General features: G+C 41.1%; 2 protein-coding genes and 1 long non-coding RNA gene across 4 annotated transcripts; 2 read left to right on the top strand and 1 right to left on the bottom strand.

Moving 5' to 3' along the window:
• Positions 1 to 9,864: 9,864 nt before the first annotated feature.
• Positions 9,865 to 17,802, bottom strand: LOC125014086. 2 transcript variants are annotated; one of them, XR_007113432.1, is made up of 4 exons: positions 17,703 to 17,790; positions 16,030 to 16,046; positions 10,620 to 10,745; positions 9,865 to 10,420 (listed from the first exon to the last, which is right to left on the bottom strand). It is a non-coding gene; the product is annotated as an uncharacterized LOC125014086 (long non-coding RNA). The 2 variants fall into 2 exon arrangements; XR_007113433.1 differs by lacking the exon at positions 16,030 to 16,046 and having other exon boundaries at positions 17,703 to 17,802.
• rbm7 (RNA binding motif protein 7) lies at positions 16,972 to 23,219 on the top strand. The gene is made up of 5 exons (XM_047595125.1): positions 16,972 to 17,185; positions 17,446 to 17,608; positions 18,934 to 19,009; positions 22,001 to 22,094; positions 22,229 to 23,219. The coding sequence occupies exons 1-5, from the start codon at positions 17,093 to 17,095 to the stop codon at positions 22,577 to 22,579; spliced, it is 777 nt and encodes a 258-aa protein (XP_047451081.1). The 5' UTR covers positions 16,972 to 17,092; the 3' UTR covers positions 22,580 to 23,219.
• A 3,039-nt stretch (positions 23,220 to 26,258) lies between these two features.
• On the top strand, positions 26,259 to 37,254 carry barx2 (BARX homeobox 2). Its single transcript, XM_047595198.1, has 4 exons — positions 26,259 to 26,767; positions 31,582 to 31,891; positions 34,502 to 34,586; positions 35,474 to 37,254. The coding sequence occupies exons 1-4, from the start codon at positions 26,581 to 26,583 to the stop codon at positions 35,759 to 35,761; spliced, it is 870 nt and encodes a 289-aa protein (XP_047451154.1). The 5' UTR covers positions 26,259 to 26,580; the 3' UTR covers positions 35,762 to 37,254.
• The last annotated feature ends 18,127 nt before the right edge of the window (positions 37,255 to 55,381 follow it).

The following is a 55,381-nucleotide window of genomic DNA, read 5'->3' as shown; positions in this document are numbered from 1 at the left end:
GCTCATTCTTCTGTATCCCATCCTAAATTCTACCTTCCATTAAAACACAGATCCCCGAGGTTTGTGATTTTACGTTTCCCAGTTTGCAGCTAACTGGTACAAAATAGGACATTTTCTTCTCAGACGGGGAATCTATTGATCTACTCAGCAGTTACACAGAGAGATTATAAATTATTCCTGTATCATATTTCCAGTATTTCATATCCATACATGTATGACACCATGCTTGATCAGAGGACACAGTAGACTAGATGTTGTTAGCAATGTGTGTAAGATTTCGTTAAACCAACCTCGTCCTAATCAAGTCTGTTGTACAGACCTTTTTTGTGGTGTTATTGACGAAAGCACAGACAAAAATCTAAGCTACCCCTCATGTAGCAGGCAATGCTTAGATCTGCTGATCACTCCTTGCTCGAGTGACACAATCACAGGGGCAATAAAAAATATCAGCCATCTTTGACAATGATGAGCACGGTATGGGGTGCAGCTTCTCTCAACAGGGTGGTGATGAGGACCCTGTCAATGTGTGTGTACTTGCAGTTCCCTGGAACTCATTTAGCTTTCAATGGGAATTCATCCCATCTGAAAGTGGGCCCCGGTTTGACACTCTCTTCATTCCTGAACACAAACAAAGATGGCAGCTATTATTTATGGCTGCCATCGTCAAGGATGAGTTAAAGATCCATTTTATTTTCTGTAAAAGCAGGATGGAATTAGATTTGAAACCAGCCCAAAATGTTCTTATCCAAAATATTTTTGTGTAGTAAAGTTGGTCTGGAGTCACCCTGTTAGGAAATGATTATGCCTCTGCACATTGTTTGGGTGCTATTTTACATGGTGATGGACAGAAAAGTGACAGTGACATACAGTACAACTAAGAATGCTTAAAAATATAAATAATGATAGTTTATTTTTATCAATTTACAAAATGCAAAGTGATCGAATACTTATCCATCAGGTAGCACCATCAAGGAGGTTTATGATTGGCCCCAAATTTATTCTGCATAACAAAGACCTAAAACATACAACCGGGTTCGTTAAGAAGTATCTTCAGTGTAAAGAATAAAAAGAAGTTGTGGAAGTGATGGCATGGTTAGTTCTCCTAGATGTTCGGAACAACCTACCAGTTGAGTTCCTTCACAATCTGTGTGCAAGTGGACCTAAAAGAAGTGATGCTGTCTTGAAGGCAAAGGGTGGTCTCACTAAATATTGATTTTATTTAGATTTCTGTTCATTCACTGCATTTTGTTAGTTGATGAAAATAAACTATTCCATTTTTTGAAAGCATTCTTAGTCTACAGCAGTTTTTCTCACCTGCCCATAATTTTTGCACATTACTGTAGTCATACATGTCATCTGAGCACTGTGGATTTCAATATTAACAATTAAATTGCTCTGATTGGTTAGGACTATCCAGTGGCATGCATTTTTTTTTGTTTGTTTGTTTGTTTGTTTGTTTTGTATTGGTTGAAACACGCCCCAATGATGAAACCTAAAAGGTGTAATACTCAATTCACCAAACTAGAACAAAATAGTTTGAACAGTAGGACAAGGGATCCATTGAGTTCACTAGTGGAAAAAACAAATCTAATCTAAGGGTTAAATAGAAATAATGATTTCACAAGAGGCACAAACTGCACCCAGAATTATGCTACTTGAAAATTGCATTATGAGTTTGAGAGACAAAAGCAGAGGAGCACAAATGAGTACTTCATCTTTCATATGAAATTATTCCAACAGCTGCCATAGAGGGAATATCATTCATTTAAAAGGCTGAAGCAGCCACTTAAAACACAGTGATGATAACATTTTCACATGTTTAAAAATGAAACTCTGGCCTGGAGATCTGGAGATTTGGGTGCGTTTTAAATCCACTATGCTAGCACTGTGGCTCACAGGAGTTGGTGTTTTAAGATGATTCATTCAATATTCCTTGTTATCATTTTAAAGGAAGTTCTGAAACTAGTCTAAATGAAAGACTGCTTGTGATGTCCTAATATAGGGTTTAATGAGATCGTTGCTTAGATACTAGAGAAAAAAATAAACACTTAAGAGATTTCAGAGACAGAGCCAAAACAGAGAGAAAAAGCAGGGAAGAGCGAAATCACTGCCACCCAACCACAAATGTGATGTTAGGTGCACAGGAAGTCTCTGTCAGGGTGATACTAGAGAAACACTGTGGGTAGCACTGCATGTCGGTATAGTCTGAGGTAGAAACTGGGTGTATGGAATATGAAAAGCCCTGACACTGTTATCGCTGACTGTCTGTGTTTGCGAGATGCGATGTGACAGCTGAGCGGGGCTGTGAGGGCAGAGATGAATTCACAAATGGTAGCCCCGGGGACCAGTGGGTTTGGGGGGGGGTTGACGGTGCATGCTGGGGAGGGAGGTTCAGGAGGTTATCAAGGGCTGGCGAGGGTAAACTATCTGCAGTGCAGCCAGGATTCTCCCCGTTACTGCTTTACCCACCTCCTTTTGTGTCTCCTTTTTCATATCCAAGTATGATGCAACAAGTTTCACAGTTCACTATTTATTAGCTGATCTTCTGTGATGAAAAACGCATGTGCTGATAGTTGTGTGAAGTTCCTGTTGCAGAATGTGAAGGTCAACACGTGTGATCCCTGCTTACGATACTTGAGCATAAAGGAATGCTTGTACATTTCAGAAGGTGAGTTAGGTGAGAAGACTGATGCCACTCCAGTTAATGTCTGAGCTGTAAATGTGAAGCTACAGCCAGACAGCAGCTGGTGTAGCTTAACAGAGCATCAAGACTGTATCTGGGTGAAGGCTAGCCTGCCCTGCCCCACTGTCACAAAATCTATCACCTATAAAGTTTACAGATTAACATGTAAGATTAACGGTTTCTCAGAGTCGCCACTGGTTGCCTGGAAACTATGACGACAGTACCCTATTAAATCACTCCTCCCAGCCAAGGAACACTACCATACATAGGCTTTTAGAGGTGCTGGTAGGTGGATTTTATGGACAGGGTCAGGCTAGCTGTTTCCCGTTTAAGCATTATATTTAGCGGACACATTAGAGAATTAGTCATGTGCAAGAATACACATGTGCCCATCCAATCCCTTATTAAGCCGGCAGCACATACCAATCCCATTGGCCAACGCATTTTCACATTCCTATGCAGTACTGCAAAACAGCTATTTAGAAATTCATGATCTCCACCAACAGGCAATCGTTACTTGTTTGCTTTCTCAGCCTGGTGATTCATGAAGTCCTTCAGTTTATCCAGAGGTAATGCCTCAGAACACACATGTCAAATAACTTCCTCAATGTGCTTTTCTAAGAATATGACCTTGAGTATTGTATTGTACAAATATACTGTACAATGAACTTTCAATAATCTGTTTCCTTGACTTTCATAGGTGCTAACTCTGTTTTATGGCAACAGTCTTTGATCAGTGATCTTCACCAGTCTGTAGTTTAGTGTACATTCATGGCCCAAGTGAATCCTGTAATTTCTCTCCTTCATGTCTAACATGTTAAACCATCACTGAAGTTCTACCAGCAACAAAGGGCAGCTACGTATATATGTCCATTCTGCACCTGTGTGAAAGGAATTAACTCTTGGCGCTAGCAGGTGCCAGCAATCAGTATTTGTCGTTCAGAAGGGAAAACCGGAAGAAAGGGATGCTAGGGACCTACGGATAGTCATACATTACTGGCCTCTCCTCAGTCATTCTGTTTAATTAGTCGACTTCTTATTCCAGATGGTTACGTTGTGGTAAAAATACTTTCAAGTTGGAGCCTGGCAGAGGCAAAAAGTCAACCATCATTTCTTTCCTCCGAGACAAATTCACCCGATGTCAGATAAGTGTTGATACTAGTAGGTGTTGTGTTTTGCCCTTTGGACGTCCCCAAACAACACAACTGTATGTCCGTATAACGTAGGTATTAATAACAGATTGCAGATGACATTAGGCATTAATCTATCAAGCTGCCATAACTCTGCAACTCCTTCCAACTCAGCCTCAGACACACACATATGCTGCAAACTCCACTAGAACAACCAACCCCTGCTCTCAGCACAGGCAAAATTAATCACAGATGCCTCCAAGTGTGAGTCTGACAGCACTGAGATGGAAGTAGTGAGTGTATGTGTGTGTCTGCAGTGTTGGTGAGAGTGGGTGGCGCGGTGTCTCTTGCACACGAAAGAGAAAATCCGAAAAACCATTTAGCATTTTAAATAGCTGCACCATCTCCTGCTCAGTCGATCGAGCGCCATTAATTAAAAAGACATGCCCCGTTGAAGCTCAAATGAAATCTCACTCTTATTCACCATAGTAGATGTCTGGAAGAATGATCTTTTTCCTGCCCCATGGTAAAACCACGTAATCTAGGCTACGGACTTTATCATAATTGGATGAGGATGATTTATACCAGGTAGAGAGAAATGATGAGTGGAAACCTACTCCACTACTTCACCCTCCTCCTCCTCCTCTACAGTCCCCTCCACACTCACCCGACTCTCGCACAGTGTTACAGGTTAAGAGGATGTCATACACTGCATACACTTACAGCTCATTGCTGCTGCACACACTGAGAAAGTTCTAAATTATGACGACATTTGCACCCAACTGGGTGATTTTTCATCACTGTTTTGACACAGTAATTTCTAAGAGTTTAATTTGCACTGGTTGTAACTGAACTCAGTATTCATTTAAAATGTGTTAATTGGACATCCATAAACCAGTTACATTGACAGAATAGTGTTCAACATGTGTCGCCCAAAGTTTAAAGTCACTGAATCCACAGTAATGAGCCATGTTCCTACCAAGTAATATGTGAGTTCTGCCGGGCGTCACATTCACGACATGTTGAGCAGATGGTGCCCGTACAGCGTCGTCCAACGTTAACGTGGAGGATTTTCCTTCATTGCCTAGAACTGGAGATTCCACTCAGGGGAAAAAATGATAAGAGAAATCCGGTGGGTTGCTTTTCGCTTTGGGAGAATGTTCAGAGAGCCTGGATTGCAGTGAGCCTGGATCAAGTCTGACGTCATTAAATCGCCGCTATCAAGTGAACGCTCTTTCAGTTCAAACTCACTCAACTTGTAGTAACAAACTCGTGTACTTTTATTTTGTCACGCTCGTGAGATGAGTGCACTGGGAACTCTGAGTTTTGAAGCGCCTATTGTCTTTGATGCATTTGTGTGTACACACACGCACACACAACCAATGTTTTTTCATGCGTTCATCCACTCCACTATTTCCTCTATTTCCTCCACTGCTGCTTGCTGTGGGATTTTGCTTGAGGCTATTCAACCTACTCAAATTTCAGGTAGCTGCACTTCTTACTCTAGAGTGAGGTCCTTGGGGAGTTCTTGTTGTTTGAACAAAACTTTCCACTATGTCTTAACTGTGGAAAGTAAAGTAGGCTGCTTGCCACATTGATGTAGTCCATGCATAAAGAAGGGAGAGAAAGAGAGATGCACAAAAGACTAAGAGAGTCATTACGGCAGCTTTAAAACATCCGCAAAGGGATTGTTCCTTATTCAGCCCAACAACAAAACCAGATGGTGTTACTTTAATAACATTAACCGTAGTGAGTGATCTGGCTCACAGTAGAATATCACAAATTCGTGCCATTTTATGGAAATCACTGTAACCAGACTCTGTGGAAATTGCATTATGTGTTCCACAGATGCATATGAAATACCCCTGCGTGATGCTTACCAAATAAAAAGACCTCTCTTTTTGTCAAAACCTGGGATGCCATATTCTTCATCCACAGCTTGTTAGATCCAGAGATGCTATAATAAAATGATAGAAAACAGGAGGGGAGGGCGGGGCCTGGTAATAATGCTTTCCCCCGTCATATATTGGGAGCGGATGCGTAGCTAATGAAATGGACGACACAGAGGACATGTTGCTGATACAGTGGTAATTACCAACTGCTGCCGCTGCAGTCCCTACACTTCCGCAGCCACGCGCTCATAGCCCTGAGCGCGACTTAGGCGATGCTCAGAGCAGTCCTCCCATCAACGCTCCTCTCCCTGCCTGTCACTGCTCCTGTCGACGTCTGCCTCTCTCTACCTTTGCTCTGTAGACTGCAGTCGCCCATCACTCTTCGCACAAGCTCCCCCTCGACTGTTTAACCCTGCCAGTCTATCAGCGCTTATTGGATTCTTATGTGTGAGTGTTGTGATTGGATTATACGCATATAGCCACAATATTAACTTACACTGGTTATTATTTTGAGAAAGTAATGCTATTCACACAAATCGGATAAATGTACTTACACAGAGCCCAACATTTATGTTATTTTATTTGTTTGCTGTAATTACATTCTATGGGAACCTAACTAAGTTAATAAATAATGATGATTAAAATAAACCCAAGCGCAAAGTAAAGTCCAATTCAGATTCCACATTACAAGTGAAGCTCTTCTGTTATCCTTCTGTGTTCTCATTTCTGGATTTGACAGCTTTAGGAATGGCTCTGTAATATAATCTCATGACTACACACCCCGAAGCCCTTTTTTCAGTGCCCTGAATGTGACCTAAGTCAACAAAAGCCTCCATAAATTCAGTGGAGCAGGGCATGAATAAAAAATTGCTGATGTATATGTTTACCTTACTGCCTACGTTCATGAGCCTTTTGACTAATTGATTGCTGCCCCTAAAGGAAGGATTCTCATTACTATGAAACATGTAGTCCATTCTAGGCTCCCGGTGTCATAAACCTGTCAAACGGCCTAACCTAAGCCACTGTAAATTTGTTTAGCCCATACCCAGTGGCCGTGCATTATTGCACAAGCATATGTAAGAATGAAATGGAAATCTTATCTGTATGGTACAAGGGGGTCCTCAGGAGGTGTAAGGAATTCATTTGTGGACACCAAATCCTAAAGCTCATGCATTAATGAGAATATGAAAAAAGGACCTGCACTTCTCTAATGCAGGTTTGTAGTTTTGTGTTTTTCTCCTCTGATTTAAGGCATTGTGCTGTTAGAGCACGCTCTATGTTTAACAGCTGCAGAGTCCTGACAAATAAGATCTGGGAAATCATGCTTTATCGTCTGATAACTTACCCTCTGAGGTTAAAGGCCACTGTTTTGGACTTTCCACTTCTGCACACTGGTCATTGACCTTGAGAAACAAGAAAAAGAAAATGTAAACTCTTTCCACTGTGTAGGTGACATTAGGAACAGTGAGAGATAAACGCTTTCACCTGCAGATAAAGGAGCTGGGGAATTATCTTGATTGCTTCAGGATGTCAGTGGTCCAGTTTGATGTGTTACACAGCAATACTGGAAACACATATAAAGAAGGCAGACTATTTCTGGGATGTATTTAGCCTGATGCACTGTAAGGTGCTAGCCACAAATATATTAAAGTAGGGAAATACAGTTTATTAAATGATGCGTGGTCAAAAAGGCTTGTGTTGGATGTGGGAGAAAAAAATTATCCAAAATTGGACAATTTGCACAAACTGGCACAATGTGAGGTTGTATTTATATTTAAATGTGCTACAGTTTTAGACAACAATTACAGACTAGTTGTGCTCACCCCTTCAGGTTCAGTTAAAGGTGTAAAACTACCACAACGCTTTTGCATGCTCACTCAAACATGACTAATCAATACCACTTGGACTTCAAATGGAAACCAGGTAGACTCATATCTTGTCACTTTCCGTTTCTGCAAACTCATATGCACATGTCTGCTTCTAGAGATCATGCCAAATGTTAAATGAATCCATGCTTTTATGATTAGCTTATGCTAATATGGCTAGATGAAGTCTACTGGGGTGATTACAGTATCAAGAGACAGAAGGATTTTCAAAGTCCAATCCATTGATTATATTATGCATCAGTTGTCTAATAGGGAAACGTTGACGCAGTGGAATACTGTTTAAAATTCACAGATGCTGCGTTGCAGTGATTACCTGATGCTAATTATGTGTGCTTGGACAACATGAGTGAATTCACTTCCATAGCAGACACTAGGTCAGTGCCATTCACTGCTCCTAACCCAACAGACGGCTCATTAAGTGAAGAAACATGCTTTAACAACAAACAATTATACACACAACCTAGCACTGCAAGAGGAAATGCAACACCTGCAGAGACCCTTGAAGCTAATTTGGGAGAAATCCTTTGAGCGAGACATTAACTCAGCACAAATGATATGAAAAACTCAATTAACATTTAACCAAGTGATGAAATACAACAATACAAACAAGTGCGCCTCTGGGCTCAGTGAAAATAGGCTCTCATTAGCCAGATGGAAATTATTAAAATAAGGTAATAAGAAGACCTCCTCCTATGCAAGGCTGTGCAGGGTGAAAAAGTTAAAGATGAACATTAACAAAGAATGTTCACAAGGTGGGAAATATGGTTTATCAAACTAATAAAATCAACTTTTAGAAGGTAAATAAACTGTTTTCAGTGCATTGATTCATGTTGTTCGGGGTCAGGTGCTGTATTGTCCGGTAATATCCTCAAACATTCATCCTGACACTTTCTTGACCTCAACGATGATAAGAAGTGGTTTCGGATTAGTCCCTCATCATTAAAATCTCATCACTCCGCTCACTACCTCTCTGAATCTGTTGAGTTTGAATTACCATCTGTTCCTGTCTGCGGTATACATTTCTTCTTCACGGCACACATTTATGCTGCAGTTTATGACTTTGTCAGATTCTTTGTGAAACACAATAAAGAAAACAATAAATAAAAACTATTTACATATGTTCTGAAATAAGATGTTTCCTGCATATCATGGTTGTACTACACCCACATGCAAGGCTGTAATACACAAACATACAATTTATGGAACACCGCCATCGCCCTTTCGGTTCCCATCTATATCCGTGGTTATAGTTACGCTCAACAGCTTTTTTTCTTGTACTTCAAGCGTGGATTGATGCGCATAATTTATCTACTTTCCGACAGATTTTAAATAGGGAGCATCAAACCACAGAGGCTCATCCAACTGCAGTTATGGGGCTGTCACTTGGAAGAAAGCAAAGGGTGAAAATGCTAATTTATTCCCTTGCAAGGACCCTGATTGTTGTTGTGTTTTTTGTTTTGCATTTAGTTAACACCATTGTGAGTCTGTTGGTATTTCCTTGATTTGGCTTTTTTAGCTGGAGGAACCTTGAGAGTGAGCTGGTAGGGATTCAGTTTCTTGCACTTGTACCTTTTCAAAAAGTGTGGATGCACATTTGACTTTGTGAAGGATGAATGTATGAGTGAATAATTTAGTCTCTCTAATAACTAGGTCACCCTGTTGTCCATATTACAATGTTACTTTCTTGTCATTTCTCCCCAAGCTGCCCTGTGCATGTACGGGATGTGAGCCAGTGCCATCAATACAGCCCCCACTGTTCGGTATTCCATCAACATTATCCACAAGTTAATGTAAGGACCTTTGCTTTTTTGTTGCCAGAGGGACAGGACTTGCACCCGAATCTATGAAGAGCAGACAGAGAATATAAAATTAATATTTCATAGAGCTCCGACGCCCGTCAGACAAATTTATGTGGACAACCCGTCAATAAATGGTTGAAAGATTGATGGAATATGATGTCCCTGGGTGGAGCATGAAGCAGCTGGTGCGAGTGTTGATACTATTTTTGGAAGATCCCTGGTTCTTTCCTTTAATCTATGGGGTGGCCAACTGATGCATTGTTGCATGTGTCAGCGTGGTCAGGGGGAAGTGGAAAGCGGGAGGTGTATAATGTCAGAGGAATGTCCCATCGCACAGCGCGTCACGGTGCACGTGTAGCAACGCTGCTCACTTTAATCCAACACCGTTTGATCAGTGAAATAATAATTTTTATCTAGACTGCACATTTGCCAAAATGCTTCTTTCAGACACCAATTTCACATGGATGACAAGTGTTGCATTTGATTAGAAATCCAGCTTTTCATGCTTTTATTATAATTCAGATTGTTACACAGAGGACTAATAACAAAATGATGTTACTGCTGAGGGACTGGAATCAACTGGCAAAGTGAATCGTAGCTTGCAAACGTGTGAGCTGTAAAGACTGAAAACCAATATCGGAGTGACATGCTGTGCAGTAATGATGTACACCAGGAAGATTTTGAATTCACTGAAGTACGGTAACATCATTATAAAACACAATACTAAAACCTCGGGTCTATGCCCAAATTCACTGTAGTCTAAATGAAAACTCATTTCTTACACAATGCATTTCTTAGTGCATTCAAATACATGCAGTGTGTAAAAAAATCCCCTAATCACAAGCAGTTAAGTTGATGCTACAGTGACTGGACAGCACTTGGAATGTTTCTTGGTATGTGATGTGCACAAAAGTAAAGTCCTTCAGAGTGAAGACATTTCTTAAGATTCAAAAGAGAGAGTGTGCAGGATATACAGTAGTGGCATCCAAAGGTGAAATTCTAGACTTTGACCAGCGGAATAGAGCTTCCCCTTCCAGGCGTGCAGAAAAACCAATGGTGGAAGATTCAAATGTGGAGAAAAAAGAACATGGCTGATTCAGATAAAACAGACAATATATGAGGGGCTTTTTTCAAGTGAATAAAATTACTGAATTTCACTAATTAATAACCTAAAGTTGTATGGGCTATTGTGGCTATGATATCTACAATCAAGCAAATTCACAAATTACCTATAGACTGTTTTAAAAGAGGATGATCATGCTCTCTCTCTGTTTCTGTGACATTTGTCTTCTTCCTGCGGGTCCTGGGGGAGGTGCCCAGCGGTTCGCCTGCAGGTCCACAGACATCATAAAAATCTGAAAGGAAATTCAAAATGGATCATTACAGCCACGAACATTATCGACAGTAGGATAGATATTTATGTATATTCACTCGTACAGCAGAGCGCAAGATCCGTTTATGAGATTGTTCTGCAGCAGAACTACGGTTCAGGGCTACAGTTCCCTGACATCATAAATAAATTAGCTGAGTGTCAAGGCAAATGCTGTACGTTTTTGAAGAGAGGAACCCGGAAGCCAGGGATGGAGGATCCATGCATTATTACTTGTGACAATGACACAAGGCAAACCCCTCGAACAGCCTTCAATGGATGTGACGTGAGCACATCTTGCCGGATCTGTCAAACTCCTCTTGAAGTTTTCTTTCTATTATTTTGCGGCGAGGAACACAGTGCACCCTAGAGCAGCTCCTGCATTGGTTTGAAGTAATGTGCTTTACCCTGACAGTGACAATAAAGGGCCTGGGCTCGGGGTGAAAAGGAAAAAAACAACAACTCCGAGGTCTCCGGAGAGCTTACTGTGAATTTGAAGGTTAGCCCTGCTGTTTTATGCCAACATAAGACATAAGACTAGCATTTCATTCAAGTAGTCCACGCTGCTTTGGCAAGCAATTCATTTACACCCTGAGCATTACATTAAAAAAAAAAAAAAAAAGATCTGCATAAGCACCCAGACAACTTCACCACAAAATGACAAGACTAAATGAAGTTGTGTTTCATTTGCACCATTGACTATACAGAAGGCTTGGGTCGTTTAACAACCTCTTAACTGTGTGCCAAGCATGTGCAGTTTATAAGGTTTATTTATTTTTTTAACCCACAGTACACATGGAAGAATGATGACCATATTGCTTCAAAGGAATTACTTTCTCATACTATTTCTCCAGCTTGAGAACAGCTGTGTTTTCTTGTCTAAATGGAGACATTCTTTTATCGACTACATCCATCCCAGTATCATTTCTTCGTTTCTTCATATGCGGGGGTCTGGCTGATGCAGGGATCTTTTTTCTCAATCCAATGAGTGTCATTTCCTCAGTGCAGTTACATCATTGACGGGATAGCAAGCATGAGCCCAAGTGCAAATTGCAGAAAGGGTCCTAATCTGGAGCTTTTTGCATGTAAAGCAAATATTTGCATCACAGGGAGCTGGCATAACATCCTCTGATCAGCTGATTACCATAGTGATGAGAATCTTCAAAGGGAAAACTTTCATCTTCGGGGTTTGAGCTCAGAGTTATAGGTTATAAGCTGCAATATTGACTGTCTCTGAGGGCATGTTCTGCTCTGCAGCAGGAATATGGGACACTCCGCTGTTGATTATAATGAAGTGAAGAAAAGGCAAAAGCTTACTTTTGGAAAGGGGGGAAGGGGGCAGGGGGGGGGGCAGTCTCTTTTTGACAGAGCTCATTATCTTCTCTGAAGGTGTTTGAGGCTTTAAAAAGCAGTAGCAGCAGCAGAGAGGGAAGAAGAGAAGAGTTGGGGATGGAATATCCAGAGAGGATAGAGATTTGTGATGGGATGAACTTTATACTATAGAGATCCATTTCTTAATTACTCCTCCAGAACAGTCATTTCCCCTCCATTCCCCAGCTATAAAACATGTCCCATATAGCACCTTTGGCAAACGGGCATTATTCTGCTCCTCAACAGGCAAGGCATCACGGTGAGCCTAGCTATCTGCTGACACCTCACTTCTTGGAACAGTTAGAGCGTTGCGGGGTGATGGGAAGAGCGATTAGTGGATGCAAAAGAAATGCTCTTTTTGTTTTCCCTATTGCAGAGTTGCTCCTTTCTATACTTTTAATAAAATACTGTAAGTTAATATTAGCCATCAGCCGCCGTCCCTAGGGGAAGCTATAAGAGGGTGCAGTTTGAGCTGAGAGATGGAAAAAGAAAAAGGGTTTTGGATGTCCTTCTGCAGTCCTTTTTTGTGGTGTGGGGTCGATGCCAGACATCTCTCTCTCCCTCTCCCCCACCCCCTCCCCCCCTCTCTCTGATGCTGCTACTCAGCACTGCAGCACTGTAGCAACAGGATGGATCTCTCCCTTAATATGTGTGTGTGTGTGTGTGTGTGTGTGTGTTTGTTTGAGAGACGGAGACAGAACACGAAAGGGTGGTCACAGAAATGAAAACGATGGCGCTACATGTCAGGGGAAGCTGCAACGCGCAGCGGCGATATTGCGATAACAAGCATGTGGCGAAAGGAGGCCGCGGAGAAACAAAGCCGATCGGACACCTCTTAGAAGATTTTCGAATCCGTTTGATTTAGGAGGGTGCTGAAATGGGGTGGCGTGCTGCCAGTGAGGAACTCTTGTCTGCATGTGTGCGTGAGTGAGTGAGAGAGAGAGAGAGAGAGAGAGAGAGTCACTTTAAGAGATATGTCTTTCAATGTGAGGACAGGACATTTCCCTAAAGTCACACACTTAGTATTTCAAATAAACCTCTGAAAATTGAATAGCTGAAAATGATTATTATTCAGAAAATGGTGATAAATGCTTAACCTGTGTGGCTGAAAGTGAGTACTATCTTTCTTTTTGTACTGCAGCCTTTTGTGTGTGTGGTTGCACATCTTCCTGATTCTCCCAGTCCAATTCAGTGGTATGCAGACATAACAGAAACAGATTGGATCCATATTGTATACCTGTAAGCATACAATGGATAGTTATACTGTATGCAGTATGTATACACCGCTTACTCAACTAAAAGCCTGCCTATACAGTATGTTTAGTCCGCAGTCCTAAATAATAAATGACATCCACCACAAAAGCGTTTCTTCTGCTCTACTGAATTAAGTATGATTGATCCACACGCTGCCACTGGAACTATAGGAACCACTCAAAGACCGTCCCAATCAATTGGTTCTATCAAATATCAGGAGTTGCAAAATAAGATTATGTGTTTGGGTGGAGGCCGTTCCCGAATAACCACTGAGCAGCACTTAAAAAGGCACAGGCCATTAATTCGGTGCGCCGGGCGCATCGAACGGGAAGCTGCTCCGTGACATCACACCGCCAAAGAGGGATGGCTTAATTAAACTTTCATCCGACAAATATTCATGTGCGTTTAATGATCCCGAATCACTTCATTCCACATGAATTATGAATATTAATGAAGAGGAGGAAAGGGCGGCGGAGGGGTGGGCATGCTGTGTATACATTGGGGCCTAAAAGAAAAATGGCTGTTGAAGAAGGGTGTGTCTAGTCGCCACTCAATCACTTGATTGTCCCACCAAACCCTCCAGGTCAGAGGTCATAGCTGGAAGCGTGTGTGTGTCTGTGGCCTTGTGTCGCTGAACGGCCACATGACTTCATCCATATCTGACCAGACCGAGGGTGGCTGGTGCTGGCCTATTTCTGGTGTCCAGCCCTGTCACTTCTGCCCTTAGCGAATTCTCACTGGTTACCGTCTTGCCCTTGAGCGCTGCTCCCGTTTTGTCGTGTTGTTTTTCTTCCTCTGTTAATTAAAACAATGTCTCACATACAGGGCTCCAAGAACCCAGTCATGTAAACAGAATACGCCGGCCTCATGGTAATGTTGGTGAGTGAGCGACTTGAGCTAAATTCAATGGTTTCATATTTACTTGCAACCAAAAGAATTGCTGAAAATGTTCTGTGTCCTCTTTCTTTATCACCATTTGTTTCCTGGTAAATTAAAATGTGTTACATTTCTCAGATAAAGACATATAACAGTAAAGCAGTACGTAAGATTTGAACAGACAAATGGACAGAATTTAAAAGAAGAAAAATATTCACATGCTAACAACCACTGATCAGCTACAGTACAATCCAGCCTGGGATGCTTTCAACAGCTGGACACCTAATCACTTGTACAAACTGACATGCCACCTATTGAATCTTCTGATGTTTGCATTAACAACTGCAAAGGCATCATGGGTACCCAAACACATTTCTAAAGATTTCCATTGAGACCACACGTAAATGTAGTATGCAGCCTGAAAGATTAAGGCTCACGCCGCTGAATTCATTCAGCAACTCTCCTCTTAAATTGAAAAATAAAAATAGCGTCCAATAAAAATAGTTTGGTGTATCAGTATCACCCCTCTAACAGGCCGTTTAGAAGTTTTTAATGTTAGGAGAAACCTCAGAGTGGGCTGCAGGCTAAAGTAGAAATATGAAAAGAGGATATTCCTGTGACAATGGAGTCCAATTCCTTTCTCGACATATAAAAACTTCTCAGCTTTTCTTTCTTCTTTTTTTTTTTTCGTATGGAAACCATCTCACATGCCCACAGAAAGTCCCTTATTTAATGCCACTCTGGTGTGGCCTGTATCGTTGGATCAATGCTGCCACCTACTGTTACTTTTCAGACATTTCTGTTCAGGAAAAAGCTTGGTGTACAGTATTTAGAATGATGAAATGGTTGTTAAGACTTTTAATAGATTATTTCAGTCGTACCTAATTCGGTTTAATAAGATCAATTTAATTATTTCTGAAGAACAAATCTGTGTCTCCAGGTAGTAATTCAGTTTTTACAGATTTAGTGGGTGTGCCTGTTCTGTCTTCTCCTTCATTAGCCCTTTCCCTCATTTCCACACTGTATACTTTGTACTGTGGCACACTTTCATAGTGCTCTTCTGAATTCATTCCAACCGTTGTAAAAGAATGGGGGAGGAAAAACATCAGGGAGATGTATGGGGTAATGGCAATGTAGGAACCTAAAATAGATTCAAGAGCTTTAGTCATCAAATAGTATGCTGCACAGGTGTGATTTTATGGTTTCGTTTTTCTTTTTTTTTCTTTTTTTACTGCTTCCGTTGCAGCCTTGCAGCACCATAAATCATAAGCATTTGGTGGGAGTGCGCCTTTACATCCAATACATCAAGTGTTAACAGCTACGCACAACAGCACGGATCCCACACCCGAGAATTTGGTGTTAAATTGCAGTGTTTAGTGTCACATGAGTAATTTCAAGGATGGAAACTCCGCCTTGCATGGAATACATGTATCATACATATTCCAGTGTGTGTATTATGGCTGTAACATGTGGTACACTCCAACATTGTTAAATAGGAAAAGTAAATGACAGGTTTAAAATTGGGGCTGATGTGCCATCCCTTTTTCTCCCACTTAAGTGTAGCCATGGCAGAATCTGTGAGGATGCTTCCCAGGCATGAAGGAGAAAATCATTACAGTTCAAATTGATCTAATTAATATGGAGGACAGGCACTAAGGCCCATCTGATTAGTATGGAAGCAAAGCCTCTTGTGCACCTCACTTGACCTCAACACTCAATCCCGTCACCAGCATAAGAAGCACTTGGTTCCAGTCACTTGAGCCACTTACCCAATCACACTGAGCCACTGTATAAAAAAAAAAGAAGAAGAAGAAGAAGAAATGAATCGTCGTATGTGTGTTACAGCCAGGAAGTCAAAAAAGAAGGCCAAGATTAACATTGTAATGAAAATAGGTTAAAAATCGTAATAGGCCTCTCAAAAAGAGCATGTCAGTGCAAAACAGTGCCTATTAAAATGGCATATTAAATAAAATAAAAATGCATTAAAACATTTCAGTCTACACTATGGTTTGAGTGGAGAGTATTTATTTTAATAATTTCATGGAACATAGTTTGGTATGTCACACCTGGAAAGACAGTGGTGGAAATAACTGGGAGAGTTGAATAGAACTCAGCCACTGTTCATGTTATTTTTGAAGCTTACGCAGCAGCTGATATATTTAGATTAGATTAGATAGATACTTTATTTATCCTGAGGGAAATTCAGTGTCCAATAGCTTCATAACACTGAATGTAATAATAATACTACTATTACTACTACTACTACTACTAATAATAATAATAATAATAATAATAATAATAATAATAATAATAATAATAATAATAAACTATAATGTCCAATTCGTCACAGGGAGTCTTATGTCCCAAGGTAAAAACAACCTCCTCAACCAGTCCATAGAGCAGGACAGAGACAGTCACTGTGTTGACTCTCCTCGTTGTTGGATTAATATATAAAATGACAGGTGACTTGCTGCTGTTACTGAAATAAGATGTACACCAGGATCTGGATGTTAATAAGTCACATTAATGACTGAAGACTGTAAAAACATCAATACATCAGCTCCTCCAAGCTGTTGAGAACAACTGCGTTGCATAATATTCATAAGGAAAGTCCATCAAAATGTTACAGCGACATGGGCCTGATATTTTCAGCACAGAAGTATGTTTATGCGACGTAAAACAACCGCTGTTCACCACGACGGAAACTCAAGCATAACGGCATTTCACTTTACGGCATATTGGGCCTTCCGGTTATATGTTGCAAAAAGCTTTTTACGCTAGGTGCTAGCATACAAATTTGTACGAGGGTGTACCGTCATTTGCTCAGAAACAATGGGAATAGAGGACGAAACTGACCGAACGCTCTTCATAAGGAATTTAGACACACGGGTGACGGAGGAGCTTCTGTTCGAGCTGTTTTTACAGGTGCTGTTGTTGCTAATGCTAGTGTAACCGCTAGCCAACGCTAATGCTGATATACTAAAGCTCTCTAGAGTTAAAGCGAAATGTTAATTTGAGAAGTACCAAGTTGGAAATTAACCTGTCTTCTTTACACGTGTCGTAAAGTTAATGTTTGTTGTGTACAGACGTTTTTTTTTTTCTTTCATTACAACAGCTAGCTAGCTGTCGTTAGCTTTAACGCTAGTTGCTAAGTAGATCTTACAAGTAACTGATTGTTCTCACAGGCAGGACCTCTCATCCGAACTAAAATTCCGAAAGACGGTGATGGGAAACAGAAAACGTTTGGTTTTGCCGTATACAAACATGAAGTGTCCGTGCCTTACGCCATGCAACTGCTCAACGGGATGTCGCTGTATGGGAGATCTATCCATGTGCAGTTCAGATCGGGTGAGCAAACTTTGTTTTGAACAGTTAACAGTTTGATAGCTGGTCTCGCGAACCTTTTATTCTACCGAGAGATTTTAGATGAATGGGCTCTCACCTCAAGACGCTTGCTCATACGAATCCACTGTTTACGAACCTAAAGTATTAGCATATGTTCTACTCACAAACCCAACTGTCTGGTTGGAAGAACTGGTTTCTTGGAAATGTATGTTTGTGTTCGTGTTGATTTTACATGGTTGTTAAGTTTATTACCTGTATGAACAAATATTTAGTTTGCTTCACAATAAACATGCCAGCTTCTCCGTAGTTTCGATTCTGTTATTTATTCAGGTGCTCGTCCGACTTACTGACTCTTTGTTTCGATTTGAAATCAAGTGAAACCCAGAAAGTTGACAAACGTGTATTGACAACGCGACGTATCAAACGTCTCTGGATAAATACAAACAGTTTAGTATTCATCTCACCCAACAAGCTACAATTATCTGTGTCATGATTAACAGAAATAAATGAATTACCTTACATGCCCATAATTTCCATCAAAGGAATAATTACCTTCTACCTCAACTAACTGGATTTCCTTGTCCTGTATCTTAAGTTTGTTTTGATATCTCTTAGAAATGTTTTGCTGGCTTCTTAAGGAATAAATGTGTTTTATTAATGTGATTGGAGGGCTTTGTAGACATAACAATGACATTCATAGTGATGGATTGAAGGAGACATGGAAATGTTTATGGAAGTTTTCAGCTGGTTTATGTTACATTATTTTAGGTTCTGTTGTGTATTATGTCTGCGACTGTTGAATTGGAAAATAATATTTTTTTCTTTGAAACTAGTGTCATAACAGGTGATATTTCCCATATTTGCTCAGTGATTAAATGTGAATAAGCCAATTACATACAGTATTTTAATGCAATTACTTAATTAGCTGTATTGAGGGGATACATTGGAGCAATACTTAAAACCCTTAGATTGTTAACTGACATAACTCACAGTTCTAGACATTATGGCTAATATCCTCACGATGTGACTGGTACTAAGATAATATAGACTAGTGAACAGCAGAAATGTACTGTTGAATAAATGTAAACAAAGTCAATTATTTGACAAATGCTAAATATCATAACCTTCCTGAAGTTGATGATTTAGTGTTTTCATCTTTAGGACTTTTCTGTTAGAATGCATTCCTTTTCACCAGTGTACCCAATGAACTTGTGAGTGTATGTAAGTTTGTTGTACGTGCTTTGCATTAGGTACGTGCTGCTTATTTACCAATTTAAAGTGCATTGTTTTCTGTTTTGCTGATAAACTCTGCTTTTCTCCCACCACAGGCAGCAGTCATGGCAGCAGTCCAGGGAACTCACAGAATTCAAGTCCTGCAAATACCCCAAATCCCCATGGCCACAGGTAAGAATGTCTTTCACATGGCTGGTCAGGAAGCATCAGTAGCATTAAAACAGATAATGGCTCCAGCACTAAAGCTTAAATTGGATAGTAGTGGTGTAACTGTACCTCAGTTTTCTGCATACTGGTTCAATCATTGATGCAGTACTGTTTGAGAGTAGTGCGGCATTATTGATGACCCACACACACGTCTGCTAGACTCACTGTTGTTTGTGTTTGAATAATATTGTGCTGTGCTCTACCTATACAAATTACACGAAATGTTCGATCATACACTGCACTTCTCTCTTTTTTTCCCCCTACTCTCTCATTCCAATAGGACCACTTCAGGGTGTGTTTGTCAGTGGCAACTGACGACTAAACTAAACTAAAACAAAACTTTTCAGAAAAATGGAACTTGAACATAAATCAGCAGTATAGTAACTTCCTAAAATCTTGAAAAAAAAATAAATAAATGGATTTGACGTGTACTTTTATTTTAGTTTCACCCAAGTCCCGTCCACTGACATGGAGGAAGTGGAGCTTATGACCTATACTGCAGTCAGCCACCAAGGGGAGCTCCACATGCTTTGGCTTCAGTGTTGAGGAGCTGTCATGATGTGCACTTCTTGGTGTTGTTGTGGTGTGTATGGTGTTTAGAGAGCAGAGAAGATTGATATTATGGCTGGTGCAACAATGTACATGAAAGTGTACAATGAACAAACAAATTGTATGTGTTGCAAAGACAATGAAACGGTGTCTGCTAGCCTCTACGGCTAATCTTGACTCATATTCTAGTCATCAACTCATATTCCACAATACTTGGTTGTGCATGAGAAAACACGTCCCTACCTCCGAATGATGGCAGATGCCTGTTGCTTTTTCATCTAGTCATCACAGTTTTCGCTCTTTTATCTCAACTTTAATTCTAAAGAAATGCAACTGACAGTAGTTACGCAGTTGTATTCAGTTGTCTGACAAAATTAGTGTTTCACTGGCCTAAAGCATCTCCAGGTGTCATAAACCTCTTTGTTAAAGCTGCTATGGTAACCACATTTCCACAGCGCTGGTTGTCTTATCCTGATACAACTTAAAACTAATATCCTTTCCAGCTGAACATGGATTTTTACGTCTTTGTATAGACCTACAAGACTTTCCAGAGTCAAATAGTGTGTCAGTATTTTATTGTGGTAATAAGCTGTTGTTGCACATAATAGAATATGCACTCTTGCGGTAAGCTAGTTTGTCAGTAGTTAATAATTTGGTGGTGTGGTGCTACCATGTGTTTGTGATTGGTACCAGACTTTCTGGGTGTGTGTTACCAAAGAGTCATCTTTATTATCAAGTATCACTTATACATGTAGACTTTTCAGGCTCTTGGCCGGCCCACTATGAGCTAAAATTAGACCTATGCCAAAACATGTGCCATTAAATGGGATTGGATAGCTCTGTATTTATACACACAGAAGACCATGTGCAATCCTTTCCATGTTTCATGCCAGATTTTATGCAGCACTGCCTGTTTCTGGAAAAGTGTTGGTCTCAGCTGTAAATTAGACAGTGTTAGTACAATTTCATGTATATATGTTTTGGCTGCGAGGCTTCCATTTTGTGGCGATTAATTTCTATCAAACTGCTGTACCAAAAGGAAAAAAGCAGATGAAAAAACTGTTATTGTTGCCATCTTATGTCATTCAGATAACAGATTTAAAACCTCCTCCTTCCTGATGGAAGAAAACAGTCTGGATTTGATTTGTTAGCAAGAGTTGACTCATATTGTGGGTTGTCCGATCCACTCTTAAACATCTGGACCCCCTCAGAAACTTTAAAATATAGGATTTAAAATCTGGATGATTACATCAGTTGTTTCACAACAGCCAAAGTAGAGAAGTGAGTCTACAGGACTGGTGTTTCTGTCAACCTGCCCCAGGGCAGCTGTGACTAGTTTGGTAGTTTACCGCCATCAGGGTGTGACTGTGAGCGGATGAATGATGTATTCAGTTGTTAGCGCTCTGAGCCTAATGAGAAAGCGCTTTATAAAACCAATGCATTATTGTTATTATCATTATTATTATTAATATTATTACGATAGTGATGGTGTTGTCAAGCAACGGTAAACATTCTAGCACTTGAGGCTAACATTAGCTTAGCTTAGCCATTTACCAGACAGGAGTGTGGATCAGTAGATTTCAGTGCCTCCTGATCTGTCATGATAAACTAAGTAATGTTCCTTATTTGCGCTATTATTATTTAGAATTTTACCTCTAAAATTAATCTTCATCGTATAATTGTGTCTGTCAGAGTTGGCTTACTGTTTTCGTGTTTCTAGATCATGGAACTCCACACCTCTCATTGAAGTATAACACCTGACTACTTGATGTTTTCACAACAATAATGAATGTGACTCAAATATGACTATTATCCAGAGTGTTTTCACACCTGATAGGGCTTTGTTGACGTATGAGTCCTGTAGTAATGTTGTGGTATTTCTGCTGTAGCACCAGGCAGAGCCATTGTGAATAAAAACCCATATGGGCAACATTTGTTGTTCAGCTGTCGACTTCACAAACTACTAACATTAGATCGTCAGTGACTGGATAAGAAGTATTCACAAAATGCATGCTCATTTAAAACATTCAGTCACTAAAACTAAAGTGCACCCAAATATTGACTCTTTCATGTTCATGCTGTACACTGTCCTCTCAGTTCTTTCTTTTCAGCACTGCAGAGTAGACTTTTGATGATTCTAAATTCAATCAAAATCTTAAAAGATAAGGATTATGAATCCTACGTGAACCAGTTTTCCATCGGTAGTGTTCAACCCCCTTCTAGTGATTACCTTGTCCCCTTCCAGTTATATTGCTCTCTACATTTGTGTTTGTGCTGTGGCTATATATATATATATATTTTTTTTTAAATATAAATCAAAAAATAATTCAAAAATATTGATTTGAACATTTTTACACTTTTACTTGATAAGTAAATATTTGACAGTGTTTCTCTTTTCTCCTCCAGGACTCCAGCTCAGTTCAGTTCCCCACCCTACACTCCTCAACCCCAAATGCACAGGTCCTACTCATCCCCCGATAACCTGCAGAAAAATGCTATGGTAACATTTATGAAGTTATTTAATCAGATGTCAATTTGTTACTGCAACAAATGTGTACATTGAAGTAATTAACTACCTTTTTGACCTAAATGATCAAATGAAACTCGCGACCTGTTATATCTTCCTTTATCCAGAACAACGCCATGTGGGTCAACATGCAGCAGCTTGAGCAGTTAAATGGCGGTTTCTCCAAGCCTCTGCAGCCGCTGTCTGCTGGTGGACATTCAGGTGGAGGCGGCTCAAGGCAACACGACAGCACCCCCTATCGGCATCATCCGTCCCAGATGGGTGGCGGCGGCCGAAACCAGCGCTACGGGGACGAGTCGGGTTCAGGCCGTCACCAGCAGCATGGCCACAGGGATGGCTACCACCACCAGAATGACAGGAGTGGCAACCGTCACCACGACAACAGAGGCGGCAACAGACCATACGACGACAGGGGTAGCAGTCGCGGCTACCAAGATAACAGATGGCGACGCTACTGAGGCATGTAAAGGATTTCTGTAAAGACTTCAGTTCTTCACAAATTTGCGGACAGTTTTCTAAAGATTGTGAATTATGTTGACAAAATTATTGTGTATACTCAGGTTGTTTGTACATGATCCTACCAGTTTGAAGATTTAATAACTCATGCCTTAGAGACACTTTTTTTGTTTACTTTTAAGGCATTTTTAAATTTGTACACTTCTTCATGTGAGTTTTTCCTCACATAATACAGCAAATACTGAGATTGTATCGTCACAAGAGCAAGGACAACAACCAAGACTTAGTCGTCGTTTTGGGAAGACAAGACAAAAAATCATGTATTTAAAAGAAAAAAAAAAGTTAGGATATTGGTGGGTTTTTATGTTATGCAAATAATATTTAAATGGTGCTCCCGGAATTTTAGAAATTCTTCAGGTACTTTGCAAAAAAGGAAAAAAACTGTTTTCATCTGAAGATTCCACCAGCGACATTTTTACTGCAACAGGGCACCAAACTTTATTATCGTCAGATCTGCTGACTTTGCTCTTTCCACAAAAAAAAAAATTGGCTTTGTTTTATTTTTATTTTTTTATCCTGATCTGTAAGACAAAGTGTTTTAAACCGAACATTTCCATGATTATAAAGCTCATTTACTTTGAACGTTGCATTGTCTTTCATCCAGCCACAGCACATGATGCCTGAGCACCAAGAGTGCTATTTCCAGCTCTTTGTGTGACCAAGTTAACTAAGTAGGCTATTGTATTTGATGCTACATGCTGCAATGCGTGCACACTTATCTGCAACCTATAAATGGACCACGTGTAACTAATATGCTTGTGCGGCTTGTTATGAGGTAATCTACAGGTGGCGCCACAGGCATCCTGTCATTGAATCAATTAAGAGGTTAAATATAACCGAGCCACACAAGAGCAGCTCCTACGTTTGACCTTTCCATTGAGGATGCCTTCGTGTCTTCGCGTGGATTTGACACCCCTGTTCAGTTCACAACATGCAGTTATGATCAGGCAGATTACAGCCCCGTTTATCAGAACCGAACGCAGAGAGATCATCTTTTATCAGAAGACAACGCTTGTTTTTCTCCGTTTTCACAAAGCGTTAGGCCTTTGTTCCATCCCAGAATTAGCAGTACTTTATTTGCGATCGGGCTTCATGTGCGGGGCTTGCTTATAACAAAGTGATGATCAAATCCCTTAATGTGTGTGTGGAGGTCATAATCTACCCTTCCGAAAGTGCTTATGGCCCTAAAAGCGGCTCTGTCCACAGCTATATCCCTCAATCTCCGCGGTGTCCGAAAGCGGAGCTGCATTTGCACCCTCTGAACTAAGCTCTGTGTCTTGTCTGTAATCTGCCCAGTGTCTGATTGCATCCTGATGCTCCCGAATGGCTCTAATAGAGAGTATCCTCTGCTCGGTGTCGGCTCAGCTAGGAAGGCCTTTATTACGCCTCTGGCTGCGACATAACTCATTTAATTGGATGATCTGCCTGGCGTCTCAGGCCCTGGAGCGGGCGGATTAGAGAGGCTACTCGGTAGCCGCTGCTGTATGGACTTATATAGAAGCGCGTCTCTTGATATGATCCACTTCCAAACACCCTGAGACCCTCCCTCTCTAGTAGCAGCCCCCGCAACGCAAACCACAAGTGACAAGACGCCTGCAGCCGTGATTCCCGGAGCTGGGCACCGCCTCCAGTTGTTGGGTTCATTGATGTCACGGCAACGAGGCCTAACTTTCCGACCTTAGTCTCTGTCTCTTAATTGAGTCTTGAAGCAGCGGAACTCGTGATTATTCTATCATATATTATTTTCTAAGGAGTTGGATGCAATTAAGTTGTCAGAAAAAGTGAAATTATGTTTGCAGAACAGAGTTTTATTCTTTCTTAATGCATTTGGCTTCCTGCAGAAACGATTCGAAAATGTGCTCGGCAGACAGCTCTGCCGCAGTTGTTCTCATCTCCTCTTTGATCGAGTCCTCGAACCTCCCTTAAAAAAGAAGCCGAGCTTTCCCCACGCAGAGCTCCCATATTTCCTCCTCCATAATCCACCACACTTTGAACACGGCCGCTTCGAAGGCGCAACTCGTCGGGGAGTGAAATTTATTTCCAGTGGTGATGATAAGTGTTTCCCCCTTAGGACTCCGACTTTTAAAGTTTATATTATCTGGGTTCCGTCCCAGAAACAATCTGTAGTTAATTATACTGAAATAACAACGCGGAATTTTATTAACTCCACTGCACACTCCACTCAGTCTCGAGCGCGTAATTATTAAAAAATAAAGTTTTTATCAACTCTTATCTCAGGAATATAACAAGTGGTGGAAACACAAACAAAGATACACGTGTAATTTTTTTTTCTTTTCTAAATTACAAACACCTCTAAAATACAGATTTATACAAAAATAAAATAATAAGAGACGCACAGAGAGGCTTTCGTCGCAGAAGCATGTGGGGAGATTCTGCTATGCGCCGAACGCTCCGTGAACTATTTTCAGCCATTAATGTCAGTCTCATCAGCTCGTGGCCGACACTGATCCCACATTTTTCTTCCAGCCTGTTTGATCTGACTGACGGATGATATTCTGAAAGCAGATTTCCAGTGTTGAATCAACCTCATTTCGTGCCAAACGAGAAACTTGGCCCCGAGTTACAGGTGCTGACATTGCGCGGTATTTTATTTGAGTTAATGTTGTTAGGAAAACATTTGTGCGTCGTGTATGTGTGAGCTCACGCCATATTAGCGCGTAATTGCTGATTAATAAATTACAAACTACACGGCAGTTTGGTTAAGACTTAAAAGAAGGTTACGGTGCCGAGTTGGCCTTTGACGGCAATTCTGGCTGCCGAGTTTTTATTTCCTGAAAAAACAACTCTTATTCAGGCGTGTTTTAATTTCTTTTATTTCTTTTATTTTTTAAATAGGCTAATAGTCCTTATTTTGTAAAAGAAAAAAAATAGTATGTATATATTATATTCCACGTAATTGTAGTATCGCTATCATGATACATAAAATCTATTTCAATTATTGAAAGAATTATCAATATTTAAATGTTAATATTTTTAAAACAACCAAAAATAACTTTTATTAATAACTTTTATATATATACATACATGTTTATATAACCTGATATTCGAAAATTGCTGCCGGCGTTTCTTGACTCAAGACGGAGTCAGTGTATAGAAGGAATATTAAAGAAAGAAACCTACCAACTAACTACTGGATTCATTCGGTTAAACACGGGGCTTTAATTTGAGTCCAAAGTTAAAATGCCGAATAAATTAGACTGGGTTAAAATATATTTAAACGTTAATAAAAAATAACTGGAGACAGGAATTTACTGTCAACTAATCCTTCAAATAACTAAAACGCTTGACACAGAAGCCTCATGATGCTAGTTGAAACTGAAATAACTTTGACTACTGTGAAAAATAATTCTAGTTTTAAAATAGCGTTGAGTAGTAGTAGAACTGTACTGGATTAAGTTAGCCTTGTAGTCTGAAATCATGATCAAATGCGGACGAGATAGAAAGGAATCCATAAGCGTGCAGGTTCGGAGAAGGAAAAAAAAGTGTTTTTTTGGTGGGGGGTGGGGTGGGGAGGGGGTGGGGGGGTGTTTGGGACGTTGCCATGTTTATGTACTGTACAATGCACGAGTGTGTTTGTAAAAGAGAGAGAGAGAGAGAGAGAGGGAGAGAGAGAGAGATGTGTTCAGGAATGGTTTATATAGCAGTGGGTGTGGGCGCTGATCGTACTCAGTTCATTACCACTGTGGCGCTTAGCGCGGCTCCAAGTTGAAGGCGACCGATCTTCACCGCGACACTTCAGGGAAAAGCTAGACTGATTTAAAAAAAAAAAAAAAAAGACAGAAAGATAAACGATGAGTAATTTAAACGCATGATCCGCCATAGCCACAGTACCCGACTGTTAAACCTGCATAAGTTTAGACGTTACTGAATTGAACAGGCTCATTGCGCAGCGAACGTAGCGCACGGCGCACAGGGACAGATCATGCACTGTCAAGCCGAGCTGAGGCTCTCCTCCCCCGGGCAGCTGAAGGCTGCCAGGCGACGCTACAAGACTTTCATGATTGACGAGATCCTCTCCAAGGAGACTTGTGATTATTTTGAGAAACTTTCTCTCTACTCGGTGTGCCCTTCGCTCATTGTTCGACCAAAGCCTCTTCATTCATGTTCGGGTAAGACGACTGTTTTATTTATTTTACTAATTAAGAACGAATGAAATTACAAAAAAAGGAAAGTGACTTCTTAGCTGAGTTCTTACTTAATTCTTAGGTTGCAGTTCTTTTTACGCATGGAACTTAACTTGTGACAACAAGGCGCTATGTCAGTTTTGGAAATAATAGCTGTTTCATCTTAATTTGAAAGCATGACACATTTCAATGTTGCGTGAAAGAGGAGATGTTATTTAAAGCGCAAAAAAATGTACACAAGACGTCGGAACTGAAGTGTGCAGGCGCGTATATTTGTTATGGCAAAATTAATGCGGTGACATAAAGTTGTAACTAGTTTTGTAAATGATCCCTGCCCGTGCACACAAATGTGCAAACATTAATTTCTGATTGCATGCTCTATTTGCCTAATTTATCATTTCTCGTGTGTGGCTGTGCGTACACATTTTAATGAGTATTTCAGAAGGAAACACAATTTAGTCTTCATAGTCGCGCACTGGGGACTTAACCTTCCTCCCTCTGAACTTTACATTATAAATCACGACAGCTAAGTGTTTTGTGTTGAAAACCTAAGACATGCGGTGGAGTCAGGTGAACGTCAGAAACGCTCAAGGGCTTCTCCTGAATCCAAGATGATAGATGACTGAACTGATAAGTTGGTGTAGTTCTACATAAAAGTCAAAGAAGAGGACGGAACAGAAAGATAAAGAAAAACCTCCCTCCATGGAAGCTCGTGGTTATAAGTTGCAACCTTTAATCTATATGATCTAATTTGCTGTAGTTAAGGACTTCTGCTAACTCAAAGGACCTTCCACGATGAGTCTTGCTGCTGCTGCTGCTGCTGCTGGGTTACGTTTTAATCACAGAAATGTATATTTCCTAGAACAAAGCAAGGTTCTCAGCAAGAGACTTGTTTATGTAAAGTGATATATCCAGCACGCGTGTAGTATATTGACTAATAACAGATAAATCACAGATGTATCGAAAAGTATGAAACTATATTATTGAAATTGCATTATTTCAGTATTTATTAGTTTAATTGAATTATCTATGGTTGAAATGTGATTAAGATAGATAGATAGATATATAGATAGATAGATAGATCAGGAATTTGTCAGTTCTGGCATCTTCCTCGATGTGTCTTGCACTGGAAGTCAACAAAGTATAGTACGACAAATCTCAGATGACGCAGTGTGTTATCGTACCAAAACAAAACCTCTCTTCATTTTAAATCGGGATGAATCCCAACAACTCAAAGGCCTCTACACACTCTAGTAACCATTAGGATAATTGCTCCAAAGTCTGAAATAATAGCCACTGCAATTTGAAGATGACAGCGATGGGCGGATAAAAATAGGGGAGGGGGGGCGATTCTCTCATCCCTCTGATATGGATTGGTGTGTGGTAGAGGGCACTATGACTGGGCTTTGGCACCCCTCTGTTCGGATGGATAGAGTAACCCGTCCGGCATATCAGAACACTGTGCCCACCACTTATTTGTAGCTGCGGGGGTGTGAGACACACTATATTCCCCTTACATCAATGGCTTTTAGTGCTTGATATAGAAGCTGGCAAGCTAGTGCGTCCTGGGCCTGAGAGAGGCTGCTGGCCCCCGCGTGGCCCCATAACAGTGAAAGCTGGCTGGTTCATTCTGCAAAGGAAGGGGTGTTGTAACCTGCTGCTGCCAGAGGAGGCTGCTAAAAGACAGTGGTGCCAATAACGTGGCCTGAAAGGGAGGGTAACAAATGAATTGGTTTTGTGTTGTTTGTGTGTCACTCCAGCTTAATGTTACGAGATCTGTTTGTGACCGTACTTTTCTCCCAATCCGTCAGCAATAAAATGAATGAAACGAAATGCAGACCTTAATTTAGCAAAAGTTTGTAATACTCATGGAGTTAATTCCCTGTCAGTTACAGCAGGATCAGAGACAATGAGCCCTGACCTGGTGCTGAGCACCGAGTGGCGTAATGGCAGGCTGCAGTATTTCATTTGGCATCCCGTCTCTCAGCAGGACCCATGGAAGGGCTTTTAGTGGTGTGTTCTGGAGCAGGTGAGAGAGATTAAGATCAACTGCGGCGTAATCTCACCTGACAGCGTAATGAAAAATAAAAACAAAAAGAAAAAAAAACGAGAAGTAGGAGTGCGTAAAGCCAGAGGGCCACTGCTTACTGGTGTGGTACCGGTTCACGGCTTACAGAAAATAATCCTAGCAAGCAAAAGGGGTTTTCATCCATTCTTAAACCCTAATCCGGCGCAGACAATAAAGTCCCATTAAGCATAAAGTTGACATGAGGCGGTTGATTACACCCATGTCAACACACACAGGCAAGTATGCACTCTCACACACACACAAAGGCAAATATCATATCCTCTATCCTCCTACAGCTAATGATAATGTTTGACAGCCCGTCATCTCCCTGTCATTCCAGTGCTGCCATCGCATTTTTTTCTGCCTCCAAAAAGGATAGGTAATAAATCAGATGTAATCAGCTCCCGTATGGATCGGGTTTCAGACCCATGTAACGCTCTTTGCTAGACATGCGGTTTTAATTGGAGAAGTTCGCAATGAGAAGACACCGTGACACGCAACAAGATCCTCCTGGCAGCGATATTCACGGACAAGTACGCTTAAATTTCTCTGATCTGTCATGTCCCGAATTATTCAAATGAATGATAAATAAGTAGAACAAATAGAAGGATGTTAGGGCAAACTTCTACTTGTCACCAGATGCTTCATATTCAAAACATGGCATAAGTTCACGTACACTTGTCACGGCTCAGCAATGAATCACTCATTCCAGCTTACATTAAGAAAAAAACGTGTGAGAGAAGAAGATGTTGTAATAGGGAGGCGATGGCTGCAGCACGCCTTGTTGTTGCATTCATGCATTTTATCAGTTGCAAAAATAACCCCAGTTAACGAAAATGACGTCCTGTTAGCTAGTATCAACAGAGAAACCAGTTGGTATTAAAAGGAATGCTTAACAATCTCCTCTTCTTGATCTATTCTTAGCAGGTATGTCTTCTGTAATGGTTACTAGAAGCGCTTGTGCCAGTCCCCGCATTCCAAACGTGATTATCAAGAGTATCAGTGTGCGTTTCTGCATGGGGCTGAGTTGTACTCTTGCAGCTACTCAAACAGTTTATTTGTAGACTATTGACAGGAGACTGGCGCTTGTCAGCGGCGTGTCAGAGCGATGGCTTCGCTGTCAGTGGAAAGTCACCGTGAGGCCTGACATTTCCCTCTTTTCGCTCTCTCTTCCTCCCCCCCTCCCCAACTCTCTCTCTCGTCCTCCCTCTGAGGGTCTGTCTGCGGACGCCTCCGAGCTCTTTGTTGACAGGTTTCTTGACAGTTGGGAAGACAAACCGGGGCGTGTTGTTCCTTCAGTAAGACTTTAGAGTCCCTTCACATAGCGTCCATTTCCATGATTGAAAATTCTGCTCTTCCTTTGAAGGAACGTGAAATGAGATGAATCATGCATTTGTTCTAAAGACTGAGAGCAATATGCAGTGCATGTAAAGGTGCAACAAGAGCGTACAACCAGAGAAACGAGGCCTTCTTGTCTAGACCTGTTGCAATACCAGCAATCTAACATTGGGGGATTAGCGATGACCTCAGTGCCTCACCATGATGTCATGGTGAGCCCAAGGCAGTGTCTGATGTGTGTGTTTGTGTTTCTGCAGAGCAGCTCTGACTACCTGTACCTTTTTTTTTTCTTTTTTTTTTTTCACTTGCAATATTTCTGCTCCTCATGCTTGACTTGCACCTAATAACAGGGTTTACTTTGAATTAAGGCACGATTTATGTGTGCAAGCCTCAGCGTTCATGCCTTCAAGATTAAAACATCGGTTCCAGTTCATCTGTTTTGATGGCATTTTCGTCTTCACCTTTGTGCTACATATTTTCTCGCTGTTCTCAGGGAGATATTTAAAACTCCGGCTAAAAATGAGAGGAAGCATTTGAGGAACAGATGATTCCCGGTCGTTTAAGGAGGCAGCTCTACCACAGGCGCCCTCCTATTTTCTCTGCCCCATTGCATTGTCTTTTATCTCCCTCTATATCTTCCTCCTCTAGCCCTATAATCCCCCTCCTGTCCCCCTGGTACCGCTCCTTATCAGCCCGTGCATTACAGCTTGCGCTTGCTTGTAAATTTCAGTCCGGGGGGTTCGTTTTTATATTTGAAGCCGCGAGGATTTTTCCGGCAGATATTATGTTCTCTTTGGTTGACCCGCCGCATCCTCTCTGTCAACCTCCAGGTCTCCATCCCCTCCCGCCGAGGCTCCAGACAAGTGCTACTTTTTTTTTATCGATTCTGGCGTCTGCTGCTTCTGTCTGCTCTGATAGAGAGCAAAAAAAATGTGTGTGTGGCTGCACAGAGCAGCATGCAAGGGAGAGGGAAAGAGGTTTATTAGTTGAACAGTGTTTGATTTAGTTTTACATTTTTTATTGCAGCAGTTTCCGCGTCTGAATGGGTGTGTTTTGCGTGTGCGTCGCGGCGCTGTGCTCGGTGGTGGTTTTTATGTTGGGAGGCCGGTTAGTGCTTAACAGCCTCTGAAAAATAATCATTCATTTGAAAGGTTCAGGGGATCAGTGTAAAACATCGCCTGCGTCATTGGGATCAGAGCCCTCTACAAGGAGGAGGTCAAAACCAAAACACTTTTCACAGCAAACACTAGTCAATTAAAAAGAGGGCCTGTCTAAGCCATTAAAGGTGGTCAATAACGGTACAACTGAGGTGACTGAGGAGTTCCTAAGACTTCACTAAAAACCTTGCGCTGGTTCTAGAGGATACCTAATCTCCGCGTGCCTTCTCTTCCAGGCTCCTCGTCACTACGTGCCTACCCTCTCCTCTCGGTGATCACGCGGCAGCCGCCCAACCTGCCCCCCCACCTGCAGCAGCCGCCCTCGCCGGGCGCGGCCCACTCGCACCTCCTCTCCCCGCAGCACGCCCGGGGCTCCGAGCCCTCGCCCAGCCAGACGCCCCTCAGCATCAGCAGCGAGTCGGACACGGAGCGCAGCACGCCCCGCCTGAAGAAGCCGCGCCGCAGCCGCACCATCTTCACCGAGCTGCAGCTCATGGGCCTGGAGAAGAAGTTCCAGAAGCAGAAGTACCTGTCCACGCCTGATAGGTCAGCACGCTTCACACACTCACATCTGATTGGGCGGATTCAGTCAGACTCTATATACAGTAACACTGAGGGACTAAATCGCCAAAAAGGTTTAAGTTGCATAAAGGGAATCAAACCTCTGATGTGTTAAAGGTAACTGACGCCCAGTTATTAAAATAACCCGGTGTACCAGCTACCAGAGTCATATAAGTGTCAATGATTTTGACAACCTCCATAGCTGGCATAGAGAACATTTTAAAAAGTACGGGGCACGCACGCACACACGAGCACATTCTCAAAGCCGCAGATGCAATTATCAAGCGGCGGTAAACCCAACATCATAATTTTTGATTTATCCTGTGGGGAGTGTCTCGTGTAATGCGAATTTGTCGAAGCCAGAGCATTACCTCAGCATTCTAGTTGAGACAAGAGTAACGTTTTTAACCCTGAGCTCTCCAACAGCAAAGAGAAAAAAAAAAATCCAAAAAAAAAAAAAAAAAGAACTAACAAAGAAACACTGCCTCATTCAGGAAAACAGGGACAGGGGCCAACGCAAGCAAACAGAAATGTATTACACTGATTTACTGCCAATCATTTCACACATGTGCAGGTGTATATAAAGTACATGTAGTTTTCTACAATAAGATGAAGTAATCTATATGTTAATATCTGTCTCCCAAGTTCCATTCTGTGGGTCATTTTTGGGACCTGACACGAGGTTAGACTATATTTTCCAGCTTTTTATTTTATTTTATTTTTATTTGGCCTGCAGGCTACTTTTCCATTATAACCCAGAATTGTATTGAACCATAAATGTTGTAAAAAGCTTTCCTTCACATGCGCAGGAGGAATTTCAAACTGCTCGTGAACCTTTGCATCCAGTGCAGATTGCAGTTTTGTGCTCTCCACGTCTGCGGATGATGTGTTTTCCATATGTTGGGGAGTAAATCAGTGGTGGCACAAGTACAACATGTTCATGCGATTAGACGTGCAAATATCTACTCTATCCAGATAGGGTGTCGCGAACATTGCATCCTATTTGCATGGTAGTTTTTAACCACATCCTTGTTTTGAATAAAGCAGGTTTATTTGTCATTCGATTTACATCCCGTCCCTGGGGAAAACTCCCACGATGCATTATTAAATATATCACATCTTGGCTTCCCTGGAGCCGCTGGAAAGGCTCCACGCCTCATCTTAAACCAGAGGCCCCCGAGGCAGAGCGCAACTCAGTGATCAAAACCAACCACCCGTACGAAAAGCAGCTCCAAAATACAGCGTCCTGTCAAAATATCCGACTCTGACACTGTGTTGAAAATTAATTAAACATCCAGCTGGTGGAAAAACATCAACAGAGAAAATCCCCTTCTAAAGCCCCACTTCAAAGGTGTGGCATGCTCCACACTTTGGTTTGTTATGATCCAAAGATAACTTTTCTTCTTTCCCTGTCTTGGCTTGGAAGCTCTGCGGTCTGAGACTGCGTGTGGCAGCGGGGGAAATGAAAAGACAAAAAGAAAAAAAAAGAACAAAACAAAAATATCCCTGAAAGAGAATTTTAATTATTTATATCATGCAGCCATAATGATTATATGCAACTTCCTATAATAATACTTAATAATCATCATCATCCTGTTCATCATCGTATTGAAAGGTATTCAACACCCAAGATTCCTTAATGAAAAGTGTGCGAATGGAACAAAATGGCGACCTTGCAGTTGCCTGGAGGGAGCAATTCATGTTTCTCCTGCTGTAAGTGTGTGGTTTCTCTCCACTGAGAACTAATGACCATATATAATTGGGGGTGTTTTCCTCTTCTGCAATTACTTTTCCTTGCCTCCAGTTGTTGCCCTGCTATAGGCAGGTGCATGCTTGATATTGACAGACAGCTTGACTGCCTGTATGTCTGGAGTTTTTGAAGCGCGCACACACACACACTCACACACACACACACACACACACAGCTCTTCAAGTGAGGTATAAGGTTATGTAGGCTCTGTCAATCTCGGGGATTTCTTCTTGCTCTGCTTTTTAGATTTTGTCCGCTCCTCCTTCTCTATCCCGACTTCCACTTTCACCATCAAATGAAAGTCGGTCCCTTTCCCCGGGGGCTGGTGGATGTGGAAAAGCCTTCATGTGGCCGTTAAAGACCCTTGAGAAGAGCAGCGAATAGGAAACCGCGTGATGAAAAAAAAAAAAAAACAATAAAAAAAAATAAAACAAGTGGATGCCTTGTTCACTTTGTCTGTCCCTTCCTGGGGTTTTGCGTTACACACCGACCAATAGCCCTATTAGTCATGCATCAACACATGTGGCGGATGCATTCAGGGGTTTCTGCCCTAATCATCCGGCTTCATGTGCTTTGATTGGATTACTGACTTCAGTGCATATGTTTCAGACACTGTTTCCTTAGCTGCAGGTGCACAGACTACTAGAAAATCATCTCTGATGTCCGATTCAAACACAGAATTAAAGAATCCTATATGCTACGCTTATACGCTTTAATTTGCAAAGCAGCCATGACGTAGCATTGTGCGCTTGTTGCAAAGGTGGAGACCACACTCAAGATTAGTCAAGATTATTATATTTAGGTGTGAGGCTTATGTGCCATTTGTTTTATTTGTGGTTCTGCAGGTTAGACCTGGCCCAGTCACTCGGCCTCACACAGCTCCAGGTGAAGACGTGGTACCAAAACAGGCGAATGAAGTGGAAAAAAATGGTAAGTGTAAGTCTGGCATATACGGGCATTTAGATGCTTCTCTCACAGCTCTCTTAATTATTTGTATGGGGTTTGCTCGTACAAGTCACATCCAGCAAGCTCTCTCTCATTTAATAAAATATATATATTTTTTTCTTTTTGGAAATATCAAGGATATATTAACACTGCATCTGCAAACGCTGTAAGAGCTGCATTGTTGAATGCAAATATTACTCTGCGCTTAAAGCGGCATAAAATCCCTGAAGCATCCGTTGCAGTGGGCAAATTGTTTAACAACTACTCTTTCTGTGACAAAATGAAAATACTAAAAAAGTGGAAAACATCTCCCAGTAAAATATCAGTGATAGGAAGGGAATATTATTTTTTGCTGTGCGTTTTAGCTAAGGAGGTCACAAGGTTTCAAATCAGAAATAACCAAATCCACCAAAGTTTCAAAATAAAGCTTTGCCCTTCCAGAGTATTATTATTATCATTATTATTATTATTATTATTATTATTATTTTACAAACATACAGTATCTGCACCAGTTTCCAAACCGAGCTATTATTTCTTCATCATTTTTGTTTGTGTCCTTCAATGGTTACCACTATAACCTGGTTGCTATAACGATGAGAGAAGTGAATGGTAGACAGAAGTATGGCAGGAACAGAGGGTGTGAAGAGTGTGATGTGACTGATGATGACAGCAGAGAGAGCAAACACTCCTGAAGAAGGGTCAACAACTCGGGAACAAAAAGCCCTGAAATCGTTAAAGATAAATGAGCGCACAAGGCGCAGCCAGCAGCAATACGTCTTCTCTTAATTACTATAATAGCAAGCACTGCCTTTGACTTCTGCTGCCATTTATTACCAGAGGGGTCCACTAACACCGCCCGTGTTTTATTCTAGGTGCTCAAAGGAGGTCACGAGGCCCCAACTAAGCCCAAGGGAAGACCCAAGAAGAACTCCATCCCCACCACCGAGGAAATAGAGGCGGAGGAGCGGAGGATGAGGATGGAGGAAGAGGAGAGGATGAGGAGGGGAGCCGCCGAGGAGGCGGCGCTTGCTAACGGGGGAGAAGCCCCACAGCTGGAGCCTCAAGATCTCAGTTCAGAAACCAGCAATCCAACAGGCGCGGTGGAGGGCTCGGAGCGAGCGCTGCCACTCCTCGTGTCAAAAACTCACGCAGCCAGCTAAGCAAGAACAAACGAACCAAAGACTGACGCCAGCCTGAAAACAAATTGTGCCTCAGGATCACTGTAAAAAGCCTGTGTGGTGTTTAAAGCCATTTGCTTTTTGGATACACATTGGTGGTTTCCAGTCTTTTGCCAGTAGAGCCTTGTATCTTTTTTTTTTGCATTCTGGAAAACGTACCATACAGAGAGCTAACTCCTCACGATTGCACTGGTAAACATTTGGCCTTTGGTCTTTAGTACAAGGAGTGTAAATCTGACAAATCCAAACAGGTCAGTCAAGCCTTAATCACAACAGAGTGACATGTATCAGCGTTGCGCTATTGTGCTTTTCAACAACGAGAGATCCCACACACACACTCAAACACACCTCGCAGTTCTCAAAGTTGCCAAAATATCAAACATTGCCTTAGTGTGTAAGTACCTTTGTACTATAAAACACGTCACTGCCAAAAACTGCTACACGGAACGGCCGCGGTGCCTTGTTGGTCTCAGAGGAAAGCTTTTAAAGTGTAGATGAAATAACCATCAGATGTCAGTATATTTTTTACGGTCCTTTCTGACTATCAGTGCCGAGAGATCTCTGCTACGTTGAGAGAAGGAAACGTCTGTGTTTATATTGGAGTTGTACAGCTTTTAGGCACAAATGTGTTCAATATTTGCTTAGTGAAGCTTGTGTTTTTGTTTATTTTTCTTTGTCAAAGCTGAAAATCAATATTTCTGCCAAGCCAGACACTGTACCATAATGTAGAAAAAATGTATAAAGTATAAAATATATGATCTTTTGGATACATACGTGTGTGTGTGTGTGTGTGTGTGTGTGTGTGTGTGTGTGTGCGTGTGCGTGTGTGTGTATATATATGTATATACACATATATATATGTGTGTGTGTGTGTGTGTATATATATGACAGTATTTTAACTGCTGTTTTAAATTGGATTAAAATAGTTTATATGTGTAATGTTCCAGCCGTCCCTGATCTTTTTTTGTTTTCTTCTTCTTCTTCTTTCGTGGGAGTCAGAGTGTCTTTCAGCCACGAGGGCACTAAGACTCTTAAGCTGTCGAGATCCACCGAGGGAATAAATCACAGCCTGTGCCAGAGATGCACGGCAAATGTTGAACATTTAAAATCTCAGAGACGTTTCCAGCCTGCAGGCTTCGCATGATTTCCCCCGATCGGTATGTTAGACCTGCATTAACATAGCGCTGTCTCCAACCGCCTGCCACCGACTCCTCTGTGTACGCCTTTGAGCTCTCTCCCTCCCCTGGCGGAGATTTGTAATTTTTAAAAGAGTTTTCACTTTTTTCGAATTATACAGATTTATTTTTATTTGTCATTGTTTCATATGAAAAGTGCAGTATTTTTCTGATGTAAATAATGCTTGTTTGGTACGCTTGTTTTGCTGTCTTTTTTTAGGTTTGTGTAAAATTATTTTTACTATATACAAGTGTGTGTTTATGTATTTAAATACACTTAATAAAATGGCTATCCTTTAAGTTTGCCTCTGTGTTATTGTGGTGCAACATCTTTGAGGCGGGGTCACTACGGTGCTGAAGTTGTTAGCTTTTACTACTTTGGATATTCTACTATACTTAACCACTGTGTTGCTTGTTGTGGTGTGTCTCCTCAAACAGTTCAACAACACATTGAAGTCACCTATAGGACCCCGCTCATATCACAATCCAAGCGCAATGTCACGTCATGCTCAGCATACGTAAATCAAGCAGTTACAGTAGCTGTGGCAGGTTGAAGTTCAGGCAGATCCATTACTGACGGAGCATTGGAGGATGTATTAACCGTAGTCAAAGTTCACCATAAATCACGTTCAAGAGAACAAAGCGTTTAAAGCACTCTTGTGTTGTGACATTTATCATCTTTATCTGTACAGCTAACAAGATGGCCCGTAGTGCACCCAAAGGGCTCCTCTGTGTCCCTGGGCAAGTGAGGAACAGTCTAAAGTGTATTTTTAGTGCCTGATACCGGACATGGATGATTTCTAAAACAAACAGCGCAACTTAGCGTTGAGTAATGTGTGCCCTGGTTTGACGCCTTGTATAAACACTCTAAGTATGTTTCTTGTGTATGGATCAGCTGAAGGCACCATGCTTCTTGGGAGTGTTATTGAATACTTTTTCTTTTGAGTTAGTTATACATTACAGGAAAAAATGAAGTTGTAAAAACTAGCTTTGTAAATTATTAGTCGTGATTTTTTTTTTCCCCCCGCAGTTTTATCAAGAGAGTACAGCAAATAGATATTTTTTTCTTTTCCTTTTTTTATTCATTTGCTAAGAATTCATTGTTGTGTAAATGATTTTTCAATCTTAAAGTCATTCTGGATCAAGGATTTCCTTTTGAATTGAATTAATAAACTGTGTTATGATCATTTGAGCATAATAAGAGAAGTGAACTGTATTTAAGAGGCGCAGTTTTAAATTTGGCACAACTACAATCCCATAAATCCACATGTTGAAGCGAGTTTGGTATTTTAATTACGTTTTTTCCTCACTTAAACAAATGCATGAGCCCCAGCCTTGTGCAGCGTCCTGTCCAGAGCCTCTGCCTTTAGACACTGATACCAGAATCCCTGAGATTCATCTGGTGAGTCAGCCTTGGATTCTTCTCAGCCTTTTGCACCGCTACTGCGACGGTCGGTGTTAGCTGCCTGCTGTGCCCTTTCAGAGTTTCTACACCAAGGAACTTCTTGTATTATTTTGATCAACTCAGACTCATCGGAGTTTCTGGAATGTTCATCAGTTGCACTTTTTTTTCCCGCAGCACATGAGTGAAACTAATTTCACCTGGCAGCAACTTTTATGCATTATATATCTGGCGAGGTGTTAACCTACCGTTGCCTATACAACAGCCAAGTTTTTTTCAGTGAAAATGATCTTTGTCCCTGCAAACTGCACATTCATTAAGACGTGGATGATAGCTGATGTCCGTGTCAGTCAGTGATACCAGATGGGACATGCAAAAAATATCGTACTGTCACTTTAAAAGATCGTTTAAAAGAAGTTGAATTAAATGACACACTAGAACAGCGCCATCAGTGTTAAAACTTATATAATCTTTTTAGTCTGAGAGACCTTCTTTAAATTATCATAACTACATTTCGTGTAAAGCTTGTTTATGTGCGTGAAACTTCAATAACCTAAGGAATAAACACAGAGGCTTGTCCAATTGAATTAAACTATTTTATCCACTGTCAGCTAAATGGTATGTTTGCCCTTTTATATTTGCCCTTTTATAGGCCCTGCAATTATCATGTGAATATGATAATTATCATATAGCATTCCTGATGTCAAGTAAGTATTGAAGGCATGAGAGACACTGTCAGTTGAAACATTATTTTCAATCATCAGGTCATCACCGAATTCTTTGGTATTAGTTAAAACTATAAAACTATTAGTTAAAAAATTATATATATATATATAAATAAAGAAATGCTTCTATAAAAAGTAAAACTGAATCATAACATCTCACATCTCTCAACATAATTTCTTACCATGCATTTGTTTATCTTTATTCATTTGTACTTTTTTTTTTTTAAGGTGTTTTTATTGTCTTATCCATTGCCATGTGTTGTATGTCCGGTCAGAAGCAACTCACTACGAAACAAAAGTGGGCTTGGGCCTAACTGTACGTATAATACGTATAAATGCAGAAACCAAGCCATAACAATCTTGCTATAGAGAGGGACGTCTGAAATTCCTGGCTTAGCCTGTTGCCGCCACGACCAGTCCATGCTTAAGTGGACGAAAATTGATGGATGGATGGAAACTCGGAGCTTAGATTCCTTCAACCAATGCAGCGCTTTGTATCAAACATATTAGTTCTAACCCTTTAATTGTCGCCATTTCTTAGATTTTACTTAACAAGTCCACCCGTCTGCTTCTGGCAGGAACACTCATGTTATTATCAGGATTTATGCTGACAATTCGTGGTGTACACAGTAGTTATTTGTTCAGAATACATTAAAAACTGATTAATCAAAATTGGCCGCGCCGTTTTCCAGGCTTCCCGAGAACGAGCCGTGACTCAGCTTCACCGCCTGGTTAAATTAAGACTAGAATAACAAAATCATCTGGAGCAGATACAGTGTATCAGCCCCAAATACAGGGAATGAATTCAAACTTTTTGCTATTAAATATTCCTGTGAAAACAGAGGCCGTGGCTGACAGGCAGGCAGAGAGGCAGGCCTACAAGCCTGCAAGCCTCCACAGGCTGCGGAGTTCCCTGGGGCCAATTGTTGTGTGGCCAGGTAAGCAGGGCTTCCAGAAACAGCCCCGCGGAGAGACACTGGCGGCCTAATTGGAGAACCTGTTATTTTCTCACAGGTCCAAGTTCAGGTGTAGGTCACCGGAGTGGAGTGGTGTCAGTCTATAGGCAGCCCCTTTCCCCCACCCACAGAGACATCCATCGCACACCTTCACCTGTCAGCTTTGCGTATGCTCAGGTAATTAGCAGGGACTGATGTGAGCGGGGGAGCGGGCGTTGCTCACGGGGCTTCAGTCACTTTTGTGTCATGGCAGAGGAAGTTATCTCTAAATGTTGGATGCAAGAGCAAACAGCGGGGCTTAGTTATGTCAATAAAGGCGGATGCTTTCTATAACATGCACAATGCTTGCCATTGTCTTCCATAACGGTTGGAAAGAAGCACTCATCAGCGGCAGTCGAGGAGGGTCACCTCCCTCACCGAGGTCTAAGAAGAAGTCACTGACTGTTTTCATGTGTTGAGCAAGACGAGGGTTAGCAGGTCATGGATTTGCATTTAGATATACGTAGCATGTAAGCAGAAACTGAACAGACATTAACCGTCATTATGTGCTTTGTAATTATGTTTCCCAGTGCCGATGCTTCCATGTGGCTGAGATTTATTCGTCAAAAGAAGAAAATAATCCCAAAGGCGGATAGACGTGTGGCGAGTGGTACCAAACTGCAGATGGAGGCTAAACGGTTGAATACTTCAGTGTACCATCACTACTTTCCAGCTAAAAGGTTGGCTCTAGTAATGAATGTTGTTGCCATACTGCTCATTGCTCATCTCCATTGATAATAATGACATCACTAAGGAGGCAATGAAATGCAGTGTTGAATGAGTAACAGATCTATGAGTCTGAAGGCTAATAAGATATGAAAATACAATATAGTGGTTTACAAAACTAAACAAGACTTCACAACTCTGGAAAAGTGTTTCCGTGTTATTCACATTAGTCATATAATTACATGATTAAACAGCACAAGTACGGTCTTTAGGTTTTACAGTAATTTACCAGGAATGTGTACTTGCACTCACTTGATTAAGAACTGGCTGACATCATATTGTGTTGAGATCAAAGTTGAACCACTTTAAAAATGTTTTGCCAAATGGGATGTTTCTATCCCTTCTTTTGCTTTTTGTTTCGTGTTTTTTTGTTTTTTTTTGTCACATTATTTAAAATGACACGTACTGGTTTGCTTCTGGTTACACATTTAATGATGTGTTTAACTTGTTCCTTGACACGAAAAACTTTAACGTACCTTCCCAATCTAATCATCGTGTTCCGTTGTTAGACTTTTTTTTTTTCATTACTAATGAAATAACAGACAGAAGTGGTGTAGCCTTGACTTTCTGTTACAGCAGGGCATTTCTGACTTCACTGTTGCCTCCTTACGTAGCACTGATGCAAAGGCTCCTCGGTAACTTGAGGAATCCATGTTTCCCTGCAACAGTGAAGGGTCTGAAAAAGTCTCAAAAAAGTGGTGATTTTCGGCTGCGTTTTTTGACTGTTCCCACCTGCTTTCCAAGTGCGTCCCTGAAGGCCAGGCAGGTATTTGACATTTACTTCACAGTTCTTATAAACAGAACTTTAACGCAGTCATTGCCGACGATTGGGAACACGTTTGAAGCCTAAAGCTTCACTGAATGATTTATGTCAGTGTGATCCACAGATAATTTTATTTTCCTCAGTATTTCCAACCTTACGTGAACTCACCCAACTCCGCTGTTTTTGCATATTAGCGACTGAACCATGGGTGGCCTATCCACACAGGTGATCAGGTGGAGGCAACCAATGGGAAACCAGACCCCAGAGCAGAGGGACAGACATAAAGTAAAAGAAACAATACCATGACTAGTATGGTGTTTAAAATAAAGAAAAAGACATTTTTCATTTTGGAACTTCATCTTAATACAGAAAAACAAACAGTTGTTACCGTGATTCCTGAAATTAGTATCAAAACTGTCACAAATGCGTGTTCCATGATCCACAAGTGAAGCATGACGAGAGTCACAAATGCGTTCAAGGATTTGTGGGTGGTCACAAATGCGTGCTTTAATTCACATGCAGCCACAGGGCAATTTGAACATGTGCACAATTATTTCACAAATGCACACACAGCAGTCTGAATGAATACTATTAAGTTATGCGTTTGTTTTTATAGTGCTTCCTGTGAGTATCTGAGCAGAGTTTCGAGACTGTTTTCATGCTGCTCAGAGCCACACAGATTCATAAAGCCATGGCGCGTTAAAGTGTCCCGGGAAAAGCAGGGAATCTGGGCTTCGGATGGACTGATACATAATCTTTCCTGACGGGAAAATCATTTTTTTATTCAGTGAGTTTTTGAGGAGAGGCTGCTTGATCCTTTAAACTATTTCAGTTTAGTTTTGCAGTTGATTTGATACTGAAAAAAAAAAAAAAAAAGGAGAATTAATTTTAAACAAACCATCTGTTTTTATAGGAGGTGAATGTTTATTTGAGACCAAAAGCAACCCACAGAAGCTTTCATGTGTTGCCAGGACCTTATGAATCAGATTTTCTTTGAATCACTTCCGTCATTTACGCAATCACCCTTCACACAGATGCTTCAGGACTAAGTGCCCAAATCATTTCTCAGTACATCCCCTGGTGATGTACTGTGGGATCTTTCGGCCTAATGTATTTAGTGCTTCAATTACAGTCCTGCCCGCCTCCCTGTCTTCTTTCGATAGCTCATTCTCTGGTCAACGTCTGGGGGAACAAGGCACTGCCTCCCACCTCCAGGCTCTCTAGCTCATAAATCAGCCAGCGAGCATGTGTGTGTGTGTGTGCGTATGTGTGTGTCTGCATGCATGTTTTTTCGCTGAAGGATACTGAGGGGCTTGTTATAGAAGTCATAATCACTGGCTGTAGGGTGTATATCCGCCCGCTGAGGAGATGGCTGGTAATAGACCTGTCAGTTTTACCCAGGAGCTACCGTGTGCTCCTATGTCCCCCCAAAAAACCTCACAGACCTCCGTGAAGATCCCTGTCAGGAACCCAAACACCGGTAAGAACCTAGAAATGTGGGGTTTTAAAAGAATCACCAGTGTGCTTGCTACGTTTTTAACACTGAGATGTATGCATGTAACCACCTGTCGTTTTCCACATCAGGACTTTTTGTTTTTTTTTTATCCAGAGACTCCTACCTGAAAGGTTAATTCACAAATCATTCAGAAGTTTCCAACCCTACCCACTTTCCCAAGAAGTTGTTTTTCTTTATCTCTTGAATTACATCCCATGTCAGTGTTGCGTGCCTGCACAGGAAGTGTGTCCTTTAAAAAAAGTACTGTAAATATTGAGGCAATGGCAGAAAGGTATTTTTTAAAAAAACTAAATAAAATAAAATAGTTTTAAAAAAAAAAAAAACTACAAAGGTGATTTAATAATACTTCAGCTACAATGCACATTCATAGTTGCATAGTTGTTATGTATGATTTAGTAGAGACCTTCAACTTTGTTTAAAAAAAAAAACTAAATTTAGGCCCCCTGATCTTTCACTGTAGTCAGACTGTAATTGCCGAACCGGTGGTTTAGAAATTGTGTAGCAAACTTTTGTCATAATCTGACCACTCATTATATTTGCGTGAGTGTATTTAATAGAATGATTGCTTAAAGTACAAAAAAAAAGTTTGGAACAAAATGATTAAATGTAGTGAGTGTGTAATTTTTAAAAGATGTTCACTCAGTTTGTGGTTGGAAATTATCATTTGTTTACCTGCAAAAGTAAATTCGCATTAAAAATTCCAGTTTTTACATGTGTACAAAAGGGCTGCAATTGTAAAAACAAAACAAAACAAAAAAAAAGAAATTGTGTCATTTCGTGCACTGAGCACAAAGCAAAGTTATACGTTATAAGCAATTCACCCCTTGAATCTGTCTGGCCAGTCAAACTGACAAATTGCTTCAATTTTTTTTTTATTTTTTTTTTTTTATTGAATTATTATTTTTTTTCTTGAATGCATATCTTATCTATACGCACACAAACTGAGATTTTCCTGCAGATTTATCTTCCAAAGGTCGGTTTACAATTTACAAACTTTAGAATGATCTGTGAACGTCGCTCTCCAAGCTCACAATCTTACTCTTAAATAAATCTTAAATAACACTTGAATGTTCAACGAGGCCACAAACAGTTTTTAAGTTTTAAAAGTTTTTCCTTGCCCACTATGTTTCTATACATTTTATTTAAAATGAAATCGAAGCAAACTGCAACATCTGGATAGATAGCGAGACGAGGGCCATGTGGGTGGTGGGCACTGTCAGATTTTCTCACTGTGATCATAACTCATTCTCGGGCACAGCTGAGGACATGAGAGTCATCCATACAAAATCCCACAAAGCCTGCTGTTCTGTTTTTTTCCCTTTCTTTTTTTTTTTTTTTTTCCTTTTTTTCCCCCTGCTGTGACCTGGTCTGGCCTTTGAGCGATGTACTCTCATTTTCCATTTAGACAGGGAATTTTATGGTGCCGTTCCTTGCCTTTCTTTACAGTAACAAATCAAACCTTCCAGAAAGAAAGAGTGGCTCATAGAGGAGAATGTTTACAGCTGGCAGCAAATCCATTGAAGATAACATATGTGTCTGTCTCCTACCAGACGGAGTAGAAGGTTGCAAATTGTGACAATCCTATGTAAAAATCTAAGAGCACGCCAAAGCTTTTACTCGTTTATATTATAATCGCTGATTTTTTTGCTAGTAACCTGCCGCCAGTACAGACTCTTCATCACTCCACATCTCGTTCTCTTGCCTCTTGTTCTCACTTCTCTCCTCCTCCTCCTCCTGGATCTAGTCGCTCAACTTCCCTGATGATAAAATGCAACTATTAATGCTCTTAAATTAGGCTACATGAAAAACCGAGCTCTGTACGCTTGTAATCCTCATTTTACACCCAGAGCTGAGTCTGTAAAGGAAGCCGCTCTCAAAGCCAAGGAAATGTCAGAAGGAGTCAGGGAAAAAGTGCAACGGTGCTGGCTGTGTAATGTGGGATCAACAGAGTGGCAGAATGACTGAGCAATTACGTATTTGTTGAAAGCTCATTTCATAGGTCTGTGCCCAACTGAAATCAAACGAAGTGAACCGTGGAAATGTGTGTTTTTCTCCGTGTGTGCAGAAGTCCGCGCTCTGGATTCACATCTTACACTTGGATTTTGTTCCCCTTCTCTGACAGAGCAAAGAAAACTTCCTCTTTGTCAAAAAAATCTTCAAATAAGACCTCTCTCTCTCTTTTTTTTTAAACACAAATCTGTGCCAGGATGCTTTCCTGTGCTGACAGAATCTGCTTTCTTTTTTTTTCTTTTCTTTTTTTTTTTCAGCTTGTGGACGCTTACATCCTTTTCACGTAGAGAAACGTGTGTGTTTATTTGCAAAAGGACTTAGTGTCACTTAAATTGTGTTGTGGTTTCAGCCCGGCAGGCAGGTAATGAGCTCAGGTGAGCGATCTGTCCTCTCGCCACATATTTCCACTTGGGGGTGGGAGGAGGGAAAAAAAACACGAGAAAATAACAGAGGATGGGTGATTGGCACGCTGCGAGGAGCTTCTATTTTCTCAACATGTTTAGCTTCTCCTCTGTCAACTGCCCTGACAGCAGAGCATGTCAGTGATCCCCGTGAAGGGGCTCTTTCTGCTTTTCTGTCTTGGCTGATGTCAGGGAGCAGCCAGGGGTCAGCCGTCAGATTGAGGGGCGGGGTTAACAGAGCGAGGGGGGTGGAGCATCCTCACTGGATAACTCTTGCGTTTTTTATGAACTCAAATGCAGTGCGATTCACTGACCCTATATGTTAATTATTATTTATTTTCAGCCGAGACAACGGCGATGCTGTCATTAAAATTGGTTGTGCTGAAACATCTGTGCTTGTGGAAGGGCCCCGTGCGAGCTGCAACATGATAGGCAGATGCACGCATGACTCATCTGTGGGTTATTCAAGGGTAAATATACCACATTACTCATGGCTGTCATAAATGAGTGTAAATTAGAAATCACAGCCAGAGCTTGACATGATCAGGTCTGTGGTCAGATTCAGTAAAAAATTCGCTCACACACAGATGTTTTAATAAGCGGCATGATGATTAGAAAGAATATGTCGCATTCACCGCGTCTGACAAGAAGTGACAGTCGTCGTGTAATGGAAGCGCTAACGTGCAATTTGTCCTACGAGGCGTCATTTCGAACGTAAGTATAAGTCTGTAGCCACAAAGTAAGAGATCACCGCTTCTTTGAGAGCATGCATTTCAGGTTTACGTTGAAATCCTTCCCCGCTGCAGACAAAACCGCCTTTATGTGCGACACACTCAAGTGAATCAGTTCCTCTTGACTTGCTGTCATAAGGCATCAGAAACCACAGCTCCATGAAGAACGAGACCTGCCAGCCTGCCAAAGGCTCATCCCTCTCCACCTGTTGTGGCACTGGTTGCTATAAACATTTGAGTAATCTGAATTGAGTATGCAATACTGTAATGTTTCCTTCAAGATGTTATCTTCCCTGAACCTGGCGCCCTGCCATGCACTCAGGGTGTAGGCGCAAGCTGAAACACATACACGCTTAGTCATGTGCACACACAAACATTCACAAGTTGGCTACGTATAACATGAGGCAGTGGAGGAGAAAAAAAGGAAAAAAGAAAAGGTGGAAAATAAGGAGGGGAGCGCAGAAAAGGGATGAAGAGGTGGTCTCTCTGTCCTTGGCCCTGACAAGGTGAGCTCTGCCCCCGGGACAACGTTTCTCGCAGGTGAAGCCAAAGGAGCCACCACCGAATATAGATAATTTCATAAGCACTTAAAGGTGATGAAACACGAGGGCATGGCAGACGGAAGAGAGACACACAGGGGTGTATCATGTCCCTCAGTGTGCATGTGTTAACTGACAGAAAGAGAGACACACTTTATCATTGTGTCAGCCGGTGCCAAAAGGAAATGGAAGTGGAGGAATGGCATTCTTCAACAAAGCATAACACATCCTCAGACAATACTTCTATTATTATTTAGTTCTAATATTGGTCGGATCGCTCTGTTCAGAGATTCGTTTCAGTTCACACGCCTTTTGTTTATGTACTGGGTGAGGCGGATACAAATTCACACACTGCAGTTTTAGTTTGTTGTTGAGTCGTCACCTCTCCTCCAGCATTAATTCATAGTTTCACTTTGCTTAATCCTTTTGTTGATTCATTTCTTTTTTTTGTCTGGTGTAAAATTAGGTTGGAAGACTGTAGCAGTCACCACTGGGCAACTTAACGGTCATTTATAAGTGGTTTAGAGTCAACAGTGGAACCATGCAGTGGAGAGAGAGAGAGAGAGAGAAAAAAATGTGGTTCATCTGTTAATGCAGTATGCTTAATGTTATCCCCAATGCACATCAGTCGGTGACGGTGCTGCTCCTGAGAGAGAATCCTTTTAAAAGCAGCAATTTGTAAATTATTCATTTAGGTTTAAAAAAAATCCGACATTTCAAAATTATCTAAAATTGTCAAGCAGAATGTGCAGAGATATCAGCTGTCATGTTATGCTAAAGACAGCTATTAATTGTGTAGCAAAGGTACCTATGGAAGTTAGCATGCTAATCTAATCAGCTAGCACCATCACAGAATATCACTTGGAACCACAAGATGGGATAGTGAGCCAGTGTAGGATTTAGACTGCATGACGGTGAGAAGAAGGAACTGCACTGGATGTACTCCACTTACATCTGGTCCCTTCGAGAAGCCAAGGCCTTGTAGCTCATCCAGCAGATCATCATGCAAATTGCTGTTGGATGATTCCTATTCTGTTTGATGCATAATTGATCCTTAATCCACCTCTACACTGATTTAAATACTCTTTGAGTCACTGTTTATGCACATCAAAGCACGTCGTGGCTTCAGTATCTCAGGGATGTGGCAATTTGCACTTTTCTTTTCTTTCTTTTTTTTACAAACCATTGTACAAATTGCGCAATTACAATGGTTTTATATTTGGCATTAATGGCACTCAGTTGGCAAGAACAACGACTCGTTAATGCCACAGATACAATCTAATGTCTCCTACCCACATAGAAGACTGGAAAATAATAATTCATGCTGATGTGTGCGTCACCAGAAAACCAACAAAGGTTATTGTTCTTTAAAGATTAAAATTATATCCGGGGACAGTGCTTCAACTCATGAAGCATGATGAGAACTGACAGTACAAACTCTCTGTGATGTCATGCGTAAGTTTCCTGAGGAATAGCTCCTGCTTTCTCAATCTTGAATTCGTATTTCGTAGAGTTTGTGGACAGCTCGTATACCGTGGCCGACCTGTCATTTAAAACGGTTCAGTTCGTTATTAGGCATACATGTCGGCCTTTATATAAGTTAGTTATAGAAAAGTGTAATTTGTGTATAGATGTAAATTTACTATTATTTACCCTTTTTTTTCTTTTTTACCAGAACCTAAACAAACATATCTATTTCTATGGGGATTGACTCACTTTCACAACCAGCATCTAGTGGCCATTTGAGGTACTGCACCTCTACTTCATTTCCCAGCCCCGGAAGTTGTGGGGTCTTCAAGTCACAGTGGTCATTTCAAATGGTCATGAAAACTGATAGTTGGTGGCCAAAAGCAAGGGGACATGTCTGAAAAATGGTTGGTAAATCAACCACCGTTATCATTCTAAACTACACTATGTTTACGTAAAAGGGAATAAATGGTAGTCATGCGCTCGCACAAGACCAACGCCAATTTGTTCTTTTATAATAATACTCTTGACTGATATTTACACATAAATTATAGTCAAATAATAACATTCTGACCTACTTCACATATGACAGACTTGAAGAAACTCAAACTGTAACAATTTTTTGAACAATCAAATAAATTAATTACAGAATATAAAAAGCTCAGTATTGTTTCTGCTAGATGTATTTCTGTTCGTATCCATACATTTGAAGAATTTCCCTGCTGACAGTTATAACTGAGCTCAAACCCAGATCAGTGCTCAAAGGTCTAGCTGCAAGGCAACCGGTTTAAAGAAGATCAAAGCATTATCATTAACCCCACACATCTGTTAAAATGCATAATGACAATCACTATAAATGCAGCCACAAAATGCATTAGGCAATGATGATGTTTTTCTTTCCTGTAGTGTGGGTGGTAATGATTCAATTTACATGATAAATAGGGACGAGGTGCTTCCTGATTAGCCACCAAACTGAAGAGGGGGGAAAAAAAAGGAATGGAGAAATGATGAAAATGGCCTCACTATTAGGTTTGGAAATGATGCAGCAAAGGAAGAGGCGAGATGGTTGATCAACAAATGAAAGAACGAGAGAAAAAGAGAGAGAAGAAAATGTCGCTGTGCTATTTTTCCTCCGTCAAAGGAACACGGTAACAGAGCCTCAGGAGGGATTTTCCTTGCAGTTGAGGGGCTTATTTGAATTGGATCTGCTGTTGATAGAAATGAATCGGCCCAGTACCACAACTCCTTATAACTCGATCCCGGACACAGATGGACGAGTCATCTGAGAGGACACTTTCTCTAATCCTCAGTCCTCTCATGTGCTGTGGCATTCTGGGATGTTGGAGAGGGAAGGATAAGGATTGCAGACACAGATGACCCTTTGCGCACACACGCACACATACACACACACACTTACGCTCACAGACACGGCTATTCCACCCAAAGGCATCTGTGACTCTCCGTGTGACTCTGGGGCAAGCTGATTTCATGGTGGACAGAAGACTCCGTTCAAAAACAACAGAAAGGTGTAGAGGAGAGTGTTTTCTTAGTTTTCCTTCCTATCCAGCAGTCAGAGTGGCAGGGTGCTGGAGTCAAAGGTCAGCTTGTCACACGCAGCTATCTAAACGCGGCTTTGACCCTCCCTCGCAATCAGTGGGGTCGAGTTTCTCTAAGTCTGGGAGGATATTTGTAGAATTTTAAGGGACACAAATACAGCTTTCATAAATTATTAATAAAATGTTTCAAGTCATTCCTGGAGTTTTGTGTTTCAGGAGTTTCTCAAAACGTATCTTTTTTAAAAAAAATAAATAAAATTATACACTTAAACTCAACTCTCCTTTCCTTATTGATAGACTCCTGGTATGTGAATCCCTTCTACTTCTCCTGCTGGGAAACCACTTTGGTTCCTGGGGCTCACATCCACATCAGCACAGTGGCAGCTCAGTGGATAATTTTAGACAGAACCATTGTAATTGCACTGCAAATTTACGTACACAAACAGCATTCAATCTTCTGTAAAATTCCTTAAACAATACATAAATTAACAGAAAACATATAAATCTTTCATCAGAAAATGTCATTAATCATATATATGCGTGTGTGTATGTCACAGTATACATTTAAAAATATTTTACAGTGAGTGTGTCATTTGTGAGTGTAAATGTTTTAGGATAAAATGTCAGTGCCTAACACTCGGGGAAAAAATACACTAAGATAGCACAAAGATTAGTTTACAAAAATATGGCTGCTGTCAATCCTAAAACATGTTCCAGTCTGGAATCAGGGATTTCTGCACATTTAAATTTAAATGTGTAAATAAAGGTGGTATGCTACAGAGAGCTCTGTCTAAAGATCCAAATTTTGCCGTGGGGCTAATTATGACAACTGTTGTGAATGTTTGGTTTGCAGTATCGTAATATGTTCAAACTAAGCATGAAACGCTGATGTTAACGCCGCATCACAATAGCTGGCATTCAGGTTGAGTGAGTGGGGGAAAAGGCACAATGGGAACTATTGTTCAGGGACGGCCTTGGATACAAACTAATGGTTGCTATCTTTATCAACAATGCTTCAAAACACATCTGCTAAATTTCTGTTGCGCATGAGTGGCCGCGCACAAAGAAAACCACTGTTTTGTGTTGAGAGACAAAATCTGAGAGACATAAATGATTTACTGAGACTTAAATGCCAGGGCAGGGCATTTCACAAGTGCAGCAGTAAGTGACATAGCTGAGAAAGTATGACTTCAATGGTCAGGTCCTTTTTTTATCATTTGTATTTACTTCAGGTATGTCACTCAGGATATATGTGGGCATGCATGAATGTTCGTTTAAAAGCACACGTATACGCATCACATACGCGCTGATGCATGGGCATTATGACTTTGTGGAGAAGGTGTGCACTTGATTGTAGGTTGTTATCCATGTGCAGGGTTAGCCAAACACAGCAGCAGCCAAGAGGTACAATGAATAACACCTGATCCTTCTGTGTTTTCCATCTACTGTCATCCATGACACTCGAGGCTTTGCGCACACTGAGCAATGTTTCACCACTCCAAGTTTCAGCTCAGATTAGGTACATATGTCCAAAGTTTCCTTTTTCGTGCCTTGAGATTTATTTAAATTTACGTCCTAATGTGTTTTGCTGTGATGATCCTAAGATTAAATAAAATAACTATGTTGGGGTTCTTAAGTGTTTTTTTCCAGTAACTCCGTCAGTAAAGATCCCGTGGCTATTACACCACCCGCTCATAAACCACTATTAAGCTTGAGCTATGGAGAACAAACGTCTTGCAGACTCTTCTGGCACAATGCACACATAAATTATTGTTTTCTTAATTGGATTAAAACCTCAAAGTGAGTTTGGAGACCTCCCACATCCAGACAATGGAAAAAGCGAGCTGGATCATTGTAGATTTCCATCTCTTAAGGTCTTCAGTTTCTCAATAGCTATTAGACAGAGAGAACCTTGTTACAAATTCTTACTTTTATTGAGACTGTAAATCTGTCACCTCAACGATACAGAAGGAAATACAACCGTGTTTTTCTCCTTTCTTCTTCCCCCCTTCCGAAAAGTTGTCCCATATAAATAAACAAATGTTATCTTTTCAATGATCTCCTACAGTTTTCTTGCTTATGCTTTCCTCCTCTCTCTTTGTCCCCAGGTGAAAGGAAGTTGTTGGCACATGTAGGTGGATTGCTCAGTCAGTCAAGATGTACTAACCTCTCTGACAGTGATCCTGCCTGATCTCTGTGCATGTGTGTGTGTGTGTGTGTGCGTGTGTGTGTGCGCAGGTGTGTGCGCACAGGTGTGTGCATTTGCTGTGTGTGTGTGTGTGTGTGTGTTTCGCTGCGCACAAGTTTGGTTAAGGCAATGGTGTGCTGACAGCAACCTGCTGGGCCGGCTTAGTGCTCGGAGTACGTTGAACTGATGACACTGTGACACATGTCAGCGGAAAGCATCCTGTTCAGTCAGCAATCATTTGTAACCACTTACTGACACATGCTCATTCATTCTTTTTTTTTCTGATGAGAAGAAATAACGCATTGGAAACGTCGAGCTCATGAAAGCTGTGCAAACAAATATATTTTTAAAGTGAAACTGCTCATGGCAAAAGCTGAGATCATTACTGCTGGGACAGCTTGAGGGGTAAATAGATTTATCAACAAATCTGTGGAGACTTAAGAGAAGACAACTACGGTGTACAGTGAAGTTCAATTTATTGCCATGGTAAAAGCAAATAGAAGAATGACCTCTTGTAGACCTCTGGTGTTACTGTCTATCAGATTATGAGGCCATACATTAAGGATAATTATCCTCGCAAAGTCCTTTGAGGCAAATTGTCATTAAGTCTTGATCTACAGTAACGAAATGTACTTTGCAGTAATACAATTCGACTTAATAAGTTTAAACTTCAATAATATATATAAATATCTCTGTATACACAGTATATTTTGCACAGGTACTAAATATATATATATATATGCAATTTCCCCCAGAAAAGGATAAACATCAATTTACAAAAATACCCAAACCAAATAAAAAGAGGCTTCATGCAAGGCCAATTTAGAACATATTCAACTCTCACACACCCGCAAAGGTTTCCACTTGCTCATCTGAAGAACCCAATCCCCCCTGAATTACAGGGAGATTAGGGCTGGATTACGCTGCTTCTGAGAATCCCAGCCAGAGAGCGGCTATCAAATCCATCAGAGGAGACAGTGGGCCGCACCTGTTGCCCCACAGCCACCTGGAAAGGGACAGCCCGGGCTCACTTTAGGAAATACTGCGGACATTTTAGATGGAGAAAACACAATTTCTTCCATCATAAAATTGCATGTTGTCTTAACCTTTCGCGTTTCCTTCTCCGAATGAGCGATCTCACTTTAATGCGCCGTGTGTGTGTGAGACGTTTTGTTCGGAGTTTTACAACTATTACTTCATAGCCTGGCAAAAGATGTCTCCACGTGAATATGTGCATGGCCCAAGAGGTTCTTTATTGTCCCTGCAAGCACTTTACAACCGGCTGTATGTGCAGTAATTCACTTGAATGCAATTATCTTGAAAAAGTGGACCATAAAAAGGCAATTTCAAGAAAATGGTGTCAAGAAAAGTTAATAAAAATGGGAGTTATTTACATGGTTAACTGTGCAAATGACCGCTAATGCCGCGGTAATGGAAGGGAGGAAGGAGTGAGCGCTCACAATTAACTACTTCTCTTAAAAGTGCTGCCGACTCGCAGGTGCAACACGCACGGGCCGACGAATGTGAGCATCTTGTGAAAATAAAAAGAATCTAAAGTCGCCGTTTAATTGAAATGCTTGAGCACAGCATACACCTTGTCTTGTGGCACGGTTGGAGCGCTCTTACGTTTGGAACAAATTCTAGGCGAATCCACTCGCTGGAAAAGCAATGAGTGAGAACCTGCAGAAAAACAAATCTCAGGAATGATTGATTACAATTAGAGATGTACTTATAAGACAATATGGGCATTATCGGATAAAGAAGAGGATAAAAGGATAACAGTCGACCACGCCCCTCTGCCCTTGACAATACTTAAGTATGACCGCACCTAACTCTTGCAATAACTCAACTCTCCCAGGAAGTATTTACACGGACAATGGCAACGCTTTAGTCATACCAAGATGGATTGTGCAAGCGTATAATGGTTTAGCATCAATGCACTGCGGTCGAATCAGCTTGCCAGTCATAGTGCTGCTGTGCATTTTACTCTGTTTTGATAGGGAGAAATAAAAAGACACAAGAGAGTTACTTCAGTGTTAAAGCTTATAAAGGCACCAAATTACAAGGCATATGTGAATTAAAGTACTGCAATTACCCAAAAACCAAACAACTGCTCCAACAGAAGTGCGTTGGTAATATGTGTACAGTACTCAGGATGGGTGTTTTCAGCTGTCTGCAAGTTATGTTCCGGCTGCAGACAGACAAAAGCTTGTTCTTCACCCAGATGCAACCAGTTGTACCATCCCTGCTGAACAATGCTATTAGGCAATAAATAAAATAAGACCATTCACCTTGCTTTGCAGAAGACAAACAGGACAGGTAACAGTATGTAAGGAAAACAACCTGCAGTTGCTAAGGAACCGGCAAACAAACAGAGCAAAGTTGTTGGGTGTAAATCAGCCTGAAGGGACAAGCGCCCAGTCACCGAAGCAGTGAGCCAGTTTCACAAGTGAGGCCCAGCCAAGTATCATCCAGCATGAAATACCAGCAACTAATCGTTTACCTTTTTTTCCTTCTTTCTCTCTCCCCTGCTTTCTTGTTATCCATCCATCTCTTTTTCTTTCTTCTGGTAAAGCAGCGCTTGCGCCTGCAGATCATTTTTGAGATACTAGTCTTTTTATATTTCCGTTAAAGCTCTGCATTCTGCATTTGTCTTTGCAAAGCGAGCTTTAAAGAAAATGAATTTAATTAATTAATTTCCCTTGTTGATCATTAAGGTCTGTCTAAGTCTAAGTCTAAACACTTGGAGTCCTTTATTTCTTCTCCCATGCTACTTTGAGGTTGTAAACTCCACAGAGTTTTATCAGTAGGAAACATTTGCAGTCTGTGATGCATTTGTGCAACTAATGATGGAGTTTGCCTGTAAAGGATATGGAGAAATACATCTCGGCAGCTACCTTCTAATAATAATCTTTTTCAAGAAATGTGGCAGCTTCAAATTAGCCTGTCATGTCGCTGCCATAAATTTTAATTACTGCTTCCTTACCCTGCTCGGCTGTTTGAAACAAAATCGTTTCGTTTTTGCCACGTGGAAGGTTAACAGTTTGATTTGACCTCTTGAAACTAAACTTTGCAAATCTGAGGAAAGCCACGCGGCCGAAACACATGAACTCCGCGTGACGCGTCGCCTCTTAGCGCGCAGCATGTAATTTTCTTTCTGCCTGGGTTGCTCCGTCAGATGACAGATGAGCTGAAAGGGTAACACGAAGTGAGTCGCAGGTATCTGCTCTTAACTGTGACCTCTCAGTATCGCTGCAGCGCCGCTGACGTGATACTTACTTGGTTTCGATGCAGTTCCGCTCGACCGGGTAGACTGGGGACATTCCTCAAATGAACAGGGCACACTTAAACATACCGTGCACACACCCCTGTCACATGCTTAATTCATACCCACGGGGACAGCAGCAT

The sequence above is a fragment of the Mugil cephalus genome, chromosome 9, assembly GCF_022458985.1.
Source record: "Mugil cephalus isolate CIBA_MC_2020 chromosome 9, CIBA_Mcephalus_1.1, whole genome shotgun sequence".
Classification (NCBI taxonomy): Eukaryota; Metazoa; Chordata; class Actinopteri; order Mugiliformes; family Mugilidae; genus Mugil; species Mugil cephalus.
Note: the sequence above shows the minus strand (reverse complement) of the source record. Positions and strands in the feature narration are given on the sequence as shown.

Coding starts and splice junctions, on each gene's coding strand:
- barx2 (XM_047595198.1), top strand. CDS start 26,581: ATGCACTGTCAAGCCGAGCTGAGGCTCTCCTCCCCCGGGCAGCTGAAG. Junction 26,768..31,581: donor GCCTCTTCATTCATGTTCGG/GTAAGACGACTG, acceptor CTTCTCTTCCAG/GCTCCTCGTCACTACGTGCC. Junction 34,587..35,473: donor GAATGAAGTGGAAAAAAATG/GTAAGTGTAAGT, acceptor GTTTTATTCTAG/GTGCTCAAAGGAGGTCACGA.
- rbm7 (XM_047595125.1), top strand. CDS start 17,093: ATGGGAATAGAGGACGAAACTGACCGAACGCTCTTCATAAGGAATTTA. Junction 17,186..17,445: donor TGTTCGAGCTGTTTTTACAG/GTGCTGTTGTTG, acceptor TTGTTCTCACAG/GCAGGACCTCTCATCCGAAC. Junction 19,010..22,000: donor CCAAATCCCCATGGCCACAG/GTAAGAATGTCT, acceptor TTTCTCCTCCAG/GACTCCAGCTCAGTTCAGTT.